Genomic DNA, 65,694 nt, shown 5'->3' with positions numbered 1-65,694 from the left:
ATCTATTTCCCATTCATTTTTGTTTTGCGATGTTACACAGTAGAAATTGTTAAGATTTACAGCGAACCGTTAAGTTTCGAGAGAGTGCAGGGAACCGAAGCAGGTAAATTTTCATGGGAATGTGGGAAACGGAACCAAGAGGCGCAGGAAACGGGTGAGTTTCAAGTGAGCGCGGGAACCTGGGCCGCAATGCGTAGAAGGGAGCTGGAGAACCTGGACCACAGTGAATGGGAGCGAGGGAGCCAGCGTCCCGCTGTTTGAACTGCGGTCCGGGTTTGTGAATCCCTGGTTTCCATTGTAGAAGGAATGGAGGTGATGACACGAATCTGAGTAGTGATGAGGATTTGAATACGGGAGTATTCTTACTACAATTGCGGTATATGGCGTCTTGGTGAGACCACACCCGGAATATTGTGCATAATTTTGGTCTGCTTATCTAAATAAGGATATATTTGCTAGAGAACGAGTGCAGTGAAGATTCACCAGACTGATTCCTGGAATGGCAGTTCTGTTATACGAAGAGAGACTGAGTAAACTAGTCCTCTGTTCTTTGAAGTTTGGAATTAGAGAGCCCGACAGAGTAAACATGTGGAGCATATTTCCCTGGTTAATGGGAGTGTCATAGTTTCAAAATAAGAGGTAAGCTATTTAGGACAGAAATGAGAAGGAATCTGTTCACTCAGAGGGTGGTGATTTGTTTGGGATCCTCTAACCCCAGAGGGCTGTGGAGGCTCAGTCATTGATTGCATTCAAAACTGAGATCATTAGATTTCTGACTATAGCAGAATCAAGGCCTTATGTAAGGATAGTATGGAAAATAGTATTGAAATAGAAGACCTTGTTGAATGGCAGAGCAGACTTGAGTTTCTGAAAGACCTACTCCTGCTTCTGTTTCTTGTATTCTTATATAAATACCTTACTACTTCCAGGTGATGGCGTTGCCATGTACTAGATCCCCAACTTGTCCCAGACCTAATGGTGGATCTATGACAGACACAGCTGGGCGAGATTGAACAGCTGATTGTTACCTTCAGAGCCATGGACCACAACAGTGTAATTTAGCCCAATAAAATTACAATTCTGAAGTAAATAAATAACTGTATGCTGGCTAATTTTGTCATCATAAACTTCATAGTTTAGGATTAGGAATTTTGTGAGGTTTAATTTCAATGAGGCCCACACTCCCACTGATTAAATTACACCATATGGAGGAACATACCTCTACAAACCAGAGGGTTCAAGGTTCAATTTGTGAATTCTCACCCACGATGGTAGATGCTAACCAAACCTAACTTGGGGTCAGTTGGTCAAAAATTATCCATATATTCTGCTCCTATTTGTTCTCTGCTGGAGACTTATCTATAGGGTCAGCTATAATGATCTCCATTGCAGAAGAGCCTGACAATATTCACTTCCTAGGCACACATGAGAAAACTCCATTTAAATAAGGTTTTGGAAACCAGTGGTGCCTTATACATCAGCAAGAATAATTTATTTTAGGCAAGGAATATGGAAGTAGCAAACAAAGCTAAGAAAACATAATTTGATGGTTCTGAAATACAAGTAAAGCTATCGGTTGGACCTGTTTTATTGAAGTGTTAAATTTTTAGAAAAAGCAACATAAAACTTGTCTGGGTGTGTCCTTTGTCCATTTGCGTCTGTTTATAGTTACCATTCCTCCAATGAGCACGGTATAAACTGCATAACATATGCTATAATTTTCTGATTTCCCAATAACAATAATCAATATAATTACTAATGACATCTTATTAGGTTGGTGAAGCATTAACCATTATGAATATTTTAAACTATAGACAATTCTAATCAAGTTCAATGTCTAGGACCTATGTTCTTTAAAAGCCATGTTACATAAAAGTTTAATTCAGAGGTAGTGAATCTAAGGGCAGATCACTTATGAGAAAAGTTGTATAATTTGCCGGAATTTACCAGTAGCATAAAATTTTAAACACTTTAAAATTAAGTGTACGAGTGCTATTAGTTTATCTAAATTACATGATTTCAAAGCCAACCACAAAATCCTTCTTCAGGAATTTTTAACAGACATTATTGCACAGATTTTCATAATTATTAAGATGTATGCCATAAACAGAAATGTTATTCCAGATATCTAAGAATTAATCTGAGCAGCAGTTTCAAATCCATTGGTGGTTCTTATAGTGTGTAATACTTTATTTAAAGGGACACACAGATGATATACTGCAAATGACTGCAGGACTTGTCAAACACTGACAATTAGCATTACTGGAGTAAATATCTTTGGTTCCTCAATGTATTTTTGTTTTCTATCTGTCCTCAGAGGAACAGTAAGTCATAAAGTAGGAATGGTCTGAGCCATATACTTCTCAAGGTTTTGTCTTCAGTTCACTGGAATTAGAAATTCAAAATGGCTCCTCTTATTCAGTCACTCACCAAGGGATCTTATTTCTGCACCCTACCGTTGGCCATCCACCAACATCCCTTGCCTTCCTTCCCTCAAAGTCCTCCCTTTGCTTAAATTCCTCTAGCTTTAATAGCGGGTGAACTGTAAAATTGTTGCTGGTTCAAACTACCACTGCCCATCTCTTCACCATGCTGCTCTTTGCTTTCTTCAGTGAACAATGGATCATTCACCAAATTTGGCTGCCAATTTCCTGGACTTCTCTGGATATAAAGACAATGTTTTGCATTGGGCTACTGCCAGGATTAACTCAATGTATATCTATTTCCATGGTAATCACTATGTCCTCTGTTAATCCAGCCTTCAGATAGTTTCTGAACAAGTAAATGTGAATGCTCCAAGTTATCTCCATTCAAGTATAAACTCTGATATTAATCCAGGATTACTGACTATTGTCTGAATATATAATTACTGCAGATGCTGAAAATCGTAAATAAAAACAGAAAATATTGGAAGTACTTTGTAGATCGAATATTATCTGTTGAGAAAGAAACTAATTTAACATTTTGGGTTGGTGACCTTGCATCAAAAATGTTAAACATTAGGAATGAATCAAGTTTTATTTGCAGAGAAAGGTGGGAAGGGACAGAGGGAACATAAAGTAGAAGTCTGTAATAGAGCAGAAACTGGAAGAACCCAAATGACATAAGTAGTGATGTTTATTTTTTATTTATTCATTTTACAAAATTGAGAGCATCACTGGCAAGACCAGCATTTATTGCCCTTCCCTAAATGCCTTTGAGAAGATCATGGTAAGCACGTTCTTGAATTGCTACTGTTCTTCTGGTGAAGATATGCCCACGGTGTGTGGATCGGGAGTTGCAGGATTTAGATGCAATGTTGATGAAGGAACAACAATGTATTTGGAAATTAAGATAGTGTACATCTCGGAGGGGAATCTATTGTGCTGACATCCCCATATGCTCTCTGCCTGTGGTAGAGATTTAGAAGATGCAGTTGGAAATAGCTTAGGCAAATAACTACAGTGCATTTTGTGCATGGTGCATACAGCAACCACTGTGTGCCTGTAGTGGAGTGGCTGAATATTTAAGGTGGTGCTAATCAAGTGGGCTTCTCTCACCCAGATGAACTCCTTCAATGTTGTTGGAATTGCACTCATCCATGCAAATGGAAAGTACTCCCTGCTCCTGACTTGAATCTTGTAGGTGGTGGAAAGGCTTTGGAGGTCACAAGATGAGTCACTTGCAACAGGATACTAAGTATCTGATATGTTCTTGTAGCCATGGTGTTTGAGTGGCTGGTGCAGTTGAGTTGTTGATCACTGGTGACTTCCAGGATGTTGATAGTGGGGGATTTGGCAATGGAGTGACAGTGAATATCCTGGACAAGTGGTTCGACTCTCACTTGTTGGAGATGGACAACTTGTGGTGCAAATGTTACTTGCCACTTAACAGTCCATTCCTGGATATTGTCCAGGTCTTGCACGCATGTGGCTTCATGTGCTGAGGAGTTGTGAATGGAATTAAACATTGTGCAATCATCGGTGCATGACCCTACATCTGATCTTACGATGGAAAAATGATCATTGATGAAGCAGCTGAAAAAGGTTGGATTTAGGAATTTTTGCAAAGCCATTTAGGGCTGGGATGATTGACCGGCACCACCATGTTTTCTTGCGCAACACAGAAAATGCTGGAGGAACTCAGCAGGTCAGGCAGCATCTATGGAGGGAAATGAACAGTCAATATTTCGTGTTGAGACCCTTCATCAGTCTCAACCCAAAATGTCTACTATCCATTTCCCTCCATAGATGCTGCCTGACCCACTAAGTTCCTCCAGAATTTTGGGTGTTGCTCCAGATTTCCAGCATCTGCAGTTTTTCTTGTGTCTCCATGTTTTCTTGTGAAAGGTTTGACTCCAACTGTTGGAGTGCCTTTCCCTTGAAGCCTTTGACTGAGAAATGATAAACTGGAAGGGACAAAGAGCAAAAATCCTGAAGTAAATCAGTAGACGAGGCTAGGGATTACAAAAATAATAAAAGGACAAAACTAAAGAATCTACATCTGAATGCATGTAGTATTTGCAACAAAACCGATGCACTGAAAGTGCAAATAGAAATAGCTAAGTACGTTCTGATAACCATTACAGAGATATGCTGCAGGGCAACATAGATTGGGACCTGATCATTAAAGGGTACATGAGACTTACAAAGCAGAGGAAGCTAGGAAAAGGTGGGGGAATGGCTCTGTTAATTAGCAATTGAGAGAAATAACCTGAGTTCAGAAAACCAGAATGTAAAAGTAGTTGTGGGAATGGTATGGAGGCCTCCTGATAGTCACCACATTTTTTGGACATAGCATTAAAGAAGAAATAATACAAATCGTCAAGTATGGTGATATTCATGGGGAATTTTAATCTACATATAGACTGGGAAAATCAGATAAGCAAAGGTCACCAAGATGAGTTCAAAGAGTATTCTCTGAATAGTTTTTCTGAACAGCACATTCTGAAACCAACCAGAGACCTGGCTATACCGGATCGGTATTGTGCAATGAGACAGGATTATTTAATTATCTAATTGTGAAGACGCCCCTAGGTCATGAAATGCTTGAATTTTACATGGAGTTTGAGGAAGAAAAGACTAAATAAGGGCAACTATAAGGGCATAAAAGCAGAGATAGCTAAACTAAACTGGCAAATTAGGTTAAGAGCTCAGTCAGTTGAGATGCTGTGGCACATATTTAAGGGGATCTTTCAGAATACATCATAGATGCAATCCAATGCGAAAGAAAAATTCCAAGGGGAGAAGTTATAGATAGTATTAAACATAAAGAAAAAGGCATGTAATTGTGCATAGGCAAGAAGCAGGTCAGAAGTTTGGCCAGAATATGAAAAAGCAACAAATGACAAAAAGATTTACAAGGAAAGAAAAATTAGCAACATGGAGACATGAAAGTAGGAGCAGGTATTGATCTTGGTTCTTTGAATCTGTTTTATCATTTAATATGATATTGGCTAACCCTCTGTCCCAATGCCATATTCCCACCATCTTCCCATTATATGAGATAAAGCTAATCAGAAAGTTAATGAGTGTTTTTCAAGATTCATGAAAAAGAAGAGTTAACATAGTGAAAAACACGATGACGCTGGAGGATCTCAGCAGACCAGGCAGCATCCGTGGAGAAAAGCAGATGATCAACGTTTCAGATCAGGACCCTCCTTCAGGACTGAAGATAGGAAAAGGGGAAACCCAACATAAAAGAGGGAAAAGCAGAGCTCCTATATATTGGGCTTCCCCTTTTCCTATCTTCAGTCCTGAAGAAGGGTCCTGTCCCAAAATGTGGACCGCCTGCTTTTTTCCACGGATGCTGCCTGGCCTGCTGAGTTCCTCCAGCATCATCGTGTTTTTCGTCTAGATTCCAGCATCTGCAGTCCTTTGTTTCTCTAGTTACCATAGTGAACATTGATCTACAGAAAGCAACTCTGGGGAAATAATGATGGAAGACAGGGAGGTGGGGGTGTTGGTTAATGGGTACATGAGAATAGGATGCAATGAAAATGGAATTGGTGCAGAGACACAATGGGCAGAATGGCCTCCTATGTTTTAATATTGCATTAGTTCAATCACTACCTGCTTCAAGTGTATGCCCAGGGGCACTTTTTCCTGCCTGTATACCAGTCCACTGCCTCTATGTGAGATCTTTCCTGCTGGTGGACGGGTTACTACCCAAGTGTGTGTTGATAGTTTGCCATGTTCTTTTTAAGGTATGATTCTGTGAGTACCACCTTCTCAGGCTTTTGTTTGGCAGGTCTGTGGGATATCTCTCACAACTTAGATACCAGTTGCCAGATGTTTGGGTGCCTCTGTTAGGAGCAAATTTGCTATATCTGAATTTGGTGCCTTGGTCAATATTGCATGGTCTGTCTGTTTTTCCCTCTATTCTGTTTCACTGTAGTCATTCTGATATAAGTGAGTGGTCGATCAAACCACTGCAAAGGACAATTAAGACTCAACCATACTGCTGATGATCAGGAGCCTGATGTAAGCCACATGGGGTAAAGGATGGTAGATTTTCTCCCTGAAGTTAGTGAACTGGATTGGTGTTTATAAAAATCCAGTAGTTTCCTGGTCATTTTTATGAAAACAGTTTCTTTATATAAATTCCAAATAACTAACTGAATACAGTTGCTATGCTAATATTTAAATTATCTCTGGATTGTTGCCAGTCGGCTGGGTTATTAACCTGGTAACATGATCACTTGCTGCCATGTTGAGATCTCAAATCTCAGAAGAGGAGCTCAATAAAATTCAGCATAAGCATGAAGTAAAATGCTGAACTGTTATACACAGCACTATTTTTGTCACAGCTTGAATACTATGTACATTTGTTATGGTCACCACATAACAATGAAGATGTGACTGCATTGGAGAACGTGCAGAGGAAATGTGAAAAGCTGTTGCCAAGGCTGTAAAAGTGGATAAACTAGGGTTGTTTGCTTGGGAATACAATGAAGGGTACAAAGTAGTTAAATTGGTAAATTTGTTTATTATTGTCACATGTACTGAGATACAGGGAAAAGCTTTGTTTTGCATTCCATCCATACGGATCATTTCATCACATCAGTGCATTGAGGTAGTACAAGGGAGAACAATAACAAAGTGCAGAATAAAGTGTTACAGTTACAGAGAAAGTGCAGTGCAGACAGACAATAAGATGTAAGGCCATAACGAGGTAGATTGTGAGGTCAAGAGTCCATCTTGTCGTACTAGGGGACTGTTCAATAGCCTTATAACAGCGGGATAGAAGCTGTCCTTGAGCCTGGCGGTACGTGCTTTCAGGCTTTTGTATCTTCTGCCCGATGGGAGTGTATAAAGTGATGAAGGATCTAACTAGTGTAAATGGGAAGGTCTTATTTCCCCAAGTAGAAAGGTCAAGAACGGGTAGTAGCAGAAAAATTAGGGGGGAGAAGATTAAATTTTTTTCAGCTGGAGAATGGTAGGGTTTTGGAAACAGAAACTATCATCACATTTAATAAGCACTTGGGAGTGTACTTAAAGAGCTGTGATCTGCATAACTAGGGATCTAATACTCGATAGAGGGTTTAGATTTGGTAGAAATTTTTTGACCAACACATAAGACAATGGACTAAATAGTGTCCTGCATCATAAATTTTCTACCAAGTCTTATCTTCTGATTTGGCACATCACAGTCTTCAGAGCTCATTATCAAGTTCAGTAATTCCAGATAATTATTCATTTCTGATCTTATATATCACACCTCTAGTATTTGTTTTTTTTCCTCTCAATCTTATTCTGATATTTCAGATTTCATTTGTCTCCTATTTACTTCATATTTCACTATGACATAGAAGTAGGCTATTCTGCCCATTGAGTCTCTGCTAGCTCTCAGAGCAATCCCATCAGTCATTCTCCCACTTCTTTCCCTGTAAACTATTCTCCTACTCATTACCCACTGATTCTCCCACCAGCCACCCACGTCAGTAATAATTTACAGTGGCCAATTAATCAACCCAACAGCATGTCTTTGGGATGTGCAAGGGAACTTTGCACCCTGGGGAAACCCAGAGTCACTGGGAGAACACAACCTCCACACAGGTTGCACTGAGGTCAGAACTGAATCAAATCACTGGAGCTGAGGCAGCAGCTCTACTCACTGCATCACAGTACTGCTTTAATAGCACTTTTGTTTCTGTGAAATGCTGTAGCCAGGCAAACAACAATAATGCTGGTAAAGTTTTGGGAACAGGTTCAATCCCCTACAAGCTTTATAGTTGCATGTTTCCATCTGCTATTTTGGCAGCAGTTTTATTGAAAATTCTATGCTATTCAGTATAAATGCATCTGTGCTCTTCAAATTCTGGCCACATGAACATTCCTAATTATAATCACTCCAACACTGATGCCATGCTTTCAGCTGTCAACCCCTGAAGCTCTGAAATTTCCTTCCAGAACCTCTCAGCCTTTCTTACTTCCCTTAAAACCCTCTTTAAAAGCTACCTCTTTGAACGAGTTTTTGGTCATCAGCACTGATTTGTGGCTTGTCAAATTTTCTTTGATAATGTTCCCTTGAAAAGCCTTGGGATGTTTTACTTTGTCAAAGGCAGAACGAGTTGTTACTGTTCTGTTTTTACCCTAAAAGATCACCCTGGTGAATCTTTGCTGTGGATTACGTCCATTATTCATTCTCCTCAAACTAGGATTTATGACAGGTGATTTGAATCCTAAAACAATGAGAATACTCCTACAAGTGACCATTGGGTTGATTTTAAAATGGATAGAATTGAGAGAGTGGGTACCAATTTGTTCAGTCACTCGATAGTGTCCATTCTGACTTCCTTATTCACCGTTATTTTGTGAATCTTACTTCTTTTGGATGAGAACGAGAAAAATAAATGGATGTAAACCAAGATGTATTGCAAGTACACATAAGGCAGCTGTTAGAGCATCTCTGCACTAAAGAGCTGGCACTAAACTGCATGTTTTGATTCCCAAGTGTTATTGCTGTAGCCCTACCATTGAGTGCTGCTGTGAATTAGAAGACTATTTCGTTAACCGTCAGCCTACTGTTAATCTAAGATGTTCCCAGGCTAACAGTCGAATTGAGATAGCTGCTTCAGTGTTCTACTTACCTTGCTATAATTCAGATCATCATACCTTTCATGGATGGATCCCCTCCGCCATCAGATTTCTGATCGGTCTATGAACACTACCTTGTTATTTCTCTTTTGCACTATTTATTTATTTTTGTAACTTATGGTAATTTTTATGTCGTTATGTCTTGCATTGTACTGCTGCCGCAAAGCAACAAATTTCATGACCTATGTCAGTGACAGTACACTTGATTCTGATTCTGATGACAGTTGTCAGTTTCATTGCACCCAGAAATGCTTATATAGAATGGTCACTTATATATTCTTGTAAACACCCTTTGTACGTGTTGACAAAAGTGATGGAGACAATGAACCATGAACTAGTATTGCTGCTTACTATATTGATAATTTTGATCTGAGCCTTGGTGTTCCCAATAAACTTGCTGTTAGCAACCACAGGTGAGGTATCACCATTTTATTTTCATTAATTAGTATTTTATTTCTTTCAAGGTAAAATCATTGCATTCATACTGAAGTGGAAATGTAAATGACTTACAGAAATCTGTTCTCCAAGGGTGTGGACTATTGACATTTTGATGTTAAAATCCAATATTAGTTGCCAAGGGCAAGAAAAATTAGCTCACATCATATCTTGCTTCTCCTTATTTCTGCCTTCATTTGAATTATTTGGCATGAAAAACAGATAAAAACCTAAGGGAAATAATTTCCTGTATGTTATGCAGCACCTTACAGTTACTTCTTGTAGTGGCACAAAAATTCCTGTCAACCATTTATTTAGACTTGTCCTTGTAATCTCCATCCTATTTCTCTTACCTGTCACTGTAATTGTGCAATGGAAACCATATGTCATATCCATATAGTACATCTAGAATATAAGTGACCAGGCCAAGTAACTGTTTTTCTCCTAACCAATCACTGAAGAATTCTAAAATATTTAGTACAGTCCCTGAACAAGGATGGGTTAAATTGATGAACTAAGTATTAGATAAGGCACAGAAAGAGAAATAAAAAATCTCTTAATTAAGAGAGATAGACACAAAAGAAAAAGATTCTTTTTAAAGTGTTAACCACAATTAAAACCTGAAAGATTAAGATTCCTACTTCTTGAAACTATCAGTGCTAGAGAGATAAGTAATTTTAAATCCAAGAACCAAAATTAAGTATCAGAAGTTAATTAAGTATCAGAATTTCATACTACTCATTCATTGGAACAAGAAGCCAGCATCCAGATTGTGTCTTGGCAAAGCAAACAGTGGAGCAGCATATGTCTATCAGGATTGTAATTTCATTGTTTAATTGCGTATCTGTTCTTAAATGAGATTCTTTTTCCATATTTCCTTATGACATGGAAGGAGGCCATTTGGCCTATCGCCTATGGCAACTCACAGAGTAATTCCGTTCCCCCACTAATTATTCCTGTAACCTATTCTCCTTGCATTCTCATGAACATCCCCAGAATCTAATCATTTGCTGACAATTGACAGTGCCCGTTTAACCTACAATCAATACATCTTTGCAGTGTAGGAGGAAACCAAAGCACCCAGGGGATATCCATGTGGTCACAGGCAGAACATGCAAACTCCAGACAGCACCCAAGGGCAGCATTGAACACAGGTTGCTGGAGTTGTGAGGCAGTAGTTCTACCAGCTGAGCCACAGTGCTGCCTTAACAGCATTTTTGTTTCTGTGAAATGTAGTAACCAGGCAAATAACAATAACCCTGTTAGAATTTTGGAACAGGTTCAATTCCCTGCAAGGCTGACACAACAACGATCTCAACCATGTTATTCTAGCGTTATGCTAATTTGAGACAGAACAGTGCACGAAGCTTGAAGGCTAATTGCTCCAAGTACTCTTCCTTCTCCCATGTTTCTCTACAATTGGGGAAGTAACAGGACTGAGAACATTATAAAATTTACTCTCTGAGAATATAACATTTGTGATTGTGCTTCTCCCTGGTGCATCTGGATAATAGTGGCATTAAAATAGAAGAAATGCAGAAACTCATTTAGAAATTTGTTGGGGATAAGTCCCACTCAAATAATGATGCAATACATCTCAACTAGTAACATCAATGCCAGCAAGTGAAAAATAAAATCTCTTGTGTTTAGTTATCATTGTATATTAAGTGATTTGTATTAGACTGCCTTTGACTCTTGGAGAACCACAGTTCCATTTTCAATAAGACAAGTATCTTGAATTTTTGTTCTGTCATTATACTTTTAAAATATCTCAATTTGTGGAACCCAGATGTCATACTTCAAAGCATATGAGGACCTGTTAAAATGTAAATCCACAGTGGTTATAGACATTCCCATCCTATTCAGAACTCTCCTTTTAACGTGAATCAATGGCTCAGTTTGAAGTTGCAATATCTAGTATGGAACAGTCATATAGATCAAGAAAGCATAAGGTTCAATATCTTGTTTGTTGGTCTCAGTAACATGATGTTACTCTGGTTGGTTTCAATGTCTCTGGGCAAGGGAAGTGGAAAAATATCAGCCAGGTTTCTAGTTTTGCAATGATATCTAATTCTCCTGCTGGATATTAGGTGAAGGTAGGTTATGGCACAGGTGGGATGCTTCTCCTATTTCTCAGCAGTCAAGTGGTTTGCTGACACTCCTATTTAGGTCATACATGGAGAATTTCATGATTGAAGTATAAGGAATGCTGGTAACTATTAAAAGTACTACTGCATGACTCGCTGACCTTGGGTGGGGAAGACAAAATTGTAAAATTGCATTTAGTGGGTTTTCTATTGCTATTTTCAGCCTGTCCTGTACTACCAGTGAACTTATTTTTATATTTTAACGGTGTAATTTAGTTCTTACATACAATATTATTATCTTTTAAGAAATTTACAAGTAGTGATTAAGAGTGCAAATCAGTTTCATTTTATTAGATGACAAGCCAATGAGATGATTCACATGAATTGTAATAACATATTGAATCTTCACTGTGAAACATCTGGTATATGTGAAGTAATCTCAAGACAGGATATAAGAATCTCACAGACCTGCTGGAATGGTAATACTCTCAAATTAATGAATTAAAAACTTTCATCCAGATCCATATTTTTTTGAGTTTGCAATCACATTTCTGAATTACAAAGGTTTGTTAAAACTGTCTTTCATTAATAATATCTAAAATGGATTACGAGAAACATAAGGTCATTTTCTCTTGAAGATGAATGAAAAACACTATGATGCTGGAGGAACTCAGCAGGCCAGGCAGCATCCATGGAGAAAAGCAGGCGGTCAATGTTTCGGGTCGGGACCCTTCTTCAGGACTGAAGATAGGAAAAGGGGAAGCCCAATATATAGGAGGGAAAAGCAGAGCAGTGATAGGTAGACAAAAGAAGGGAGGCGGGGTGGGCATAAGGGGTGATGGGTAGATGCAGGTAAGAGACAGTGATGAGTAGGTGTGAAGGAGGAGGGGAGAGCAGATCCTCCAGGGGATGGGTCAAAGGCAAGGAGGAGAAAAAAGGGGTTAGAAAAAAGAGAGGGAAGAGGCATGGTTGGGGGGGGGCAAGGGGTGTGGGGATTACTTAAAGTGGGAGAATTCTATGTTAATGCCATTAGGTTGCAAGGTTCCTTCTTGTCAAAGTAGCATTTTCCCTTGTTAAAGTAGCAGACTGCTAGTTGATACAGATGAATATATTTCATTTAATGTATATGATGTAACTAAACAACAACAACAATTAATGTAGGGGAATATATTAAATTCCTGACATGCTGGCAACTGTGTGCTTCTCAGAACCTCTCTTTTAGCTGTACTAACATTATTTCAGAGTTTGCCAACCCCTGGACTGTAGAGGTGTGATGATAATATGTACAAGCTCAATTTCAGCTTCATTATTTAAAGACACAACACATGAAATCTGATTAATTCTAAGGCTTACATGACAGACAAAAAGAAAATGATTGCAAACATGCCAAGGCTGACTTTAACTTCATTTATTCATTGCTTAAGTAAAATTAGGGATCTGCAGATCCAGTAAGAAGCCTCATAGGAAGACCAAGGAGGAATGACTGAAGGTAATCACTGAAGTGAACAGCACAAGCATGGCTTTGTTCATGGATTCATTGCATAAACTGATTTAGTTGCCTCATGAAATCCTACATTCTTCTATATGCTGAAGTGCATATTACTCCAAGTCCCACAATTGGTCCTTACAGGTTCACTCTAGCACATCATTCATTATACCAACTTTATCAGGCATGTACACCGAGCATTTTCTGTCTGGAAACTTGCATATTTCCTGATCTATCCATTTAGCATAACATTCAAACTCATCTTTATCCAATGTTATTCCTTCCCCTCACATTGACCTTTGACAAAGGATCTTCAAACATCCATGAAGCACATTCCATGACTCTACTCATAAGCCTCTATTTTATTGCAGAAGAGAACACAGAAAACAAGAGCAATTCAGGAAACCAAAGTTGGCCAACAATCATTTCATTTCTTCTGCCTGTGGAGGAGGAAGTTCTAGGGATAACCAACATGTCATCGGTAATGGGAAGGTGAGGGCCAACCAGCTACCTAGTAACAGAATTCAGCATCAGCTCACCATGTTGGATATAACACACACTATGATGTAAGTAGCAAGTGAAAAATAATCACGTGCTTACTGATAACTCTAAATATTCTTACCTTTACAGTCCAAATTCATAACTTTAATTTTGGTCAATCAGAATGTGCAGTAATAGCAGAACAATTACTGAGGGGGGATCACCAACTCTGTGTGTATTGTCACGTGATACATATCCGTCATGCACCAGCGCAGATATTCTCATGTCCAAGTGAATCACACCACCAGATCAAGCAGAAACAGGTACAGATGATGGAGGCAGAGACAGCAGTGGATGTTTTAAAACAAACTGATACTGGAAATCTAAAATAAAACAGAATGCACTGAAAGTGCTCAGCAGATCAAGCAAAATCTGTAAAGGCAGGAGAATTAAAGTTTCAAAATAATGATCTTTCATCATAGTGAGAAAAGTTAGTGATAGAACAAGCTGTAAGTTGCAGAGAAAAGGGAGACCTGAAAGAAGTCTTTTGTTAGTACACGGAATGTGGCAAAGGATGAAATAGGAGTTTTAAAGGGGATCTGAGGGGAAGGATTTTTTTCAGATAGTGGTTGATATCTGGAACTTGATGCCAGAGGAGGTGGTGGAGTCAGATACAATCACTACGTTTAAGTTGATGTTTAAACAGGCACTTAAGTAGGCAAGGCATAGGAGGATACAGACCTAATGAGAGCAAATGGGATTAGTGTAGATGGGCAAAAAGGTCAGCATGATCTAGGTGGGTCGAAGGGCCCATTTTTGTGCTATACAGCTCCATGACTCAAGTAGAAATGCAAACCAGGACAGGTTGGAGAAAGTGAGTTGGCAGTGCTCAAGAGAGATATATGGCTTTAAGTTCTGATCTCAGGATGCAACAAGAACAGTGATTTGAGAATTGCTGAATATCCTGAAGGTACCATAATCATGGGTGGATCCAAAATGTGAAAGGTAGATTTTCAGTTGAAATCCATATGGAATAAGTTACAGCTGGAGACATTTGCTAACATGATGCACTCGTGGCAGCAAGATTTGGTAGATACCTCATCAAAAACAAGAAGGGAAAACAAACAATGGGGGGTGAAAAACTTAAAAGAGTCAAATGGAAATCCTGACAGAGAGAGGAGCAGAGCTTCTTCAAGGTGGGCCTTCCAGGGAGAGAAATGGCAATAAATTCAACAGTAAACCAAAAGCAAAAACTGCATATGTTGGAAATTTGAAATAAAACAGAGAATGCTGGAAATACTCAGGAGGTCAGGAAGCATCTGTGCAGAGAGAGAGGCAAGCCAATTATAAGTAGAAGACCTCTCATCAGAAGAGAGGAAAGGTAGAAATAAAGTAAGTTGCAGAGGAAAGAGGAAGTTAGTATAAAGATGTAAACTTCTCCAAGCTCTTAGCTGGAGGCAGATGCTGCATGTCTAGAGTCTTCTACATACGGGATACCTTTAGAGTAGCAGCAAAGAATTGTGAATGTGCTAGCAGGCATCCCAGCTTTATTGTACATTTTTTGCTGTGAAACTAAACTCCATCTGAAGCACGAGAACAACTTTTTATAATGGTGAGTTTGTCTAGGGAAAGATTAGTCACCTGGATTGAACATTAAATGAAGCATTTGAGTATATGTAAATAGGCCTTCACTGAGGACTTGTACAGAATGAATGCCCTCAGGGATTTACACCTCTTGGCCTGCACAATGAATTGTCATCCTGGTTTTGGTGTTAGGAACTGCAAAGACTGTTAGCAAGGAAATGTAGAAAGATCATGACTGAACCCATTGTTGTTTTCTTCGGAACGTAGAAGACAGAAGGGAGATTTAATTGAGGTGTATAAAATTAAGAAAAGTTGATACAAGATGAACGGGATAGAACTTTTTTTTTGCAGAATGATCAGTGGCTAGGGGTTTAAGAGATTAATATTATTTATTTAATATTACAGAGATTTAAGGTAATAAGTTGGAGGATTATAGGGAAATTCAAGAAGAATAAAATCACCACAAGAGGGGTGGGGGTTTGAAACTCACTGTTTGAAAGGATGGTAGAGGTTGAAATCTTCATCATCAGATTTAGAAAGTCCCTGAATGAGCAACTGAAGGACTGTCACCACAGGACTATGAAGAGGGATTAGCCACTTGTACTGCTGACATAGAGACAATGATTCAAATAGTCTCCTTTTGTGCTGTGATTTTCTGCGATTCCATAAATTATGTTAATTGTCCTGAGTTCTTTTGGAAGTACTTTTCTCTGGTCCCAACTCCTTACAGCTGAAGGAATTTCAGCACCCTTAAACTAAACAGTGAATGCCTAAAGTCTGCACTAGCTTCAACTGACTTTACCACTTCCCTGGCAGGCTTCCTGGTACAATAAGGGAGATTATGAGGAGCCAGATCTGAAGCGGCTCATGTCTGAATAGGAACATTTCTTGACATATGAAGCTGTCTTTTAAAAACCTTTTTAAAAAAAAACTATGTAGTGTAAAGTAAAAACTTGCAGTGAGTATTTTCTTAGCATACAGATCCCACAGCTATATTCACACTGGCTTAAATTGTGTTGTGTTTCCTTCAGTTCCACAGGCACGGTGGTGTAGCGGTTAGCATAATGTTATTACAGTGCCAGCAAGTCGGCTTCAATTCTGGCCGCTGTATGTAAGGAGTTTGTATGTTCTCCCATGTCTGCGTGGGTTTCCTCCGGGTGCTCCGGTTTCCTCCCACATTTCAAGGACATACAGGTTAGGAAGTTGTGGGCATGTTAATGTTGGCACCGGAAATGTGGCGACAATTGCGGGCTGCCGCCAGAACACTCTACGTAAAAAGTGCATTTCACTGTGTGTTTTGATGTACAAGTGACTAATAAAAGATATCTTAATACACCTCAGAAAAAAATACTTAAATAGCTGGAAAGTGTTTTGGGACAATCTGAGGTTCAGAAGGTTGTTAAATGTAAATCTTTTGTCATTAATTGGCAAGGGAAATCGAATAAGTTGATATAACGTTTTAGGCCCAAGGAAACCTGCAGAATATCCTTTTAAAATGCTAACATTTTTGCAAAATTTCTCTATGATGAGTAAAATCAAGAAAATTCACACTCAACTGCATTTTATTTGGATGTTCTGAATGAATTTTTTTAATGTTACATTGATATGGCACCTTTCACATCCTCAGGATGTCCCAAAGGACTGCACTGAATGTAATACTTTCAAAGTGTTTTCACTTTCCTTCCCCATCATGGTTAAATATTTATTTTGTAAACATCCAGGCAAAAGAATCAAACTACTGTTTTGTCTTGAGAAATGGTGGTGGTGTTCATAGGCACATGGTGACTATTTTAATCAAACATGTTGAGCTTCAAAATTACAATGAGGAGTTGCTGGAATTTTACTTAAATTTAGCTGAAATTATAACATGTTGGAACCAGAATCGATGTTTACTTTTAATTTTACTATAGTGAAAGTTTATGGATCCAACAAGTATTTATGTAGTAATTTTCATTTGAATATAATTAAATTTCATTTACTACATATGTCATTAGCTACAGAACAGGAAAATGCCTGGGTAATAATTGTGTTACTATAGAAACATAATATTTAAGTCTCAACTATTACATGTATCGAGTCTTAATAGAGTGCAGAAAAAAATTACAGCAAAAGATTAATAACTCTTGCTCCAGTTATTACTTAATACAAAGGTTAAGTCCATTATAACGAATAATAGTAATTCCAGTTATGTCAAGTTTTAGCAAATTCTATCTAAAAGAACAAAACACAAAGAAGATTCCAATGAAATCAGTATTTGTCTACCTGCTTGTTAGTAACAACCTTGTATAATTAGGAAATATACCACTTTGTTTCTTAACAAGTTCCGAAAAGGTCTAATAAGGCAATTGTATTAATCAGAATTTTAAAATTCAGGCATACATATCAATACTTAAAACAAATTCCGTTAATCAAACAGAATGCCAATTATATCTGCAGAGGCAGAAAGTTAACAATTGTGTTAATTTGGTGGTGTCTGTTCATAAAAAGCTTTTATCTCATCTGCCAGGCCTAGACAGTGCAGGATGCGTTTCTTTTCAAAGGTGTCAGTGAGCTTTTGCCCTACCAGCTTCTGGGCAAACAGGTTGAGGTCTTTCATAAACAGTCCAACATGATTATTAGGCACTGCTGGAATACGATCCAAAATGTCTGATTTAAATTGGAAATTGATATGTTTTTCACGTCTTAATCCTGGTCCTCTTTCTTCAATCCAGATTACGGGTCTAAAATAAGTTAATAAAAAGCAGACACTTGATAAGATATGATAAATTGAAATTTCATATCACACGACTGTTGATACATCAGTAGAACTGCTACTGTTACAACCTACTGTTTCAGCATATGTCAATCACCCTGTCTCTTGTAACTAGAGACACTGGAAAAGCAAACTCAAAGTCACAGCTAAGGTCTCTAGGAAATATATCTAATAAAAAGAAAAGATTTTCACTATTTCTGTCATCATTACAATGATTTGTGTAGAATGAATTGGATAAATGTTCAGTTCTGATGTGACAAAGATTTCTTCATGGAGAAGGTTTTTAAATAATGGCAAAGGGTAAATTCTCTAGTGCATAGGAATTAGATCCACTGAACCCATTTCTTGGGAGTAACTTGCATATAAAAGCAAAATTTACCTGCTTTTAAGTGTGACCATTTCTGGCAGAAACCCTGCCAATAAGGAAATTGGATCAGGGACTTCTGGGCGTCAATCACTCTAATGCAGGTTTCATTTGCTTGTCATATTTCCCGTACATATTGAGGTCATCAACATCCACAGCTCAGTTTAATTACTTAACAGCAGAAATTGGATCAAAGGGTTGTGACCCATGGCTTTCTTAATTACCTTACAATAAAATGAGTTCATAAATATGAAAGTAGGGAATTGTGTGTGTTTCAAGTCATCCCCCGATCCACTCCCCTATTATATCATTACTTTGTTCAAAAAATCCTCCCATGAATTTTTTATTTAGAAAAAGAATTTGTGTTAGCTAATAACCACCTCAACCTGTGAGCCCAATACACCTGTTGATTGTGGGGGCTTGGGGCTACACCACATCACATGTTCCTTTCCATAGTTGTGGGGAGGAGGGTGGTTCCCCAGGAGACCAATCTGCCATTACTCTATTCCATCCCTCTTGTTCTCCTTCATGCCTCTCATTTCCACCACTTCCCCATCCCCCACCATTCCTCCTCATTTCCTTGTCTGATCCACTCGCACAACCTAGCTGGTCTAGCAAGCTGCTGCTGGCTGTGAAATGTGCAGGGAGGGTTTCAATGGGGAATAAACCACCATGATGATTTTTCAAATGTCCCTATTTTGTGACTTTGTGATTTCTGATTTGGTATTACTATCAAACACAGCACCCATTTGAGGCAGCAAATATACCTGAAGTTCAGTTTCTAGACACAGATCTGAATTCCTAAGTCTGCTGAATATTTCTCATGAATTGTCTGAGAGACAGTAGTTGTGAAACAGAACTACACTTCCAGGACCCAAGATCAACATTATACAACATCACTAAAGGTTACCAAAGTTGTTTATAATATCGATTCTCCCTGTGGATTAGATTGAACATGCTTGCATGCAATGAGTGCTGCAGTGAAATATAAATATTTATACAGTAAACATATTGTAAAAAAAAATTGCTCTTAAGTTGTGAAATAAATTACCTCAGAAGCAGGGAATATTTCAATACCACCACCCACTTAAACCTGACAAATAAGAATGGAAAATGGGTGACAAATCAGCAATGGAAGCCTTTGTATATCATTTCGAAGCTGTCCCGAGCAGCAATGGCACAAGAACTGGATCAAGTAACTCTGATTTTTCTCACCATGGATGCTGCCTGACCTGCTGAGTATTTCCAGCATGTTCTGTTCTTATTATTGGATCCAGTTACACACTTTCCAATTACAATCAAATATATAAATCAGGAGGATGAGAGAAAACATGCTCAACTTTATACTACACAGAGAAATAATTTTAGACATTGCATCATGCCCTAAGACTTTTTTTTTGTTTTATTTCTTCTCTGACTGGCTTCATCACTCAACAATTCCCTCAATTTAGAACACTCAGATCAGACACCCACATCAGTTGCTGGGAAATGTATTTATGACAGTGGCTTGATTTGCCTCCCTTGGTAAAGTTCTCTTCAATTCATCTAGTTCACACCCAGACATTTTCTATGCTGCCAAACTGAATAAATTCAGTCCACTAGCCTAGAAATTTGATTGCATTGTGTTTTTCCTGTGTGCAAAGGGATTGAATTTTACCTAAAGGTTGATTGCTGAATGTGATTAGTAACTTTGAGCATGCATAGAGCCATTTGGGAAATTTGCTCCTGATGCTCTGTCGCAATTGCATGGAGACCATTAGGCATTCAGCACAAGGCTGACATCACTTTCATTACTTTTTTTCACTGCAAATATGCAGTGCTTGAAAAGTGTGAGCCTTTGCTCCTGCATTAATTGAAGGGGCCAAATTTGCCTGGGCTTCTGGCAATGAAAATTGTTGTTCTTCCTTCAGGCAAGTTCCTGTTTTCCAAACTACACTGTTAACATCTTCACTATCAATTCCATCCTGGAATTGCTCCACTCCCTTTGACCGCCTTTCTGATGCCCTTATCGACCTGTCTCCACCCAGTAATCCTGCTCTACTTCTCAGACTTCAATCACCTTACCACATACCCCCACTACCTCAGTAATCTTCTTCCCAATCATCTCCAACCACCACTCTCACCCTAATCTCCCTATCTCATGAACCTCTAATCCCACTAATCTCTTAATTCTTCCTCCGACCCCAACCATGATCTTCTTCCTGACCCCTTGGTCCTCTCTCTGTCCTCTATTGGACTTACTCTATGTTCCTCATCTTTTCCCCATCCCTGATTACTCCATCAATCCTTTCCACACTTTGTCATGTTAACAGATTCCCAGAACAGGAATATACATGCATGGCTCAGGAATGATGTACTATTGTGCGCAATGCTTGAGTAATGAAATGTTGGACCTCGTAGGCTCAATCAGACTGCACAAATCCCTCAGACCTACTCAAGTCTTTTATCACTTTTTGTATCATCCACCGTAAAGAACAACCAGAAAACGTCATGGGTAGTAGTCTCAATTATTGATCCACTGCAATGATAATTTCATTACAAAATTTAAGTCTAGGTTTTCTCCATGTTCCTCTGAGAATCCCATTAAAACTGACATTTTCTGTCCACACTATTGAATTCATGCTGTTAAATCAGGTCACCATTGTTCTGGGTAAAAGAATGAGATGGTCCAATTAGTGCAAAATCCTCAATCTAGCATTCTCCACTGTGCTGAAAAAGACAGCAAGCTAGAAATCTTACACATACACATACACACAGAGACCAGTGGCCATGCATGGAGAGGGCAAACAGCATGCAATGCAAATCATCAATTACATAAAAGTATTCTGCACAATACAAGGCTCACAGTAGGCCTTGCTTTATACACTGAAGAATCCTTCACTTAGTGGATTGAGGATGACTTTGTATTAATTTAAGAATTCTCAAACCTACATGGTCTGCTACCAGAGAGTCCAAGCATTCATCTTGGAGTCATAGACAGCACATAAACAAGCCCTTCAGCCCACTGAGTCTGCACCAACCATCGGCTACCCATTTATACTAACCCTACATTAATCCCATTTTTTTTTTCTTCTTACCACATTCTCATCAACTCCCCCCATATTCTATTTCTCACCTACACACTAGGGGAAATTTACAGTGCTCAATTAACTTATCGATCCACATGTCTTTGGGATGTGCGAGGAAACTGGAACACCCAGAGGAAACCCATGAGGTCATATGGAGAGTGTGCAAACTCCATGCAGACAACACCCGAGGTCAGGAATGAACCTTGGTCTTTGGCGCCGCTGTATTAGCTGCCACCCATCTTCTTCTAGGGAGATTCTCCTTGACATATTTTTCTCAATGATTGCTCCCACCCCACTCTTGCCTTCAGCACACTCACTGCTGGTGTCATTGGGCACTCAGTCCTTCTCCCTGACCCACTCCTGTCCCACCCCTATCCCTAGCACCTTCACAAATGACCCTGACCTTTTGATTACCTCCACCACTGTCCAAGAACGCCCATCACCTTCCTGTCTGACGGCAACTCCCTGAACAAACCTGGCTCACTGAATCTCTCTGACTTCCCTCAATTGCCTGCTCAACTGACCCCACCCCACCGCCTATCCTTTCCCTAAATGATTCCCCCCAAAACTTCTGCCTTCTCCCAATCCAGTGACCCCCTTTGTGAATGCTTCCGTAAACATTTAAGCATACACGTCCTAATCTTTCATGCACAATGCTAAAATAGAATGGTTGCACTATGCAGTACTGCTTTAATGCATCTTTTCAGGCACAATACAATTTCTAGACATCGAAAAGCAAGTAACTGCAGATGCTGGATCAGTGCAGGATTTAGATTTCACAATTTCTAGCCAAGCACTTTTATCTCATTTCAACTTTGAAGCCTGCTCTCTGAGTCAAAAGATAGTTTTACAATCTACTGTACTATGAGGTAGCCTAACTTTAAGTTACTAAATTCCCTCTTCCCCTATTGGCCCTGACTGCTCCCATTAACTTTTAGCTGTAATTTGACAAAACCATTCCCTTTTACAGACACTATTAGTTCTCCTTTTGCCTCTCTACTTGGAGGAAAGTGGGCAATGCTTCAATTATACTTTAGAAATGACCTTTATTTCTACTGCTTGCAATTAGCAGAACTGAAGATTGTCACACAACTAATATCAGAATTTCCAACCTGCTATTTTTAGTGTGGAAGTGCACTGTCATCTTCCAGTATTGCTGTTTTTGATTCTCACTGAATATAGCAGACTTGAATGCGAGTTCTCCAAACAAATCCACAAGCCATGTCAAACGGGATATCCCGCTGAAGGCAGGGAATCCAGTACGTTGCCTATCCAAAGGTCCACCTAGAAGATAATAAGTATGTTTACTGCCTGTGCTTTGCAACAACAAAATTCTTCAAATGTAAGTATTTAAAAATAAATCAAACACAATACAATACAATAATGATAAATATCTCTTTAAAACAGCACTGCATTCAAAAGTTTTGTTGCCGAGAATATAAATGTAGTTTTTCACAAAGTGAATGTCCATACTGAAACAACCTTGAAAAATTCAATTCATAATTGACAAAAGAGATGAACCTGATCTTACAGAAATAGGAATGTCATGGCCAAGGATCTTACTTTTTTCAGAATTGGTGTAAGTTGGATAGGAATCTCAAAAATCTCAATGTTTTTACTACATAATGGTGAGCTGGAATCACCCAACAACACTTGGGTCTTAGAAACCAGAATATTATTGAGAGACGTTGCCTCACAACATTTTAGTGGAGCACTAAAGGAATATGATATTTCTTGAGGTATGTCTTACAGAGAAAGAATTAACTGCAGACTTGTCTGCCTGTTAAGGGTGATGTAAAATTTGTTTGGCATTGTGTGAAGATCAGACATGATTTGCTGGTGTTCTGGCAAACATCTATCCCTTCACAAACACCAATTTACTACAATTTACATGTAGTAAATCTAAACATGTGGCCTCCAAAGTATTGGAAAGCTGCTATATAAATACAAATCATTTATTTCTTATGGCCTGAATTTGAAATACACAAAGCACATTGAAATGAGATGGGTAATACTCAGCCCTTTCCAATAAGGATGCAGAGCTTTGTTTTCAGTGACGGGTCAAAAACTGGCTTCAAAGAGAGAAAACATTAAAGTTTCCAATCATGGAACTGATTGAATATCCTATAATTGGGTTTTTTAATACCATTATTTCACTTAATAAGTACCAGAAAATGGATTTGGGAGGAGCAAGAGTAAAATAATGCTGCAGTAATTTGAAAAAAGTATATCTAAAATCACATTGGTCTCTTGCACACCTACATGAATTAATGATTTTTTTTAAAAGCGTGAAATCTAAACTGTAAAGCTTTTCTCTTCTACCAAACAAATTTTTCTGCCCTACTTCAAAAGTGTGCTGCACTGATGCTACGCTAAAATATGAAATAGTTATAAGTGGACTAAAGGTAGCCATCAGTCAATAGCACACTTAAAACACCAAAACGGACTGGATAATCATGAGTAAATTTTAGTGCCGCTAGTTGGAAATGTTATGCTCTTCATCTGATTTGTCTTCCTGTTGAGTAACGCTTTATGCAAAATTCATCATCTTGTTTAAAGTGGCAACTACATCTTATGGGGACACAAGAGACTTCAGATGCTGTAGTCTGGAGCAAAAAACAAACTGCTGGAGGAACTCAGCAAGTTGAGCAGCATGTGTGGAGGCAAAGGGATAGATGACGTTTCTGGTCAGGTCCTGATGCAGGGTCTTTGCTTCCATAGATGCTTCTTGACCTGTTGAGTTCTTTGTTTTCTTTGCTATATCTTATGGGGTTTGGTTAAGTAAAAAAAACTTGCATTTAATCACGACTTCCAAGCTAAAGTACTTTACAGTAAAAAAAATCGAAGTGTAGACACTAATCTAATGTAAAACCAAGTTAGCTGATGCTGCTTTCACTTTTAATAAAGGGCATTCACTGGTGTTACAAATACGAGGACAATAGTACTCAGTTATTTTCTCTCCCTTGCTAGCCAGACAAACAGAGAAAAGCACAGCCAAGATATAGATTAGTGAAGAGCTGAGAATCCTCAGGTGAAAGGGATGGTGGAGGAGGAAAATTTTAGATTTATGAGACACTTTTCATGACATTAGAACATTTCAAAGTGTTGTAAAGCAATGGAGTAGTTTTGATATGTATAAATGAAAGTTCTTTCCTTATTTTGTTATTGAAAGTGAGGAGGTATTGTCCCATCACAGCAAAGAAGTGTGTCCCAGACAGAAAGGAAGCTTTCCTTACTTCAGTTATTATCTGTGATAAACTAAACTGCGGTGTTAACAGTAGAAAAATATGCAAGCACAAATGTGGAAGTGAGTTTTCACTTCTACATTTCATAATGTTCATTTATTCTACTTTTCAGATGCAGGTGTTTTATTGTTATGGCTACCTGTAAAATGCAGAGTACCCTCTATCAGCTCTTTTCCATTCACTTTTTGTTTTAACAGATTGTATTCTGCTGTCAGTATTCTGCTGTTTTATTGTTATGGCTACCTGTAAAATGCAGAGTACCCTCTATCAGCTCTTTTCCATTCACTTTTTGTTTTAACAGATTGTATTCTGCTGTCAGTAGTTCAATATGCTCCACATGTAGAATCTTTCCTGCATTTCAGAAAAATCATATACACAATATAGATTATATCATTGTATCTGTAACATCACTGTATAAACAAAACACTCATAAGAATATAAACACCATAAAATTTAATATTTTAAAACAGATTGAAATTATTAATGCTATGTGCACTTCACGTCATTTTCCCCATTTACAGAATTTCTATATTCATTTTATGATAGAAGCTGCCCTTGAAATATTATTATGATGATACCATTTAGTCCAGGTAATGTTACAATATCTCAGTTTGTGCTTCAAAATTTGTCAGCCAGAGCTGCAGAGAAACTTTTTGCTTCCAATTAACACTATTTTTCAGCATCCATGTTTCTGTGAGCCTTGTTATCTAAAAATGATAAATGTATATCAAGAATACTATAAATTTGGATGTTGTACTGTATTGTATTCAGAAATTTATAGAAAATTAATTCTTTAGATGAAGTAAAGAAATAAAGTTAAATTTTCCAATAGTTTAATATTCTGGGTTAAATCTGTACATTTTAAAAGGAAAAAAAATAAAATTAATGCTGCATTTGTTGCTGTTACTTGTGTTCACATTTTCCATTAACAGTCTTTCATAATACACCTACAATTTAAGATGTCATCTGTGGATACCTGTACACTTTCCTAATGCTTAATAAGGTGAAGAAAGAGGGATGAAAAAGTTAACACCTCAATGTTAAATTTCAAAACAGATCAGATGACTGGCTGTGTTGCCCGCCAAAGGATATAGCAACCTTCATTGTCAAAAATGTTTGATCCACTGTTTGAATGAACAAATGGAGAACTGCAGAGCAGCATAAGGTAATGCTTAAATTGTGATTCAAGGGTTGACATTTCCATGTATAAAAAAAGTTTGACATTATCATATGAAAAAAAACATCACGAGTCTAATTTCAAAATGTGTTTTTCCGTTAGTCTTAACTCAATATTGACTATGTGTACTTCTGTTGAATTAATAATTAGGTATGCCTCACTTTGGGACATCTTAACTGCAGGGTACAAAATTTCCCTATTCTTGTCAGTGAACTCAAAGGTTAAAGTTCTAGTGCCAGTATTATTGAGGAATAACCTCAATAATACTGGCACTAAACAGGTCTCTAGGCAAAACAAATAAAGACAGTATTCTTGAAAAACCCACACAGAGTTTATGTATGCATCTGAGAATAAGTTAGCAATTGACATTTATTGTGAGCAGCAAACATCATTTCTTCTGCTATATCTAATTTTAGTTTGGAACAAATGAAATAAAATGAATGTTCACAGAATAAAGAAAACAAGAAACAAAGATAAATTTCCTTTCCTAACAAATTGTTGAACTGGTGAATGAAATTTCCAATTGAAGTATTTAGTGTGTTAGCAGATATCAATATTAGAAGCATTAGTTGAATGGGCAGGCTCAGGATTGACCCTGGTTCTGATCCGAAACTCACAATGCTCAATGGCACTGACACATTTCTAATTATTAATCCAGTCCCTGCTAACACTGTTTCACTACAAGTATTTCATTAAATTACCTTTGGCATCAGCAAGATCCCACAGTTCACGGGCAACAGCCGCTGAGAGTGCCATTGGGTATTCTACACAGACATGCTTCCCAGCATTCAAAAATTTCCTTTATGAATAAAATGAACATAACCAACAAAACTGCATGATTATTTTGGAAACAAACTGAATCTAGCACACTTCATGCTCTTCTTGAAAAAAGATTATTATTTTCTCACTTTCTCTCAGTGATCATACTGTGACCTAACAAAGCATGGAACAACAGGAAAGGGGATTCAGCTTCATGAGGAGAGAACGATAATAGAAATGAGGATGATGGCCTGATTGAGGACCTTCAGTATTTCAGACTGGCCTGCTTTTTGTCACTCATGAATCTGAGCACAGTAGTACATCTTCAATGTGTGCTAGACACTGTTTGATACAGTTTAAGGTGGTTCACAGGACCCATATGTCTAAGGACAAGTTAGCCTGTTTTTATCACCATATAAATCCTGTATGTGACAGATGTAATTTGGAGGTGGCTTCCCTGACACTTATGTTTTGGTCCTGCCCTCTTTTGGAAAAATATTGGAAAGACATTTTTAATATTCTTTCAACTGTATTGAATATTGATTTACAACCCCATCCTATTACTGCAATTTTTGGGTTACCAATGATGGATTCTGGCCATTTACCGGCTTCAGCTTGTCGTATGATTGCTTTTGTTACATTTGGCCAAGAGATCCATTCTATTTAAATGGAAGGATCCTATACCTCCTACCACATTTCAATGGTTTTCTCAAACTATAACATGTTTAAACTTAGAAAAAATTAGGAGTGGTACTGTTGATCCTTCGCTTAAATTTGAGGAAGTTTGGAGTCCATTTATTCAGTATTTCCATATGATATAAGCTGACCTTTTTCGAATCCCTTTCAATAACCTTTGAATATAGAGGAGCGGAGCTAACGACATAATAATGTTTTTTTTAACTGAAGAAGTAACAGTCCAGCTTTTGTTTTTGAAGTTTTCGGTTTGCTTTTGTTTATTATTTTTTTATTTAGGGTTTTTCTTTTCATATAATTAAATTTCTTTTCAAATTCTTTTGTACCATGCTCACTTATTCACTTATTAAGAGATTGGGAGACTCAGGTTATATATTTTAGTCCCTGTGAGGGTATATGTCAACTGTTGTTATTGTTATCCTGATCTCTTCGCACCATGTGTATAATCACTAATGTTATGTATATTAATTTGAAATTTAATAAAAAGATTGCAAAAGAAAGAAGAATCTGAGCATAGAACATAGAACAGTACAGCGCAGGAACAGGCCCTTTGGCCCACAATGTTATGCCGAACTAATTAAGCTAGTAATCAAATGCCTAATTAGACGAATCCCTTCTGCCTACACAATGTCCATATCCCTCAATTCTCTGCACATTCATGTGCCCATCTAAGAGCCTCTTAAATGCCTCTATCATATTTGCTTCCACCATCACCCCTAGCAGCGCATTCCATGCACCCATCACACTCTGTGTAAAAAAAACTTGCCCTGCACATCTGCTTTGAATTTACTGCCCTCATCTTGAATATATGCCCTCTAGGATTAGACATTTCGACCCCAGGAAAAAGATACTGGCTGTCTATCTGGTCTGCTCCCATATAACTTCCAGATGATCTACAAGGTTCTCCTCTAGAGTCATCGAGTTGTACAGCACAGAAATGGGCCCTTTTGCCCACCACATTCATGCTGAATTTTTGCCCATCTGCATCATTCCCATTTGCCCGCATTAGGTCATTATCCTTCAATGCCTTAACTATTTTTATTTTATTTTATTTATTTCTTTATTTGTCATTGTACTGTTGCAACAACAACACAACGAGATTACGATGGCACTCCCTTGCCTAATAAAAACCAAAACAGTAAATTGATAAGAGTAATTATAACTTATAAAATAAAACAAACAAACTTACACAAATATAAAGTATATAAAAAAAGGCAGTGTGCAAATGAACCATGATGATAATAATAATGATAATCAGCAGCATATCAATATATTAAATAACACCATGATGAGTCCAGCCGGTAAATGGGGGAAGACATAGTATGTGTGTGTATGTATGTATGTATAGGAGGTGTCAGTCCATGTTCAACAATTTAACAGCTTTGGGAAAAAAGCTGTGTTTCAGTCTTGTAGTGTGTGCATGTATTGTCCTGTATCGCCTACCGGAGGGGAGTAATTTAAAAAGGTAGTGAGCAGGGTGAGCTGGTTCTCGCATGATGTTTAAAGCCCTGCTCCGACATCGAGCCTGATAGATGTCCTCCATCTCTGGTAACTGAGTCCCAGTGATGTTTTGGGCCGTCTTGATGACCCTCTGCAGAGCCTTCTGCTCCTTCCTAGTGCAGCTGGCATACCAAGCAGTAATGCTGTATGTTAGAATGCTCTCCACCGCACACCAGTAGAAGTTCACCAGAATGTTCTGGGACAGTCTGGCTCTCCTCAATTTCCTCAAAAAATAGAGGCATTGCTGTGCCTTCCTAATAACAGCTGAGGTGTGTATTGCCCAGGAAAAGTCCTCGGTGATGTATGCCCCCAGGAATTTAAAACTGGAGACTTTCTCCACAGCCTCACCACCAATGAACACTGGACCAAGATCTATCTTCCTTGACTTCCTGAAATCTACCACAATCTCTTTAGTCTTTTGGGTGTTGAGAATGAGATTGTTGGCGGAACACCAGGCTGTCAGGTTTTGTACCTCATCCCTGTATGCCAATTCATTATTGTTCATGATCAGGCCAATGACTGTCGTGTCGTCTGCAAACTTTCTGATGGTGTTTGTTTCATGGACGGATGAACAGTCATGAGTAAAAAGGGCACACAGGAAGGAACTCAGCACACACCCCTGGGGAACACCAGTATTCAGGGCGAGGGTGGAAGATATGTGCCCTCCTAACCTGACAGTCTGCGGACGATTGGTCAGAAAGTCCATAATCCAGTTACAGATTGTTGTATTCAGGCCCAGGCGGTGGAGTTTGGACACTAGTCTGCTGGAATAACTGTGTTAAAGGCCGAACTGAAGTCCACAAAGAGCATCCTGACATACGTGTCCGGTCTTTCCAGGTGTGCCAGAGCAGTATGGAGTTTTTAAGTTTCTGTCTAAATGTCTCTAAAACAAAGTGATTGAATCTGACTCCACCACCTTCTCTGCCAGCGAGTTTCAGATATCAACCACTCTCTGTAAAAAAAAACTTTCCCCTCTAATCTCCTTTAAAACTCTTTACCCTCACCTTAAGCCTATGCCCTCTTGATTTGATACCCCTACCATGGGAAAAAGATTTTGTCTATCTACGCTATCTATACCTCATATAATTTAATATACCTCTATCAATTCAGTTCTCAGCCTCCTTCCCTCTAGGGGAAAACGAGCCAAGCCTGTCCAATCTCTCCCCATAACCAAAGTCCTCCAGTCCAGGCAACATCCTGGTAAATTTCCTCTGCACTCTCTCCAGCACAACCACATCCTTCTTATAACGTGGCGAGCAGATCTGCACACAATACTCCAAGTGCGGTCTAACTAGTGTTTTGTAAAGTTGTAACGCTACTTTACAACTTTTACATTCCATACCCTGACCTATGAAGGCCAGAATGCCATATGCCTTCTTCACCAACCAACCTGTATTGCCACTTTGAGGGAACTAAGGAACTGAACCCCAAGGTCCCTCTGTTCATCAATATTCCCTAGTGCCCTATCATTTATGTGCATACTAGCCCTATATGATTTTACAAAATACATAACCTTGCACTTGTCAGGATTAAATTCCATCTGAAAATGCTCCACCCAACTTTCCAACTGATCTATATCCTGCTGTAGCCTTAGACAAACTTCCTTGCTATTCAGAACACCACCAACTTTCGTGTCAAACTTACTAATCATACCACCTACATTCACATCCAAATCCTTAATATATATCACAAACAGCAAAGGTCCCAGCATGGAACCCCATGGTAGACCATTGGTCACGGACTTCCAATCAGAAAAGCATCCTTCCACCTCTACCCCCTGCCTCCTGTCACCAAATCAATTTTGGATACAATTAGCCAGCTCGCTTTGGATCCCATGTCCCTTAATATTTTGGACCAGCCTATTTTGGGGGAATTTTTGTCAAATGCCTTCCTAAAGTCCATACAGACAACTTCTATCACCCTGCCTTCATCAATCTTCTTAGGTATCTCCACAAAAAAACTCAATAAAATTAATGAGACAGGATTTCCCCTGCAGAAGTCCATGCTGACTATCCCTAATCAGACCCTGCCTTTCCAAATGAACATAATTCCTGTCCCTTAGAATCTTATCCAATCATTTCCTTACCACTGATATGAGGCTCACTGGCCTGTAGTTTCCTGAATTATCCCTGCTGTCCTTCTTTAATGAAGGAACAACATTAGCTGTTCCCCAGTTTTCTCACACCACACCTGTGGCTAACAGAGATGTAAACATCTCCATCAGGGTCCCAGCTATCTCTTTCTTTGCTTCCCATAGCAACTGGGATAGATCTCATCAGCCCTGAGGATTTATCAACCCTTATGCATCCCATGACATGTAAAACCCCCTCCTTCATAACACTGACGTGCTCCAGATTATCCACGTGCCCCTCCCTGAACTCATTGTCTTCCATGTCCTTCCCCTTGGTGAATACAGATGGGAAGTATACATTTAGGACCTCCCCACATTGCCTGGCTCCACCCAAGATTAGCCATTTGATCCCCAAGGGAAGCCATTCTTTCCCGGCTACCCTCTTGCTACTTATGTCTTGCAATTCTAATTAAGCTTACTTGCTAAGGATATTTCATGTCTCCTTTTTGTCCCCTTAGTTTCTTTCTTAAGTTCTCCTGTGGTTACATGCTGGGAGGAGGTTAACTGTTGAAGCTCATTCAAAGACACTTGAGCTGTTTATGTTGGCACCCTCTGGAGCTAGGTTATGAAGGAACTCAGGTGCAGATGGTAACAATTTATTGCCTCTTGTGACATCCTGGCCCACCAGGTAGTCTGGCAGTAAGGATGGGCAATGATTGAGAGAGTAGCAAGGTCACACACAATGTCCTTTGCGGTGTAATGGGGAGATTAAACTACACAGGACCACCCGTCTTCTGGGTACACCTTCCAGGATTCTTGCAGACTCTGTAATTACAAACATAAGCCATACAGAAGCTTTGCCTCAGGTACCCAATCCATTTGGATATGCACATAGACAAAGAGAGGAAAGTGGAAGGATAGGATCACTCTCTGTCTGCTGAAATTGTACACACCACAAACACAAAAGAAGTTCTTCATATCTTTTTTAAATCTAGTAATGTTTAACTTATTGCCATGGTCCCAAGCCAGGATCCAAGCTTATTGAAAAATGCTGAGGCATTATACCATCACACTCCAAAGGGCAATAAGCAAAAGCTGCAAAGATTTCCCATTATGTTTTCCTTCACTACTTATCCTCTATTTATTAACTTCCCTGGAGTTGTGATTCGGAATAAACCACACAGTGGGTGCAAAACCACTTCCTACTACTGAATACTGATTCATCAAAATATGATCAGAAAAGCTTACCAGAAATATACTAAAAACATTGAGATGAAAATAAATCTGCCAAAGGGAAAGTGAATAATAAACAGTAAATAAAGGAAAAGCAAAGTCAGTCATTATGTGAGAGGAATTTAGGTTGGCAGTTCTCTAGACTGGCTGACTAGCTGGATATAAGGCATAAGCCTATTTTCTCCTCGGAATAAGTGAAAAATGAGGTAGAAATTTAGCATGCAACCAAGACACATCGGCAATCTGTACTATTTCCTATGACTCTCTAAGTTCCAGTAGAGGGACAGTGGGTGCATGATCCAGATGTACACAGGACATCAAACAAAGAAAGTCCCCAGCTGAATTTACAAGTACCATAACAGAGAGCTGAACTAGCTTCTAGCAAGATGTGAACAAAGGCTTGTAACCTTCGGGAGCAAGAACAGCAGGTCCTCAGAGTACTGACAGGGCCTCTCTCTGCCTTTGATTCGATATTTCAGTCGCTGTGGGATGGGTCAGAGCTGTGCCAATGGCCCAGAAATTTTCACTGGATCTCTTGCAAGAGTTAAAATTGGCCAGATTTCTGTTCCACATCACTTACCTCCAATTAAGGGTAGCCATTCCCCTAAAGAAATTTGCATGCCAATGGGTGTGATTTTGTACAATTGAACTGAACATCTGGCCTCTATTCTTCCTTTCAGCTTTATTAGGCAAGTCCTCTCTAATTTAAACACTTCTGATGAGAAAAAGTGACTGACCAGTTTTCAATAATAATATTCTCATTCAGGTTCAAAAGTTACTTCTGTGAATACCCTATTTTTAAAACTAATTAGTGGGATTAGCCCTGGTGGTTTTGATCTAATTGATGTGAACAAAATAATGTGAAACCTTAACAGAGTGGATAGGAAAGATACATTTTAAGCAAAGTGGTCAATAATGAGGGAGCACAGAGTTAAGGTAGTTGGAGCAAAACTCTGCAGATGCTGGAAATCTGAAACAAACAGAAAACGCAGGAAGCAGTCAGCAGGTCAGGCAGCTTTGATGAGAGAGAAACAGAGTCAGTGTTTAAGGCAAAGGACCCTTCACTGGAACTGGACAAGTGAGGTGTATGTTTATGTTGCAGAGGGAGCAGGGGTGGTAAAAACAAAAGGACATATGTGATATGGTGCAGACCAAAGCTATCAAGGTAACATTCAATTTCAAAACAGACAGTTGTAACAAAATGATACAAAGAAGCTTCTGCTCAGTCTGCAGGATCAACCCTGACCTTGCAGTCACCTGTCACTTTAAGTCCCCACTCTGATCTCTCTGTCTCTGGCCTTCAATATTGCTTCACTGATACCTAAGGAAAGGTCAAGGAACAGCACCTCTTCCATCTGACTACATTACAACCCTCAGCACTTAACTCTGACTTTAACACTTTCAGGTAAACACCCTTTTTCACAAATGTGGTGGCACCATTGTTTCAATTTGTTATGTTTCAGATTGTTTCTTTCACTTTTGTTATTTTTTGTTTTTAAAAGTAATTGCCATCTTCACAACTTTGGCTTGCGCCCTATCACAGACATTCCTTCCGTTCTGCCCATTCATCTCCCCTCTGCAACTTAAACATACTCGTCATCTCACTTTTCCAGTTCTGACGAAGACTTATTGATCCGAAGCACCAACTCTGTTTCTCTCCTGCTGATGCTGCCTAACCTGCTGAATGCTTCTAGCATCCTGTCTTTTGGTTGTAGATTTAAGGTACAGGTGACCACCACATTACGGGGAGCTTGTGTTCCGAGAAAACAATCTGAGCATGCATCAAGAAATGCGAGTTGAAAAAAAATTGTGTTTGTTTATTTACTTCTTTTCACATAAATTCCATGAGAGAGAATTTTATTCTGTATCTCAAATTTCCGGGTAGTGATTTGTGAATACTGTAAGGAAGGGGAACTAAAGTGTAACAAAAATTAACTGATAGGCGGTGAAATCTGCAGCTCATTGTCCGGATGCTAGAAGCAGAAAGTCTTTACAAAATACTTGGATGAGCACTTGATCTGCGATAACTATATGGTTACTAAACAAAAGCTGGGCAATGGATTAAACTGGACAGTACTCTTCCAGCTAGCATAGACTTAATGGGATGAGTGGTCTTCAGTGTCATAAATTTCGATGATCTAGTCTCTGTACGTAGAAGATGATGAACAAGTGAAATCACCATGAATAAATGGATATTTGAGGACGAGGATAACTGAGATATATTACGATTTTTGGATAAACCAGATTAATTGTGGAATATTTTCTGGACTGTTGCCCTAATCAAGCTGGTACTAAAGTGGATTCCTGTCTCACTAACTCATGACCAACAAGTTCGAGAGCTGTCTTCCTCCTAGTACCTGACATATTCTTCATGGACCTGATTCTCCAGACTGATGATGGCAACCTTTACTTCATCACTGTGGAGGGCTTCATCCAAGGTGATCTGATTCAGGTGCTCTATGTTGCCTAATGTCCGCCTGCAGGGTTGAAGGAAGAAACACAGCAATTAGTTCAGTTCTGATAACACAGATGTACGTGGCAAAACATCCACGATGCAACCTAAAGAAATAAACCACTTTCCTTATCTCAGGAGCTACCTCTTTGCAAACGCAGGTATCAATGATGAAATTCACCACCACTTTCAGTGCAGCAGCATAGAGTTTGACTAACTGAGACAATGAGATCAAGATGTCAAACCCAGCACCAAGTTCATCTTCTGTTGAGTAGCAGTAATCCTCATCCTCCTGTGATACCTGGAAACACGGAAAAACTAGAGCAGGCAAAACAGTGGAGAAGTATCATCAATAGCATGGCCACAAAATCCTTCCCATCACGGAGTTATACAGCTGTTATGGATCAAGTTGCTAATTGGTGACTGTCCCTATAAACTATAGTACAGTAGAGTAGTGTGTGTGTGGTGTCATCACAGCAACAAGATAACAACGTGCTGACATTTGTTCAGTGAGTCAGTGCGGAAATAGAGAGAGAGACACTGACTGCCGGTCTCTGTATCGATGGATGAAGAACAATAACTGTGTCTGTCACTACAACCCACGTATGGATTTTTGGAATAATCCAGTGGAGTCCACTTTGTCATTAACCTGTAGAGGGAAACAGGTATTTCTGTGGACGGCCACGTCTCAAATGCCTTTCGGGGTTGCAGATACTTCGGAACAAAGCAATGGAGATCATCAGTGATTGAAGTGTCGTATGGATTCCATTGTGGAACATTTGGATTTTGTAATTTCTCTCTATTCTCCCTCTACATTTTCTCTCCAGTCAACGGTGGCTTTGCAAAAGCCTTTGCTCACGTTTCACCTTATGACTTGCTGAACTCTTTGAGAACTATTCCTGGACTTGGAGTTTGGGAATTTGCCACACACACACTTCGAGTTTAGTTTTTGGGGTTAATGTTTAATATTAATATTTTTACTTTTCTTATTATCATAAGTAGTTATTAATAAAATAGTTTCCAACACTTTTCCATGACTCGGTGTGTTTCTTTTGTTGCTGGTACGTAACACAGCACAGAAACAGGACCTTCGGCCCAACTTGTCCATGCTGATTAAGGTGCCCACGTAAGCAAGTCCCATTTGCCTGCATTTGGCCCATATCCATCTATACCTTTCCTATCCATACACCTGCCCAAATGTCCAAAATCAATAAACTAAGGAAACCATATTCATATTTCTTCACAACGTAGAAAGAATCTCTTTGACACAGCGAGGTTCTGCTGGCTCTCAGAGCAGCTCCATCTACCTCATTCTCTCATTACTTCCTGATAATCTTTTCTTAGTTCTCCATTAATTCCCTTCTGATTCTCCCAGCACCCAGCTACACATGGGGTAATTTACAATCGCCAATTAAACTACCAATCTACATGGTTTTGGGATGTCAGAGAAAACCGGAGCCCCCAGGGAAAGTCACATAGTCACAGGGAGAATGTACAAACTCCACAGGTCAGGATTGAAGCCGCATCTCTGGAGCTACCAATTTTGTCACGAACCAGCAACAAAAGAAACACACTGAGCATGATTCAGTGTTAAAAACTATTTTATTAATCACTACTTATGATAATACGTAAAATAAAAGTAAAAATGTTAGTATGTTAGAATTCAAAAATGTTAAACCTTGAACGTTAACCCCAAAACTAAACTCTTTGTGTGTGTGTGACAAAGTCCCAAACTCCCAGTTCAGGAATGGTTCTTAAAGTTCAGTTCCGCAAGCCATAAGGTGAAACATGAGCAAGGGCTTCTTCAACAACCACCGTTGTCTGAAGATAAGACGTAGATGTAGAGAAACATAGAGAGAGTAAATACGAAATCCAAATGTTCCACGATGGAACTCAAATGACACTTCAGTGTTTACTCGGTAGTGACTTCCTCACCCCGAAAAGCATCCGAATCGTGGTCGTCCACACAAATACCTGTTTCCTTCTACAGGTCAGCAACAAAGTGAACTCCACCGGATTACTTCCAACTTCCATACATGGATTTCAGTGGCAGACACAGTTATTGTTTCTCATCCATCGATAGAGAAAACTAGCAGGCTGGTGTCTCTCTCCTTTCTCTCTCTCCTTTCTCTCTCTCTCCTTTCTCTCTCTCTCTCTCTCTCTCTCTCTCTCTCTCTCTCTCTCTCTCTCTCCCTCCCTCTCTCCCTCTCTCTCTCTCTCTCTCTCTCTCTCTCTCTCTCTCTCTCTCTCTCTCTCTCTGTTAATGGAACACACCAGTACCCTTTTAATAGGTCAATCTTTGTAAGAAATTTTGTCTTTCCCACTCTATCTATGCAATCATCCACCCTAGGAATAGGGTAAGCATCTGACTTTGTTACAGCATTCACTTTCCTGTAATCTGTGGAAAATCTAACAGTTCCATCAGGTTTAGGTACAATAACACAGGGCGTACTCCAATTTGAAGTAGAATGTCTAATAATATCATTTTCCAACATGTATTTTATTTCCTGATCAACAAGTTTACTTTTTTCCACATTCATTCGATATGGGTGTTGTTTGATTGGTTTTGCATCCCCAACATCAACATCATGGGTAATTATCGATGTTCTGTTTGGAACATCTGGGAACAGATTTTTAAATTTTAAAATTAATTCTCTCATCTGTTGTTTTTCTTTTTTCCACTCCCTTTTCATTTAAATATGTTGTTAATTCAGCTGGAATACATCTTTTAAAGTCTTCCACTAATATCAATTCTTATCTGGCTGGTTTTCAAATTCTCTCTCGCTAGCTGGCAGACTCTCTCCAACCGAGTTTTAAATTTTTGGACATAGTCCAACAGACTCAAGTGCACTTCTTCATTAACCCATTGTTCTCTTAACAACTCCAAAGGTCCTCTCACCCTATGTCCAAATACAAGCTCAACCGGACTAAATCCTATTGACTCTTGGATTGAATCTCTAATGGCAAACAAAAGTAAATGAACGCCTTCATCCCAATCCTTTGTGTTTTCAAAGCAATAAATCTTCAGCATATTTTTAAGAGTAGAATGAAATCTCTCCAGAGCTCCTTGAGATTCTGGGTGATATGCAGAGCAGCATTAGCTGTTGTGCTACTCTGCCTCCCTACCCAACTCTAGTGTTCCTGTCCAGGGCAACATTTCAGCACCAAGGTACTGATTATGCTCAACCAGATACTTTGGACCGGCAACATTGTCTGGAAGCATACCACCAGACCCTGAGACAAGCTCCGAGCTCCAAAACAGCTGGAGATCTCCTGCAGGAAAGCAAAACTTTTCAAGGAAGTTCTCTCAGTCTCCTTCGGAAAATAAAATGAAACACCCTCTCTGACTCCAGGGAATCTCAAAGTGGAGAAGAAGCATTCTGGAAGGCATTGAGCCTTGAAGGATCTAGGGAGGGAGCATGGGGAGCCTTCCACAAACAATTGCAGGAGCACACAATATCACAAATATTCCATCCACACACTCCATCAAGCAACATCTGCCCCACCTGTGGCAGTGTCTGCTGGATCCATACAGGCAGCTTAGAACCCACAAACTGGAATGGAAGCAAGTTGTCCATGATCCCTTAGAACAGGGAGATTACTTATATAGCGTAGCAGTTAGCGTAACGTTATTACAGCGCCAGCGACCTGGGTTCAGTTCCCGCCACTGTCTGTAAGGAGTTTGTATGTTCTCCCCACATCTGCGTGAGTTTCCTCCCACATTCCAAAGACGTACAGGTTAGGAGTTGTGGGCATGCTATGTCGGCGCCGGAAGTGTGGCGACACTTGCGGGCTGCCCCCAGCACATTGCCAGTAATACAAAAAGATGCATTTCACTGTGTGTTTCGATGTACATGTGACTAATAAATAAATATCTTAAATATCCTTCTGGAGGGAGATGAGCTTATTTCTGCCCGGATCTTAGTACTACCAAATACAGGAGGTGGTTAAGAAGGTAACTTAGAATACTGCTTGAAGCCACTTTGGTCTCCTGGGATAGTTTTAAATGCCTTATGGACTTGTACAGCAATTTTCTAGATTTTTTTTTTCACGAATTGCCCCAGGATTTTCTCTTTTTTTTTGTCACTCAGACTGAGGCAGACATCATTCTAAAACTAAACTTTAAAAAGTCTTGCTAAGATCAACATAAACAATCAAACAGCTTGTTCCACCGGTACTGCTCGAAGGGAACTTAGAAAAAACATATGTATCCAACCAAGGATTAACAGTGTAAAATAGCAATGCTCATAGCAACGGGAAGCAAGGTCGTACCTTTGAACAATCTGATTCCATAGACAACATAACAAAGTCACAATTAAGTGGGTCAGAATCAGAATCTTCTCTGAAATAACTGAATTGAAATCAGCAGACTAGAACTTTTGATTTCCAGCCCCCACAGCTTTAATTCCCTCTGCCGAATGTTGCCCAAACATGTGTACTGGAATCTACATTTAGTTTACTCTTTTTTTGCTCCTAGTCGGACACCTACAGCATTTCTAGCCTGTAGGCTTCATTAGCTCATTATTTTCAAAGAGCTTGGACTGATTCATGGAATGCATTTCAATTAGGTTTTTCAGTACAGTTTTGCAGAAAGTGAGTTGGATGAGCTCAGCTCCTTTAAAATGGAATCTCAGATAACCTTTCTAACAACAAAAAAATCATTGTGAAGAAAGAAAGGAAGCTTGGAACTGAATTCAAGACCCTTTTCAGCACATCCTCAAGGTCACTACTGACCAGGAACTGAACTGGATGACACAAAATTATTATGGCCACAAAAGCAGGGGCGAGGCTGTGTTTCCTATAGTGGATGACTCATGCTGACACCAAAGCCTTTTCACTATCTACAAGGCACAGATCAGAAGTGTGTTTGAACACTCTCCACATGCCTCAATGAGTGCAACGCCAGTCAATTTCAAGAAACTCATCATCATCTAGGCCAAAGCAACCCACTTGATTGACACCCCATCAACCACCTTAAACAGCACTGCCACACAGTAGCAGAGAAGAAGTGCTAGGGAGGACAAAAATCTTGAGAATGTATGAGGAGATGAATTTCCTGAAGAGTGCTTAAGCACAAAATTTCACTCAGCATTGCCAGTTTTTAACAGTACAGCACAGGGTGTGAAAGAATACACTTCCAGCCTAGAGAGTTAGAGTAGCTAAAACTAACTGGAATCAGTGTGCCTGAAGTAGCCGGTGCCAGATCTATTTTTATTTGTAGGATTTACAAATGACTTGGGCAGACAATACAAATACTGACAATACAAAACCAGGTGGATTAGCAAATGGGGTAGAGACATACAAAACACATAAAACATTGACAGATTAGCAGATTAACCAAACAAACATCAGATGCTATTTAACGTGTAAGGAAATACATACTGAGAGAAACCTAGAAATGGAAAGACAATAAAAGAGATGAGAGAGAGATATCTTTATTAGTCACATGTACATCAAGCTGTGGCAAATGCCAACAAATACTGTTAAAAACCTGAGCCTCAAATGCATAATCCCCGGGAACCGTAAGTATGGGTAGATAAATCCAAAAGAGACAAGAAGAGTTGTCTTTTATAAATAGAGGCATGTAACAGGCCTATTGTGTCGGGAGGCATATCCAGGCAGAAGAATTGCGCAACGTGGGTGATGCAACTGGTGCCTACCCACCCAAAACTAAGGGAAGTTCCAATGTACATCATGCCTTCTTTGAAGAGGATTGTTTCAATTTTCAAGAAAGGCAACTCTACCTTTCAAAAATCCTAGCCACAACTGCAGCCAACAGGTCCTACTTGCTCTGGGAACCAGAGTCTGATATGCCTTTACTCTCTTTAAGTGTGCCCCTGGTGCACAAAACAGAGAAGCAGAGTATTTGTTAAATGGTGAGAGATTGGGTAGTGCTAACAGTCAGGAGGGCATTGGTGTCCTCATGCACAAGTCACTGAAAGCCAACCTGCAGGTGCAGCAAGTGATTTGGAATGCATATGGCAAGCTGGCGCTCATTACAGGTGGATTAGACTACAGGAGGAAAGACATCTTCTAACAACAATATTTATAACAGTATTTACTTGTTATTAACAGTATAACAGTAATTACTTGTTATAAGTACCACCAGACTTAAGGATAGCTTCTACTCCAATGTGATAAGACTATTGAACGGTTCCCTGATACGATAAGATGAACTCTGACCTCGCGATCTACCTTGTTGTTGACCTTGCAGCTTATTGCACTGCACTTTCTCTGTAGCTGTGACACTTTACTCTGTACTGTTATTGTTTTTACCTGTACTACATCAATGCACTCTGTACTAACTCAATGTAACTACACTGGGTAATGAATTGATCTGTATGATCAGTATGCAAGACAAGTTTTTCACTGTACCTCGGTACAAGTGACAATAATAAACCAATACCAATACTGAGGGAATGCAGTAAGGATTGAGTAGAATAGGCTTGTATCCTCTAAAGATTAGAAGAATGAGAGAAGATCTCATTGAAACCTACAAAAGGGCTTGACAGGCTAAAATGGCAGTGGGTTCCATCGTTTTCTTATCATAATTGTGCCAGTAGGCTGCTGGATTTTAGCATCTCCTAGAGTGAAAACAAAACTGACAAAGGTAGTACAAATTGAGCCAAAGTATGTCACAGTCTTATGTTCTGGCTATGGCTGGCATTGTGATTAATTGTCCTTACCTGGAGACAAAGCCCATGAGTTTAAGATTTTCTATGGGACTGTTAGGCAATGGATTCAGAAGATCACGGATCCGAACTCTGCCAGCAATACCAATCCCAACAACAACAACGCCCAACATTTTAACGTACTGAAAATAAGCACAAAATCATATAGCAATGTTATGTTAATATTCTTTTTACATCAAGCACTTTGTCCTCAAGGGAGAAAATATGAAACATGATATATTTGTCGTATTAAGCCACCTACTGTTCAACAGGAAAAGGCTGCAAATTTTATTCATCACTGTTTCTAATAATGTTATGTCTAATTTTTGTAATTATCACTATATATTTATGTGGTTTGATATCTCACATTTCTTTAATAGTTTGAAGAACTGTGCAATAGGACACCCGTTCTGAAGTAGGATCTCCAACCTGCAAGGTTAACTCTTGTTTCTCTTCCCACTGATGCTGCCTGACCTGCTGAGGGTTGTCAGTATTTTCTGTCTTGTTTTAGATTGCCAGCATTTGCAGTTTTTTTTGGATTTTCAGATGCAAAGGGGCGGTCCATTATACCTGCTGGCACTTGCACCAGTATCCTCATTCCAGTCCCTTTATTTCACAAACTGGGAGAAGTGATGGCCTTTTATTAAAATTAAGTTGCACAGCTTTCTAGTTTTATCCAACATACCACTCAACGTCACAGAGAGAAGCGAAGACAGCAAAGGCCGTTTGAAGTGTGCTAGAACGGCGGTGCAGTGAGCTCACCACAGTAAACAACATACAAGTCAGGTGCCTGGGTGTTACAGTCAATGTAGCACCTGGTCCTCCTTTCCTGAGGCCAAACTCAGGACTCTTCTGACCACACTCATGATTAAATGGTTGTGATTGGCGTGTGGGGGTTGGTTGGTCAGTTTTATTATTGTCACATACACTGAGATACAGTGAAAGGCTTTTGTTTCTTGCCAAACAGTCAGATCATGCCATACACAAGTACGTCAGGTAGTAAAAAGAAAAAGCAGAATGCAGAATATGTGTTATAGCCACAGAGGAAGTTCAGTGCAGGTAAACAAATAAAGTGCAAAGGCCATGATGAGGTAGATTGGGAGATCAATAATTCACCTTTAGCAAATGAGAGGTCCCTTCAAGAGTCTGATAACAGTGGGTTGGTGGGGAGGGGTGGTAGAAGAAACAGGCACTGGTGTTTGAGGATGGGGTGGGTTGGAGGAATTGTTGCTCGGGGATGGAATTGGGGAGGAGGTGAGTTAGGGGTGGTCTTCAGGAGACAGATGGTGCACTTTGTGAAGGGATTGGGAGCAGGAGATAGGCAGTGTGCTTGTGGGGAATGTTGTAGAGTGGGAGACCAGCAGTTCACAAAGAGATTGGTGGTGGGAAGTCTTTTTGTTGGGAATGGGATTAGGAACACAAGGAGAGAATAGGGATGGGGGGGGGAACATGAGGTGAGAAATGGGAGGTGGATTCTTTGAGGTAAGGGGTGGTTGGGGGGGGGTGGTGGGGGGGGGAAGGATGTAGTAATCTACTTGCAACCCTCCTAGTTCAGTTTCATTTCACACTGTGCCTCCGGTAAAACTATGTTGTCCTGGAATCTTCAATAACATGCACCCAATGGAATATGGTCCAATTCCCCTGTAGAGCTCCAAAAGGAGATGATGTCATCCCATGCACCTGACACAAAAATCAGGGTCACAAAGGTGACTGACTCCAGGAAGTTATACAGCACAGAAACAAGCCCTTTGGCCTAACTCGTCCATGCTAAGCTGCCTTCTTGAGCTAGTCCTATTTGCATGTTTTTGGCCCATGTCCCTCTAAATCTTTCCTATCCAATCAAATTTCCTGAATTACGTGATAGGAGCTGGAAATAGCTGCGATTATCATCTACTCTGATTAAAAATGATTTTCAGTGCATAGCCCGGATAAAACAGCAATGCAGGATGTGGTTTCTATTCAGTGACCCTTTCACAGATTATTTTAATTCAGGAAAATATTGACAGGGTAACATGTAGGACATCGAAGGAAGACCAGTTACATCGATACTTAGGCATTTGGACTATCTGAAGTTGTAATATGTCCATTCAAAGCAAAATTTCTCTTTCTCTCTCATAAATCCATAAATTGGTGCCTGAGAGACTCTGTGCAAGGTTTAGACCCTATTTCTACTATGGATGAACCCCACATTATGCAGGGGGGTGGGGTGGGTAGTGTTTCTAGAAAATAGCCCCATCACGATTTTCTGCAACACAAAGGTGTGTCATCTACGCACGCGTCAGGAAACACAAGTTGAAAAAAAATTTACTATTTTTCCACATAAATTCTGTAAGAGCAAATTTTATTCCCTATCTCAAATACTTGGATAGTGATTTGAGAATTCTGTAAGGGCAAATTTCCATTACCCAAACAGCCGTAACACAGGAGTTGCCTGTAATTTATTTCTTAAGTTGGCGAATAATTCTGATAGTTCTGAAGATTGGGACATTCCCATCAATAAAGCAACATTAGGAACAGCTCTGACTAAACTTGCAGTCAGAGCATGAAAATAACCATGTATCTGTTGTCAGGCACAGAAGGTTCCCTGAATTCTCTTTTGCTCAATTGTGTCCAGATACTATATATGCAATTAACTAAAAATGGCCAAGCAGTAAAAGATACATTTTTAAGGTCTGAAGTTTATTCTTTCTTACTGGCTGGTAACATGCCAGAAGCAGGAGTTGTGGGTTCTAAGTGCAAGAAAACAATGGTGATACACATTGTATTGATGCCATTGGAGTGATCTTCAAGAAATGAGTGTAATAATTTTGCTTTAACTCTATAGTACAGTATAGTAAACAGTCCTGCCTATTTCTTTCTGTAAGTATTTGAAATGATTGATAGCTGCATTTGTTTAGTTGAAGTGGCTGGGCAAATGCATAATTCACAAATGCATACGTTCAAGCTTGCTATTTTCACTGCCTTGAGTTGTAATATCAAAATGAACAACAAATGCTACCCCAATGAAATTCAAAAAGCACAAACAGGCAAAAGCAAATAGCTGCTTGTGCTGAAAATCTGAAATAAAAACTGAAAATACTGCAAATATTTGGCACGTCAGAACAGCTTCTGAGAAGGGAGAACAAGCCAACATTTCATGTTTGATCTCCATTAATCTGGCCCTTTTCCACCTGGTTGAACCTGTTCTTGCATTGAACAACTTCAAGAAAGTTCAGCCCCAGGCAGAATATTCTCACCATTTTCTATTGTTATAGAAGTAAATAAGAAAATAGCTTAGTTGTCTTAACTTTGATAGGCGGGCAGTTAGGGCTCCATGGCAACTTGTGGAGCATAAATTTTATTTTGAGCACCTCTGTTCACCAGCATTAATTTTTGATCTCTTCTGATCGATCTTCAGTCTAATCCCTAAAATCAACTTGGATTATACAATACTATTTGTCTGACATCAGCTGTGCTAGTCCAGTTACGTAGCAGATTTCCAGATGTGTGTGGCACAGAACTTGCATAAAATATTTCTCCTAACACGTGGTAGAAAATTCAACAAAAATTTAATATACATAGTAATTCTTCTTTGAAGAGTTTGCAGGTCACCTGGACCACCTGATTAAATACAGTGAATTCCAACACGTTCTGCTTTGTAATTCATTTATAGAGTCATCGAGAAAGTGTGGGAAAAGGCTCTTCTGCCCTCTAGAGCAACCCAACCATTACATAGACCTTTCTAGACTAATCCAATCCTTACCCATTTTACTCTCCCCACGTTTCCCATCAACTCATCCAGAATCAACCATTCACCTGCACATTAGGGGCAATTTACAACGGCCAATTAACCTACCAACTGCATGCCTTTGGCATGTGGGAAGAAACCGGAACAACCGGAGGAAACCCGACCTCAGTTCACTGAGAGTACACTTTTTTTGCCAAATTTATGTCAGCAGCTCAAAAGGACATTCAAGACCATAACTTGTGGTCAGTTAACCTTGAAGCAAAATATCAGCAGTGCAGCTTCATTTATTCATTTTTCAGGATGTGGGTGCCGCTGGAGAGGCCAACATTTATTGTCAATTCCTAATTGCTCTTGAAGTGAGTGTCTTACTGGGTTACTTCAGAAGGCATTTAAGAATCAACCACATTGGTGGGCATGGAGCCATGTATGGGCCAAATTGGGTGAGAATTCCAGATCCCATAAAGAACATTAAGTGAACCAGATGGGTTTTTACAGTGATCTAGTAGTTTTGTGGTCTTCATTACTTATGACTATGGGTTTTATGTCTCCCTTCTCTACATATTCACGTGCTTATCTAAAAGACCCTTAAAGAATCCGATGCTATATGCCTCTACCACCACCACTCCTGGCAGCGCATTCCAGGCCACCACAACTCTGTGTAAAAAAAAAACTTGCCTCACATATCTCCCTTGTTCTTTCCTCCTCTCACCTTAAACACATGCCCTCTAGTACTAGACAGTTCAATCCTGGGAAAAAGATGCTGGCTGTCTACTCTGTCTATGCCTCACATAATTTTATAAACTTCCATCAAATCACTGCTCAGCCTTTGTTGCTCTAGAGAAAACAACCCCAGCTTGTCCAACCTCTCCTCATAGCAGATGTCCTCCAAACCAGGCAGCATCCTGGTAAACCTCTTCTGCACCCTCTCCAAAGCCTCCACATCCTTCCTATCATGAGGCGACCAGAACTGAATGTAATACTCTAAATGTGGTCTAACCATTGTTTTATAAAGCTGTAACATAACTTCCTAGCTCTTGGACTCAGCGCCTTGATTAATGAAGGCAAGCACGCCATACACCTTCTTTACAACCCTATCAACCTATGCGGCCACTTTTAGGGAGGCACGTACCTGGACCCTAAGATCCCTCTGTTCATCAGTGCTGTTAAAGATCCTGCCATTAACCGTGTACTCTCCCTTTATGCTGGATCTCCCAAAGTGCAGCATCTCACACTTGCCTGGATTAAACTCCATCTGCTACTTCTCCGCCCATATCTGCAACTGATCCATATCCCACTGTATCCTTTAGTATCTTCAATGCGATCCACAATGCTACCAATCTTTGTGTCATCTGCAAACTTACTCACCCACCTGACCACATTTTCATCCAAATCATTTTCATATATATCAAACAACAGAGGTCCCAGTACAGATCCCTGCGGAACACCACCAGACCTCCATCTGGAATAAGACCCATCCACCACTACCCTCTGTCTTCCATGGGCAAGCCAACTTTGGATCCAATCAGCCAAGTCATCGTGGACCCCATGCATCCTCATTTTCTGGATGAGCCTACCACGCGGGACCTTGTTGAATGTCTTACTAAAATCCATGTATACAACATCCACCACTCTACCTTCATCAATCACCTTGATCACCTCCTTGAAAAACTCAATCAGATTAGTCAAACATGACCTGCCCCACACAAAGACATGCTGACTGTCCCTAATTAGACCATGCTTCTCCAAATCCTCATAAGTCCTATCCCTAAGAATCCTCTCCATTAATTTCCCTACCACTGATGTGAAAGTTACAGGTCTATAATTTCCAGCATCATCCCCATTTCCCTTCTTGAACAAAGGAACAACATTAGCTACCTGCTAGTCATCTGGCACCACAGCTGTGGCTAGCGAAGATACAAAGAACTTGGTCAAGGCCCCAGCAATCTCATCTCTCACCTCTCTCAGTAACCTCGGCATATCCCATCAGGCCCTGGGGACTTAACCACCTTAATGTTTTTCAAGAGACCCAACATTACCTCTTTCCTAATCTCGAAATGCCCCAGCATCTTAGCATGCTCCACTCTGATCTCACTATCCGCTACATCCTTCTCCTCAGCAAATACTGATGCAATGTACTCATTTAGGACCTCGCCCACATCCTCCACCTCTAAGCACAAGTTCCCTCCATTATCCTTCAGTGGTCCTACCCTCTCCCTAGTTATCCTCTTGTTCTTGATGTATGTGCAGAATGCCTTGGGATTCTCTTTAATCCTACTCGCCAAGGACTTTTCATGATCCCTTCTAGCTCTCCCTAGTCCCTTTTTGAATTCCCTTCTGGCTCCTTTATAGTCCTCAACTACCCTATTCGATTCCAGCTTCCTGTGCCTTACATACGCTTCTTGATTAAATTAACTATCTTGTCATTCTTATCCTTCCTTCTTACTGAAACAAACCGGTCCTGAACTCTGTGCAGCTGGTCTTTAAACAACCTCCACTTGTCAGTTGTGGATGTGAATAATGGCCTGCCAGTCCTCCAAGAGACTGGGTACATTCAGCATTAGGAGTCTGTCATCCTCCTGTTTTCCAAAGGTGGTTAGTTTGCTTTTCCCCGCAAGGCCAGCAATAACTCCTATGCATGACGAATATGTTCGGGTCTTGGCACCGAAGCACTGAAGGAAGTTAGATTACACAATGATTTCCATAACATTCAGTCACTTTCTTAATGAATTTATGATGGAAATACAGGAAAAAGATCATGGATTTTTGGCTAAGCATTTCAGTTCTGGTGAGCTCTTTACTATCAATAAGTACTTTCAGTCAGTCAACAACTTATTTTTCTTTGAACCGCCCAAATGCAATGAAAGGAAGGCTGAACATGGTATATCTACAGTTTATCTCACACCAACAGAACCCCCGCTGATATAAAAAAAATGTAAAATTGCCAGTGAAAATGAGGAAGGAACAATGTGGCAAGCACTTCATCATAGCACTTCTCACTGTAATGAGAAAATTTGTTTCAATTGCCCAACCATTCTATGAGTTTCCTTTATTAATATGTTATTCAAGCACTGACGAAAGTTAGATTACATAATTTCACTCACACGAACTAAATTCTAGTTTTAAATTTTATTCATATTAAATAGCGGCTCAAAAAGGGCAGACATAGACATTTACACAGGGTTAGAAAGGCTAACTCTGTAGAATCTGATATCTAAAATGTTCATGAACTAGTCGTCCTATATTCTCTTATGCAAGATGTTATTCAGGACATCAAAACAATTTCTCAATCCCAGAGATGGCCAGATCCCGAAAAACGAATGTCTGTCTGTTATCGGGAAAGAATTGTGCATATAACTCTTATTCATTTAAATCTATATCCTGTTGCCCTTAGTTCTAGTTATAGTACAAAGAACATGGTATTAACTTCAATGAGAGACACTGACCGATGTGACTCATTGTATAATGGTATTTCACTTTAAAATGCTTTGGTTCATAGTTACCAATGAAAATGCAAGGCTAAAAATACATTCAGGAGGAATCAACAAATGTATATGTCTATTGATTTCTGAACGCAAGTGCTGAATTAATTTTCTTGAAATGCGATAATAAACACTCACCCAACAATGCGCAAAAACCAAGTTACATAAAGCCGGTTCTGGTGATATTCTGAGCACGTGTCACACGTGATCCAGCCACTGGACATCGAATAGACCGTGTTCCTGTGACGTTGCAGCAGGGTGTTTTCATTAGGTTGCCATTTTTCCATCCCAATTCAAACAAAGCTATTCCTGTGCTGTTCTTGCCGGGCGTTGGAAACGCAGCGAATGTTTTGCAATTACAGAATTTATACTGATCCCGAAGAACAGAATGGTGAAACGCATCAGCAACTATAACAGAGCAGAAAAAGAGTATAAATTGAAAAGTCATTCATTTGAAATGTTAACCTTTTCTCTCTCCAGGAATGCTGCCTGACCTTATCTCCAGGATCTTTTGTTTTATTTCATAATTCAATATCTGCAATAGTTTGCTTTTGGGTAAAAAAGTACGTTCGACGAGTAACAACTGCAGTGATAAATATAGTTCGGAAATCTCGTTGGCTGATAAACAAAGAGGCAATTTTAAAATTAAAACATCAATCAATGTTTTTGTAACATTGAGTTTAATACTATAACCAAGTGGTAATAAAGTTAGTGAAAATTTAAAAAAAACTGCAAACGCTAGAGATCTAAAATAAAACAAAAATGCCGGAAATACTCAGCAGGTCAAGCCGCATCTGTGGGAAGAGAGACGGAGACCTTGTACTTGAAACGTTGACACAAGAGATTCTGCAGCAACAGAGTGCTGGAGGAACTCAGCAGATCAGGCAGCATCTGTGGAGGGAAACAAACAGTCGACGTTTTGGGCCGAGACCCTTCATCAGGACCGGAGAGGAAGAGGCAGGAGCCGGAGTAAGAAGGTGCGGGGATGAGAACGTTGACTCTGTTCCTCTTCCCACAGGTGAATCTGAGCTGCCGGAGTCGTTCCATCATTTTCTGTTCGACTTTATTGTCAATAAAGTTATTCAAATTGTTGACAAGATGGCGGCCCCCACGGGGTGAAGGCGCTGAGAACTAAAGTGAGTAACTTATTAATTCTGTTTTGCTGACGTCGCCCCTCCCCCCAAACTATCCCCCCCTCTACCCCCCCTCCCCCCTCCCCCCCTCCCCCCTCCCCCCTCCCCCTCCCCTCCCCCCTCCCCCCCCCCCCCCTCCCCCTCCCCTCTCCCCCCTCCCCCTCTCTCTCCCCCCCTCCCCTCTCTCTCCCCCCCTCCCCCTCTCTCTCCCCACCTCCCCCTCTCTCTCCCCACCTCCCCCCTTCTCCCCCCTCCCCCTCTCTCCCCCCCCTCCCCGTCTCTCTCCCCCCCCCTCCCCCTCTCTCCCCCCCCCCTCCCCCTCTCTCCCCCCCCCTCCCCCTCTCTCCCCCCCTCCCCCTCTCTCCCCCCCCTCCCCCTCTCTCCCCCCCCCTCCCCCTCTCTCCCCCCCCTCCCCCTCTCTCCCCCCCCTCCCCTCTCTCCCCCCCCTCCCCCTCTCTCCCCCCCCCTCCCCCTCTCTCCCCCCCCCTCCCCCTCTCTCCCCCCCCCCTCCCCCTCTCTCCCCCCCCCTCCCCCTCTCTCCCCCCCCCTCCTCCTCTCTCCCCCCCTCTCCCCCCCCTCTCCCCCTCTCTCCCCCCGCTCTCTCCCCTCCCCGCTCTCCTCTCTCCCCCCCACTTCCCCTCCCCCCTCCTTCCTCTTCCTCTCTCCCCGAAATACCATAATAACAGTCGGGAGGGAGGAGAGGTCGGTGCAATTTTAACGGTAACAAGTTTCTCTGCAATAATTTGCTTTGATCTACGACGACCTGCTGTGGTTGGCGAGCACTTGCCTGCCTCATTAAGTTTCATTTTTGCAAAATGTAAACGAGCTGTTGAAATAACTGTGTCTCGTATCGTTTCCGTGCGCAGTTGTTTCTTTATCTGTCAGTTGCCCTGTCTTGGGTACAAAACCCTTTGACTGGGCCGGTGAAGTTCACCCTCCATCATCGCTCCCCCAGTTGGGTCGAATCCCGGGCTATCCACATGAAGCTCTCATTCTGGCTCTGTCCCCGTTTCTAAGGGTAGAAGGAATAGGATGAATCTGCCTCTCGAGTGTATGGTCAGCCTTGGTGAACTTCCTTATGTACCAGTGTTCTGCAAACTGTGAGGTGTTGCCGAAATGTCCTGCATCCAGGAACTAGGCAAAGGTACAAAAAGTGAAGAACCACTGCTTTGCCTTTGTCCTGCTTAGAGGTTGCAAGAGTAGCTGCAGGAGTTGGGTTGCAATCTCTGCTGAAACAAAGGTAGTTAGTTATCTTCTATGAAGTTGAGATTTTTTTTATTTTGAAATGCTCTGTGAAGATATAGCTTTCTGCTAAAAGTCTTCCCCATTTTTCTGCCAACAGTTTGCAGGCCACCTGGAACTGGAAGCAACTTTTAAATGAATGAAAGACTAATTCAGTACCAGCCCAGCCCTTTATTGTAGGCGATTGAAATTTAAGCCAAATATAGGAGGTATACGAGACTGCAGATGGTGGAATCTGGAGCAACAAACAATCTGCTGGAGGAACTCGGTTGGTCAGACAGCATCTATGAGTTTCTCCAGCAGATTTTGTTTGCAGGCAAACATTGGAACTCTCCAAAAGTGCATGCAATTACACCAGCAACTAGAATATGTAACCTGTTAAGCCAGTAATGCCTAGAAAGAGGCCATTCCACCCATTATGTCCACACCCAATCTCCAGTAAATTGTAAATTTATTTACCTCATGGCATCCTCTTTCCTTTTGAAGTCATTGATTGTTCCACTTCCATTTCTCTTGTAGACAGAGTTCCCTGCTGCCTAAGGTAGTTGGGTGTTCTGGGGGAGGCGCTTCTGTAGTAAACTCTCTGACACTTGCTCACTGCATGGAACCTGCTCCATTTCTCTCTTGGGTCTGAGGAGCTGGCTTGGTCCATCTGCTGCATTGAGGAAAAAGTTAGTTTAAATTACCATCATGGGCACTGAAGCTCAAGCAGCAGGTAGGATTCAGGGTAATGCAGCGCTATGTTTGAAGATAATTCAATAGCATCAGGAGATGACTTGGAGGCTGTCTGTCAGGACAGCCAAGATTCCCAAATGGGACTAGCTTAGATGGGAATTGTGGTCTGCATGGACCAGTTGGGCTGAAGGGCCTGTTTCCATATTGTATGACACTATTTTGGCCTGGAATCTGGTGCACAGGGTTTAAATTTGTGTGTGTAAATTTTAAAGTCTTTGACCTAAAATTCTATAGCATTGCCTAATGATATGTGGCTGAGGAGTAGAATTTAATCAGAAAAGCAACCATTGAGTGCTCACATGCTTTTTTTTTGGTTTATTATTGTCACACATACTTCCAGGCTTTTGTATCTTCTGCCCGATGGGAGGGGGGAGAAGAGAGAATGTCTCGGGTGGGTGGGGTCTTTGATTATGTTGGTTGCTTTACTGAGACAGCGAGAAGTATAGACAGAGTCCAAGAAGTGGAGGCGGGTTTCTGTGATGTGCTGAGCTGTGTCCACAAACCTCTGCAGTTTCTTGCAGTCTCAGGCAGAGCAGTTGCCATACCAAGCCTTGATGCATCTCGATAGGATGCTTTCTATGGTCCATCTATAAAAATTGGTGATGGTCAAAGGGGACATGCCAAATTTCTTTAGCCTTCTGAGGAAGTAGAGGTGTTGGTGAGCTTTCTTGGCCGTGGCATCCATGTGGTTGAACAGGGACAGGCTGTTAGTGGTGTTCACTCCTAGGAACTTGAAGCCTTCAACCCTCTTGACCTCAGACCTTTGCTGTAAACAGGAGCATGTGCATTGCACCCCCCGCCCCCCCTTCCTGAAGTCAATGACCAGATCTTTTGATTTGCTGACATTGAGGGAAAGGCTGTTGCCTTGACACCATGCTCTCTATTTCCTCCTTGTACTCCGACATCGTTATTTGAGATTCGGCCCACTATGGTGGTGTCATCTGTGTGTTTCACAAAGATGGCCATATTGTTCTGGGTCCTCTGTCCAAACATAGTGGCATCCAAGAACATACAACATGCATTGGATGCCACCTTTGTAAAAGTCATCTGCATGCGTGTGGTCTATGGACACCAGGGCAACATTTCTGAAGCAGGCCTTTGCAATCAACGGGCACACACTGGCGCAGCTAGCTGCGTCACTGCCTGCCGACGCCAGAGACCTGGGTTCAGTCCTGACCTTGAGTGCTGTCTGGGTGGAGTTTGCACGTTCTCTGAGACCCTGTGGATTACCTCTGGATGCTCCTGTTTCCTCCCAGGTACCAAAGATGAGTAAATTGATAGATTAATTGGCCACTGTAAATTGCCCTAGTGTGTAGGTGAATGCTAGTATGTGGGGGAATTGATGTAGGGACAATGAACAATGGGATTAACGTAAAATTAGTGTAAATGTAGGATTAGTGTAGACGTTGATCAGTGTGGACTCGGTGGGCCTAAAGGCCTGTTCCTATGCTGTATCTCTCTATAACTCTGAATGTGAGGCTTGCTGCAATAAGATTTAAAGGGCACCTACTTAACCAAGTCTGAGTCAGTGGAGTGCCACACTTCACATTGCCCTTTAAGTTCTGTATTTACCCTGTGCTTTGGGCTCCCTCAGCTCCCTTGCAGCTTAAACAATAAATACCCACACTACATGGTAAGTGCCCCCACCCAACCCTCAAGTTACCATTTTCTTTCCTCTCTCTATCCTCATCTCCATTCTTTCTCCTCCATGATCCCCCAGCAGCTGTGAATTAATGTCTGCCTGAGCAATGTAGGGAAGGCCTTTGTGTACACAAGTGTTCAAACTGTGTTCTGTTGTGCATATTGCCTTGTTCTTAATGGGCGAAAGAATTTTGCAGTGTGGGATCCATGCATAAATTGTGCATTGATCCATTATACATCTCTAGACCAATTCTTTCCCAGTATGGACATATTTCTGGATAATACTTACATTATAAGGTAATGCTTCACTTTATGAGGTCATCTTCAGTTGACCTGCTTTCCTTCTTACTGCTAATACAGGCCGCATTAGAGCGGGTATGGCATTAGAAAGCTCTGGTAAAACTAAAGTCAATGAACATAAATGGAAAACGCTCCAGTGGTTGGAATCATACCTCACGCAAAGGAAGATGATTTTCCAAGATTAGGTACATAGACTTCTATGCCTTGACGATTTAAATATTTGAATAGATGCTTCTTAAATATCAAGAGAGTGTCTGCCAACACCGTTTCTTCGGGCAGGGCATTCCAGACCCCAACTACCCTTTGCATGAAAAAATTCCCTCTCGGATCCCTTCTAAACCTATATCTCACCTTAAATCTATGCCCTCTCATCTTTAACACCCCCATCGTGGGAAAAAGATTTTTACCATCTATTCTATCTATCCCCCCCCCCCCCTCATAATTTCATGTACCTCAATCACATTCACCACTCAGCCTGTTTTGCTCCAGGACAACAAGCTTAGACCAGCCATTCTCTCCCCATAACGAAAGTCCTGGTAAAGGTCCTCCACGACCTTTCCAGCACAGCCGCATTTTTCCAATCATGTGGCAATCAGAACTGCACATGATACTCCACGTGTGGCTTGATCAATGTTTTATAAAGTTACAGCATCGTGCCGCAGCTCTTGTATTCTGTGCCACAGCTTCACCACCTTATCCACCTTTGCTGCCACTTTCAGGGATCTATGGATTTGTACTCTAAGGTCCCTCTGTTCATAACACTCCTGAGGGCCCTGCCATTTACCGTGTATGTCCCAATCTTATTTGCCCTCCCAAGATACATTACATCATACTTGTCAGGTTTGAATTCAGTTTGCAATTGCTCCACCCAACTTTCCAGCTGTCCATGCTGGGAAAGAATTGGTCTAGAGATGTATAATGGATCAATGCACAATTTATGCATGGATCCCACACTGCAAAATTCTTTCGCCCATTAAGAACAAGGCAATATATCACATTGGAGCCTCAGACAACCTTTCTCACTGGCTGCAACACCACCAATTTTCGTATCATTTGCAAATTTACTTATTGTACCTGCTCCATTCACATCCAAGTCATTGATGTACATCACAAACAACAGATGTACTGACCCTTGCAGTACAGCACAAGTCACAGACTTCCTTTCAGAAAAGCAATCCTTCACCACCCTCCTCTGCCTCTATTTACCAGGCCAATTTTGGAGTTAGTGATTAGGGTTGTGCCAGTTGATTCAAGAACCGAATGGTTGAAGGGAAGTAGTTGTTCTTCAACCTGGTGGTGTAGGACTTCAGGTTTCTGTACTTCCTGCCCGATGGTAGTTGTGAGAAGATGGCATGGCCCGGATGGTGGGGATCTTTGATGATAGATATTGCCGCCTTGAGGCAGCACCTCGTATAGGTAACTGCTGAGGGTCAGGGGTAACTACTAGTTGGGAGGGATGTAGCCACGATATATTGGGCTGAGTACACTATTCTCTGCACCTTCTTGTGTTCCTGCACATTCGAATTGCTGTACCAGAACATGATACAATCAGTCAGGATACTTTCAACAGTACATCTGCAGAAGTTTGTTAGCGTGTTTGGTGACTTACCAAACCTCCTTAACCTTCTAAGAAAGTAAAGATGCTGGTGCGCCTTCCTTGTGATTCTATCTATATGCTGGGCCCAGGATAGGTCATCTGAAATGTTGACGCCCAGGAATTCAAAGCTGCCGACTCTCTCCACTGCAGATTTTCCCCAATGTAGATTGACCCATGTTCACCCTCCTTCCCCTTCCTGAAGTCAGTTCTTTAGTTTACTGATGATAAGCGAGAGGTTGTTGTTGCAGCACCACTTAACCGGATGTCCTACCTCGCTCCTGTATGCTGAATCATCACCACCTGTGATTTGTCCAACAACAGTGGTGTTATTTGCGAATTTGTATATGGCATTGGAGCTGTGCTTAGCCATACAGTCATGTGTATAGGGAGTAGAACAGGGGGGCTAAGCTTGCTGCCTTGACGTGCACCTGTGTTGATGGTTAGCAAGGAGGAAATGTTACCAATTCTCACTGATTGAGGTCTGCCGATGAGGAAGTTGAGGATCCAGTTGAAGTGGGAGGTACAGAGGCTCAGGTTTTGAAGCTTAATGATAAGTTTGGATGGGATGATTGTGTTGAATGCTGAGCTGTAGTCGATGAATAGAAGCCTAACGTGTGTTCCTGTTGTCCAGATGGTCCAGAACAGAGTGAAGAGCCAGAGAAATCACATCTGCTGTTGACCTGTTGTGGCAGTAGGTTCACGCCATAACCAACCTCTCAAAGCACTTTGTTACGGTTGATGTAAGCGCTTCCGGATGGTAGTCATTGAGGCAGGTCACCATGTTTTTCTTGGGCACTGGTACAATAGATGCCTTTTTGAAGCAGGTGGGAACCTCAGACTGCAGAAGTGAGAAGTTGAAAATGTAGTCAGCCAGTATGCCATCTGAACCCCTTTTGTGGGTTCACCCTCTTGAAGCATGCCCAGATGTCGGCCTCAGAGACTGAGATTACAAGGTCATCTGGAGATGTTGGTATTGGTTTATTATTGTCACTTTTTTTTTATTTACAGCGTGGTAACAGGCCCTTTCGGCCCAATGAGTCCGCGCCGCCCATTTAAAACCCCCAGATTAACCTACTCGTATGTCTTTAGAATGTGGGAGGAAACCGGAGCACCCGGAGGAAACCCACGCAGACACGGGAGAATGTACAAACTCCTTACAGACAACGATGGGAATCAAACCCTGATCGCTGGCGCTGTAATAGCGTCGCACTAACCGCTATGCTACCGAGTATACTGAGGTACAGTGAAAAACGTGTCTTGCATACCGAGCGTACAGGTCAATTCATTACACAGTACAGTTACATTGAGGTAGTACGGATGTGGAGGCTCGTGTAGGTGTATTATAGATCTCCCCATCAAAGCATGCGTAAAAGGCAGTGATGGGAGTGATGGATTATTGCCACTTATGCTCACCGATTTCACTTTGTGGGAAGTAACATTGTGCAAGCCCTGCCACAGCTGTCGAACATTCATCCGTGATTCTAGTTGAGTCCAAAATTGTTTCTTTGCGCTCGCAATGGCTTTCCGGAGGTCATTCCTGGATTTCTTGTATATCTCTGGGTCCCCAGCCTTAAACGCCTCATCAGATTATAACTCTCCTGGTTCACCCAGGGCTTCTGATTGCGGAAGACTCTGTTTTTGTGGGTACACACTCGTCCATGCATGTCCTTATGAATTCGGTGATGACTGTGGCATTTAGGTCTGCTGATGAATCATTGATCATGATCCAGTCCACTGACTCGAAGCAATCCTGAATTCGCTCCTCCACCTCTCCTGTTCAGCTCTTGGTGGTCCTCTTCACTGGTGCTGCGCTCTTCAGTCTCTGTCGGTACGCAAGCAGAAGAAGCACAGCCAGGTGGTTGGATTTACCAAAGTGCCAGCAACGGATGTAGCGATAGATGTTCTTGATGGTGGTCTGGCAGTGGTCTTGTGTGTTGGGTCCTCTAGATGTGTTGGTAGTAGTTAGGCAGAGACTTCTTCAAGCTAGACACAAGAGATTCTGCAGATGCTGGAATCTGGAGCAACACACACACAAAATGCTGGAGGAACTCAGCAGGTCAGGCAGCATCTATGGAGGGAAATAAACAGTCGGCGTTTCGGGTCGAGACCCTTCATCAGGACCAGAAAGGAAGAGGGCAGAAACCGGAATAAGAAGGAAGGGGGAGGAGCACACACAGGTGATAGGTGAGTCCAGGTGAGAGGGGGGAAGGTAGAAGGGCAGGGGAGGGGGGAGAAGTAGGAAGCTGAGAGGTGATAGGTAGAAGAGACAAAGGGCTGAAGAAGGAGGAATCTGGTCGGAGGGGGCAGTGGATGATGGAATAAAGGGAAAGAGGTGGGGAATAGATGGGCAGGTCACGAGGGTGGGGGAAGGGGAAAGAGAAGAGGGAGGGGGCCACAGGAATGAGGGAAGACAAAGGAGAAAAAAAAGGGGTGGGGATGAAGAGGGGAGGGGTTACCGGAAGCTAGAGAAATCAATTTTGAGGCTGTCATGTTGAAGACTACCAAGGTGAAAAATGAGGTGTTGTTCCTGCAACCTACATCTGGCCTCAATGTGGCAGTAGAGGGGGCCATGGATAGACATGTCAGTATGGGAGTGGGATGTGGAATTGAAGTGGGTGGCCACTGGGAGGTCCTTGCTTTTGTGGTGGATGGAACGAAGGCCCTCGATGAAGCGGTCACCCAGTCTGCGTCGGGTCTCACCAATGTTGGGGAGGCTGCACCAGATACAATAAATGACACCCTCGGATTCACAGGTGAAGCGCTGCCTCACCTGGAAGGACTGTCTAGGGTCCTGAATCGTGATGAGGGAAGAGGTGTAGGGGCAGGTGCCGCACTTAGTGTGGATGCAGGGATAAGTGCCGGGAGGATCATCTGCGGGGAGGGACGAGTGGACAAAGGAGTTGAGGAGAGAGCGATCCCAATGGAAAGCAGAAAGAGTGGGGGAAGATGTGCCTAGTGGTGGGATCCCATTGGAGGTGGCAGAAGTTGCGGAGAATGATGTGTTGGATGCGGAGGCTCATGGGGTGGCAGGTGAGGACAAGGGGAACCCTGTCATATCGGGGGAGGGGGAGGATGGGATGGGGTTGAGGGCAGACGTGTGGGAAATGGAGGAGATGCGGGTGAGGGCAGTCTTGAGCTAGCCTGATTAAAGTCTCCTGCCACGACATGACGGGTGTTGGGGTACATTGCTTCGTTCTTGTTGATTATGGCACTTAGTTCCTCAAGTGCTAACTTGATGTCTGCTGGAGGTGAGATGTAGACTGCAATCAGGATGACAGCAGAGAACCTCCTTGGTAGGTAGAATGGTCGGCACTTCACTGCCAGATATTCCAGGCCAGGGCAGCAGGAATGGGACAAGGCTGCCATGTCTGTGCACCACAACAAGTTTATCATGAAGCAGACGCCGCTGCCTCTTCCCTTGCCCAATGCTGCCATCCAGTCCATGCGGTGGATCAAGAAACCCTTAGCCTGGAGCGCTGTGTCAGAGCTGGGGGTGAGCCATGTCTCTGTGAAATAGAATATACAGCAATCTCTTTTGTCCCTCTGATAAAGCAATCCTGCTCTTGGGTCTCTATCTTGTTTGTTAATGATTGCACATTGACCAAAAGGATGCTATGGGAGGAGATCCTTTTAGCTTCTTTGCTTCAGTCTTAACTGAAGTCATCTCTAGAGAGGTTTTCTGGCACAATAGAGGCCTGTGTTGCGTCTGTCGGTTCTATGCAAGTTTCATTGGATCTGTGTAAGGTTCTTGCCAGTTCCATAAGAACAGCAGGTGGAAGAAACCACCACCATCTCTAAGCTGCACACCACGGTGTCTTGGAAATATGTCAATGTGCCTTCAACACAGAGGTGGAACAACTAGTTAGGAAGAAGAGGGCAGCATACATAAGGTGTAAGCAGCAAGGATCGGACAGGGCTTGTGAGGAATATAGAGTAGCAAGGAAGGAACTTAAAGGGCTGAGGAGAGCGAGAAGGGGACATGAAAAGCCTTTGGCGAGTAGGGTTAAGGAGAATCCCAAGGCTTTTTTCTCATCTGTAAAGAGCAGAAGGATGGCCAGGGTAAAGGTAGGTCCGATTAAAGACAAAGGTGGGAGGATGTGCCTGGAAGCTGTGGAAGTGGGTGAGGTTCTCAATGAATACTTCTCTTCAGTATTCACCAAGGAGAGGGGTCTTGATGATGCTGAGAACAGTGTAGGTGAGGGTAATGTTCTAGAGTATGTAGATATTAGGACAGATAAGTCCCTGGGGCCTGACGGAATATTCCCCAGGCTGCTTCGTGAGGCGAGGGAGGAGATTGCTCAACCGTTGGTTAGGATCTTTGAGTCCTCGTTGTCAACGGGGATGGTACTGGAGGATTGGAGGGTGGCGAATGTTGTCCCCTTATTCAAAAAAGGTAGTAGGGATAGTCCAGGGAATTACAGACCGGTGAGCCTTACGTCTGTGGTGGGTAAGCTGTTGGAAAGGATTCTGAGAGATGGGATCTGTGAGCATTTGGAGAAACATGGACTGATTAGGGACAGCCAGCATGGCTTTGTGAAGGGAAGATCTTGCCTCACAAGCCTGATAGTGTTCTTTGAGGAGGTGACCAGGAAGATTGATGAGGGTAGTGCAGTGGATGTGGTCTACTTGGATTTTAGTAAGGCATTTGACAAGGTTCCGCATGGTAGGCTTCTTCAGAAGGTCAGAGGCCAAGGGATCCGGGGAAGCTTAGATGTGTGGATTCAAAATTGGCTTGCCTGTAGAAAGCAGAAGGTTGTAGTGGAGGGAGTACATTCGGATTGGAGGGCTGTGACTAGTGGTGTCCCGCAGGGATCAGTTCTGGGACCTCTCCTTTTTGTGATATTTATTAATGACTTAGATGAGGGGATGGAAGGCTGGGTTAGCAAGTTTGCAGATGACACAAAGATCGGTGGTGTTGTGGATAGTGTGGAGGGCTGTAGAAGCTTGCAGAGGGATATTGATAGGATGCAGAGCTGGGCTGAGAAGTGGCAGATGGAGTTCAATCCAGAGAAGTGTGAGGTAGTACACTTTGGAAGGACAAACTCCAAGGCAGAGTACAAGGTAAATGGCAGGATTCTGGGCAGTGTAGAGGAGCAGAGGGATCTGGGGGTTCATATCCACAGATCACTGAAAGTTGCCTCGCAGGTGGATAGGGTAGTTAAGAAAGTTTATGGGATGTTAGCTTTCATAAGTCGGGGGATCGAGTTCAAGAGCTATGAAGTGATGATGCAGCTTTACAAAACTCTGGTTAGGCCACACTTAGAGTACTGTGTCCAGTTCTGGTCGCCTGGTTATAGGAAGGATGTGGAAGCGTTGGAAAGGGTGCAGAGGAGATTTACCAGGATGCTGCCTGGATTAGAGAGTATGGATTATGAGGAGAGACTAAAGGAGCTGGGGCTGTTCTCATTGGAGAGGAGGAGGATGAGGGGAGATGTGATAGAGGTATACAAGATATTGAGAGGAATAGATAAAATGGACAGCCAGTGCCTCTTACCTAGGGTGCCAATGCTCAAAACAAGAGGACATGGCTTTAAGGTATTGGGTGGGAAGTTCAAGGGAGATGTCAGAGGGAGGTTTTTCACCCAGAGAGTGGTTGGTGCATGGAATGCGCTTCCTGGGGTGGTGGTGGAGGCTGATACATTGAACAAGTTCAGGAGATTGTTAGATAAGCATATGGAGGAATTTAAGTTGGAGGGATATGTGGGAGGAAGGTGTTAGATAGTCTTAGATGTGGTTTGAAGGGCGGCACAACGTGGTGGGCCGAAGGGCCTGTATTGTGCCGTGTTGTTCTATGGTTGGTTCTAACATCACTGGATCAAAATTCTGCATCCTTGTACCTAACAGCATTATGGTAGTATTTTCACCATGTGGAATGCAGCAATCTAAGACAATAGCTTGCCACTAATTTTTCAAGGGCAGTTTGGAAGGGCAATAAATGATGGCTTTGCCCACATCCCATAAAAGATAAAATTATTTCCTTGCTTACAGGATTCCCACATTTACAAAATTTCCCTTTTAGAAATCTTTGCTCTCCCTGTTTCCATCTCTCTCTATGATGTAATTTCAGAATAAGCTTGTAGTGGAGTGAGGGTATTTAGTTATCTGTAAGGTGACTTGTTACATCCTTTAATTTGAGTTTTCAGAATATTACTGGTAATCAAATGAACCTACTGCTCATTTTCTGGGATTTATATTTTGCATTTGGCAGGAGGTCATTTATAGTAACCTGGGCCCAAATCTGGATATCCCATCAGTTTGGTGGAAATATTTGACAGGTTTAATTAAACACTTCTGAAAAATAATCTGTAGTTGAGAAAATTCTAAATTTTCCATAAATATCTTTCCATTACAGAGTTGTGCTCTGCACTGTGGTTAAGAAACACTAAAAATACTGCTTTCATGAAAACTATATAGTTAAGGCACTCAGACAATCTCATTTGCCCTAGTGTTACCCTATCAGAATGGGATGGTTCACACTCTGGTTGTTACCAGATACTATCTGCAGAGGGCACTGGCTGACTGTAAATTGAAGTGACTACAGTGTTCTGAGACTGAGCATTCAAAATTAATATTCTCTCAGCCAACTTCCTGCCACAGTTCCAATACTAATCGGGCATGAATGGAAAAGCAGACTCTGAATTAAAGGTAGGCATTAGCTGAGAAGAAAATGTTAGAATAAATTGCTAGCAAATGATGTAACATAGAAATGTGAAATTATACGCATGTAATCTAATGATCTTTTACACCATGCTCTTCTACAATAGTCTCCTTTACTAATGTATACTTACCTGTTTTTCTCTCTCCTATAACCAGGGTTTGAAACTCCTGACTCCCACCCCCTAACAGCAGGCTCATTCATTGTTTGATGTGCAAATCTATATGGTGGATATCCATGGGCACCATAGAAGCCCCAAGCAATGAGTCAAAGTCTCCTTCCATCAGAAGTCACTGGCTGGTGATCAGAAACCAGAAGAGACCTGGTCATATGACACAGACTGAAACAATCAAACTTTGTGTATGACAAAGTGCTGTCCCACTTTTCTCTGCTGTCACAGTAATTAAGCACAGAATCACTTTGAAACAGAAGATGAGTACCCTATATAGAAGGATGCTTTTCAATGTAGAGTCATCCACAGTCAATAGAACAACTGTCTTCTGTTTGGGAAATGTGATGATGGAGAGCTCTGGAATTATGTCTTCTGGCAGCATATTTAGAATTTAATGTAACAGGCTGGAATGTTTCTTTTGAATTTTCAGTTATTCAATCCTGACCTTGAAGGATTCTTCCTGTGACCACATTCGTTTCCTTCAGATGCTTGGGTTTCCTCCCACATCCCAAAGATGGTTGATTGGCTACTGTAAATTACCTCTTAGTATAGGCAAGTGGCAAAAGGGGAGTTTATGGCCATGTGAAAGAGGCTCAGTTATGGGGGAAAAAGGACCAATAGGATTGCTCTGCAGGGAGCTGGCATAGACCCAATGCGTTGAATCGCCTCCTTTTGTGCCACAATAAATAAAACAGATTTCACTTTCTCTTGTTCCATCTGTATTTTGGTTCCTTGTTAAATCAGCTGCTTCAGTGGCAGTTGGATGCACACACAGTTTTACCTTCAATTTTGTCTACGGTTGTGACAATCACAATGCAATGGTTTGTGATGTAGAGGTGGAATATTTCTGCTGTCTAAACTGATAACTGACACTGAGCTGTTTTGAGAGTTAGTGTGGAGTGGCCTGTTCCACACTCTGGATTTGTTTCTGGCCCATTAATAGGATAGATTCTGTAGAGGGGAAGACAGGAATGGAATTAACATTGATTGTTTCAGAAGTTAATTTGCATTTCACTGGAATTTGATTTCATCCTGTCTTTCTCTTAGTAAATTAACTGCTTCCTGTCCTGCTGGGTGGATTGAGTGCTGTTGACTCTGGGGATCAGAACAGCTGCTTCTGTCAATGGCACTTCTTGGTTGACTTCTGTCTGAGGGGTGTGGGCTGCCTATTTTAATAAGCCATATCAATTAATCTCCCCCCTCCACCCTTTGCAGAAATATTAAAGGTTATGGTGATTCCCAGTGGTATCCTAATTGCTTCCTGCTTTTGCACTGTGTAGCTGCTTAATACATAACTTTAAGATTACTCTAAAGCAGGAAAGGGCTTGGTGGTCATTTTGGATTATGTGTTGTTCCATGGTAATCACAAAACATCGCCTCTTAAAGATGCAGATAACAAACACTAAAGATGCAGTTTTAACATCTGTGTATTCCATTCTGGAAGTTTGTGCATTGTACTTTCAGGGAGTGCCTTTGGTCAATGGTTGCACAGGACAGTCATTTCCTATTAATCACACATTAAGCTTTGTGGCAGGAATGCGGCTGATTAAGCTAAGAAGGTATGTGCCACCATTTCCTTGTGACTCCACTCTCATGTGAATCAACAGAACTTAAGTGAAACAGTTAATTCAAAGTAGGACTTGGCAGTTAGAGGAAGCAGTTTCCTGGGTGTAGGGAGCCTCATGAACAATGACATGAAATACATGTCCAAAGCATCTTTTTGTGGCTCCAATCCAACACCTTAGACCTTTTGTGCACCTCCCCCCACCACCACACCCCCCCCAGTTCTTCTTTGCATTACAACATCCTAAGGAGAGGATTTTTCACTTTTGATTATTTTCAGGACATGGTAAGTTTGAATATAAAGGCTTATTTAACTTTTCACTGGGAATGAAGGACAGGAAATTCAACCCTGCCTATGTCATTCACCAAGCAAGAAGGTGCTGGCTGTTTATCATATTGTCTCTTTTTCTGAACAGATTCAGAGACAAATTATAGAAAAGCAAATTGATTTTGCACTCTCTCTGAAATATCAATCTGGCTCAGTGTGAATGGGGGTATAGAAGTGATAAAACTATGAATGTATGAACTAAACGGCACTATAAATGTAAAGAAAGCCATGTGTTGTTTTTTGTATTGTATATATTAAGAATAAAGTTTATTTTTGAAATATAAATAAAAGTGATGAAAGGTCAGTGTATTACATCCCTATCCTCTTTTCCCTCCACTGCTATTGCCCCAGCAAGTCATTCAGTCTCTTGAGTGAGTTTCCATTTAATACTTTAATTTTTATCTATCTTTATATTCTGTGTTATACTTATTAGGAAACTTTAACGTTTCTGAATGTCTTACACAGAAAGGAATTTTACATTAATTGTCTGGCAGGTGGCCTCGTACCCCTCTGTAATGCAAGATATCTGAGCACCACCTCAGCTGTCAGATCTGAACATTGTCCTATTTATTTTATAGAATATGAATGAAAACTGCCTGAAAAACTCAAAAGAACCAGTAGCATCTTCAGAGAGAGAAACATTTGATGTTCCAGGAATTTATTTTTGTGATGTTTATACTTCATATTTCAGTCCCCTGGTGTTTGTAAAATATTTGCCAATTTAGCTTGTAATTTTTATGCAGTAATTTAATTTCAATATGTCTTGTATCCAATCCAATTTATACCAATGTTAACCTCTTGTTTATATACACTTTGAAGGATATAACCAAATCTAAAATCCCTTGAAATATCACTAATCAGCACTGAAGGACATGGGTTCTATTGGAGTATCTGACATTGGCCTGGTCCTAATTTTGGAAACTTCCTTTTTAAAAATCCTCTGTGATGGGAACTCACCATAAGAGGTTTAACCACAAGCATGTATGGAAATCGGATTATGAGTGCTGTTGTGCTTGGAAGCTCCTGTACAATATATTTAAAACAAACAGAAGCCAATGAAACTTGAAACTCTAAACCTCAGCCTCTCCAAGGGACATGCTTGCCATTCTTGGAATACTGCAGGTGTGTGTGGGATTGAAGGGATCATATCTGATGCTGTAAGCTTCTAGATCTTGATTTTGTTTATTGCTCTCCTCAAGCAGTGTGATCTAAAGCAGACCTGCTAATCAACAACTATTCAATCTTTCAATGGATTCAATTAGATCTTTTTAAGGAATGATCTGAGTTATACCTCTGATCTTCCTAGATCATGATAAGATGCCAACATCAAAATGAATTATCTAATCATTTTCATCTAGCTTACTATATCTATCTGTATGCATTTCCAACATTACCACTGTAACTACTTTCCAATAAGATCTTCATTGGCTATTCAATGATTTTGGAATTCTGAAATCATAAAAGATTAACATAAAATGTAAAAACCTTTTGCATTTTTTTTCCTTTTTGTGGGAAAGTGCTCAGGTTTTGTTTGTGCGTAGCATGACAGCTCAATGTGTTGGAGATTTCATGGCTATAATATCCACTAAAATTCCACTAAAATACTGGGGAGGGGGAGTTATCCTTTCGTGGCTAGCAATAAGTGCATGCAAGATTGTGGCTGCCTGTTGTACTTGTCTCCCGATAGTTGGTTCCAGTGAAGGTAGTTAAACAGAATGTGGAACAGGTAAAGTGACAAAAGACTCCAGCATGAGTTTAGTGCTGGAGAAGTGAATTTCTCTGCCTTTGGCATTGCCACTCCTGAGATGTTATGATTCCTAGGCTGGTGAACTTACTTCTGCTTAAAAAGATCTATAAAGTAGTCTGCTACTGGCTGGTTGGTCTAGGAAAGAAATTTGTGACTCAGATAAGTAAGTTGTCTCAAGGTGGATCTTTCAAAGTATGAATCTTTCAATCTGTCAATCTTTTGGTTCAAAAAGATCACAAAA

At 41.1% G+C, this 65,694-nt stretch overlaps 1 protein-coding gene across 2 annotated transcripts; it reads right to left on the bottom strand.

Moving 5' to 3' along the window:
• Nucleotides 1-17,093: 17,093 nt before the first annotated feature.
• On the bottom strand, nt 17,094-48,633 carry blvra (biliverdin reductase A). 2 transcript variants are annotated; one of them, XM_052016532.1, is made up of 8 exons: nt 48,479-48,624; nt 41,150-41,277; nt 34,369-34,488; nt 26,457-26,554; nt 24,822-24,929; nt 22,446-22,617; nt 19,317-19,358; nt 17,094-17,869 (listed from the first exon to the last, which is right to left on the bottom strand). In XM_052016532.1, exons 2-8 carry the CDS (start codon nt 41,266-41,268, stop codon nt 17,608-17,610), a joined length of 921 nt encoding a protein of 306 aa, XP_051872492.1. In that variant the 5' UTR covers nt 41,269-41,277; nt 48,479-48,624; the 3' UTR covers nt 17,094-17,607. The 2 variants fall into 2 exon arrangements, with proteins under 2 accessions (XP_051872492.1, XP_051872493.1); XM_052016533.1 differs by lacking the exon at nt 19,317-19,358 and having other exon boundaries at nt 48,479-48,633.
• Nucleotides 48,634-65,694: the final 17,061 nt, after the last annotated feature.

The sequence above is a fragment of the Pristis pectinata genome, chromosome 5 (assembly GCF_009764475.1).
Source record: "Pristis pectinata isolate sPriPec2 chromosome 5, sPriPec2.1.pri, whole genome shotgun sequence".
NCBI classification, from domain to species: domain Eukaryota; kingdom Metazoa; phylum Chordata; class Chondrichthyes; order Rhinopristiformes; family Pristidae; genus Pristis; species Pristis pectinata.
The sequence above is the reverse complement of the archived record's forward strand: the minus strand, read 5'-3'. Positions and strand labels throughout refer to the sequence as shown.

Excerpts from the sequence above, each read along its gene's own strand:
- blvra (XM_052016532.1), bottom strand. The coding sequence starts at position 41,268 with ATGTTGGGCGTTGTTGTTGTTGGGATTGGTATTGCTGGCAGAGTTCGG. Across the intron at positions 24,930-26,456 it reads GGATCTTGCTGATGCCAAAG|GAAAGATTCTACATGTGGAG; the intron begins GTAATTTAATGA and ends TCTGAAATGCAG. Across the intron at positions 17,870-19,316 it reads AAATATTCCCTGCTTCTGAG|ACCCGTAATCTGGATTGAAG; the intron begins GTAATTTATTTC and ends AACTTATTTTAG.